This window comes from Cinclus cinclus, chromosome Z (genome assembly GCF_963662255.1).
Source record: "Cinclus cinclus chromosome Z, bCinCin1.1, whole genome shotgun sequence".
Taxonomy (NCBI): domain Eukaryota; kingdom Metazoa; phylum Chordata; class Aves; order Passeriformes; family Cinclidae; genus Cinclus; species Cinclus cinclus.
The window spans coordinates 84,900,281-84,970,748 of NC_085084.1; the positions used below are offsets into that span (position 1 = coordinate 84,900,281).

Consider the following 70,468-nt stretch of genomic DNA (forward strand, 5'->3'; position numbering starts at 1 on the left):
GAGTGGCCAGGATCCAGTTTACCAGTGGATTATACTGAGTTGATTTCACCTAAGGCAGGATATTCTATATTCCACCATGAATGTCTGTGTAGCAGGGACATCATAACATCAGGAATATAAAAATGGCTTCAGCCTCGGCGCTTAAAGCATTTTTTACTTCTAAATTACTCTAAAAAGAGGGATTTGGGCAAAACCCCTTGTGTGCACAGGGATGTGCTGTTTGGCCCCCACCTTTTACTGCCCTCTCTCTTGCTTTGAAGGAGAATAATTTGGATTTTAGGAGACAGCAGGGCTCTCCCCCCCCCCCCCCCCCCCCCCATGTAAATAAGTGGCAATAAATAGAAATAAATGGTTGCCTCCTACCTGGGGGTCATGTCTGTCTGTCCATGTGCTGCACCCCATCTGCTGCAGCCTGGGACCCCTCAAATGTGAGGGGGAAATGGCAGGAAAGATGAAGGGAGAAGGGTGGGGAAAACATGAGGGGACAAGATGGTGGAAACACGGGGGGGAAAGGGCGGGAAAAATAAGGAGGAAAGAGTGGGGAGCATGAGGGGAAAAGATGGTGGAAACATGAGGGGGAAAGGGTAGGAAACATGAGGGAAAAGAGTGGGGAACATGAGGGGAAAAGATGGTGGAAACATGAGGGGGAAAGGGTAGGAAACATGAGGGAAAAGAGTGGGGAACATGAGGGGAAAAGATGGCAAAAACATGAGTTAAAAAAGGCAGGAGACATGAGGGGGGAAAATGGCAAAAACATGAGGGAAAAGGGTGAGAAACTTGAGGGGGGAAAAGGCAGGAAACATGAGGGGAAAAGGGCAGGAAACATGAGGGGAAAGGGGCAGAAAATATGATGGGATAGGGCGAGAAACAGGAGGGGAAAAGGGCAGGAAATATGAGGGGGAAAAGGGCAGGAAATATGAGGGGGAAAAGGGCAGGAAATATGAGGGGGAAAAGGGCAGGAAATATGAGGGGAAAAGGGTAGGAAATATGAGGGAAAAGGGTAGGAAATATGAGGAAAAAGGGTGAGAAACATGAGGGGGAAAGGGTGAGAAACATAAGGGGGAAAGGGCAGAAAATACGAGGGGAAAAGGGTGGGGAGCATGAGGGGAAAAAGGGCGGGGAACGTGAGGGGAAAAGGGCGGGGAACGTGAGGGGAAAAGGGCGGGGAACGTGAGGGGAAAAGGGCGGGGAACGTGAGGGGAAAAGGGCGGGAAACGTGAGGGGAAAAAGGATGGGGAACGTGAGGGGAAAAGGGCAGAGGCAGGAGGGAAGGGGATGGTGGAGACAGCAAGGGAGAAGATGGCGAACACGTGGTTGAAGGGGCACTGATGCTGATGCTGCTGTGCTGCTGGATTGCAGGCACTGCGCGGCCATGGCCGGGAACAGCCTGGTGCTGCCCATCGTGCTGTGGGGCCGGCGTGCCCCCACGCACTGCGTGTCCTCCCTGCTGCTCGTGGACGGCTCCGTCATCGTCACCGGCTGCCACGACGGGCAGATCTGCCTCTGGGACCTGGCTCCTGACCTGCAGGTGATGGACCCGGGATTCACCCTCCCAGCCTGCCCTCCGTGTCCCAATGCTTTAATGGCTGCTCCGCCCTTCCCGCAGCGCTGCTTCGGGTTCTAAAGAGGTGTTTTTTGGCTCTTGGGCTTCATTGCTGCTTCCTGTAGGAAGGGTTTTTAACTCATTCCAATTTCTTGGAGCTGTTTTCTAGTTGAGCTGCTTAATATTGCGTTGTGCAAAGGAATTCCTTCCCAATATTCTGTCTGACAGTGGGAAGGCATCCCTCCTTTTCCTGGCACTCCATTCTCTGTCCCAAGTCCCTCTCCAGCTCTCTTGGAGCCCCTTTTGGCTCTGGAAGGGTCTACCCTTATTTATGAATATACAGGACCTCAATGTGCAACACAATTTTTCATTTAGCCAAACTCAGTTTAAATTTAACTGAGCCAATAAAGGACTTGTCTCTTCAGTTAAGATTTGTAAATATTGAGAGGGGTTTGCAAAATGTATTTTTTCCCCCGAATTCTCATTCCTGTGGGAAGTAGAAAGTCTTCCAAGGTGATGCATCCACTGCTGTGCTAATTAATGTGTGTGCACATACAGATGGATATATAACATGTGAAGTAGAAAGCTGGGATATGGATATTGCGGTCATTTGTGTGATTTTGACTCCCTGTTTTCTTTCCCTGATCCCAGATCAATCCCAGAGCTCTGCTCTTTGGTCATACAGCCTCAGTTACTTGTTTATCAAAGGCCTCAGCTTCCAGTGAAAAGCAATATATAGTGAGTGCATCAGAGAGTGGGTGAGTTTTTAAGTGTTTATTGATGTGCAGAACTGCAATAATGGGAATTTATCTCAAGTTTATTCATAAACTCAATTCCGTGTTTGATTTTTATCCTCAAGAAAAAGCTCCTCAGGAAATACATTTTATTTTTTGATTGGTTTTATTTATTAATCATAGAGCAGCAGTTTATAGGTAGGAGCAAGAAGGATTTATTGTGCAATTGATGTCCAAATAGATAGAGATTTTTTTTAATCCAGAAAAGGTAGGGAATGATTTGCCTAAATAACCTTCTAGCAAGCAATTTGAGGGAAGAATGTGTCAAAATTTAGAATTTCCACCTTGGGCCAATTTCAGGGCTAAGTAATCTCTTTCCATTGTATTTAAAACCAAAGTGTGTTTTAACTGGAGTTTATCTGTCTGATGGAAACTCACAGGTTCTGTTCTGATTAAACTTGAATATAAAGTTTTAAATTAAAAAGTACTGCAAAGGGGGTAGTAGCTGCTCATTTGAGCTCCTGCAGGTTCTGTAATTTATCCTCATAGAGAACAGGAGGTTGTGTGGGTTTAGGAGGGCTGCGAAGTCCAGCTGACTTTGAGTTTCTCTAAATGCAATGGATAGAATCCCTAATAAATGGTTCAAGTGAAATTCCTCGCAGTGTAAAGGGTTCTTAGTGCCTATTTCCATGTGGTTTTCCTGTGTTTCAGGGAGATGTGCCTGTGGGATGTGAACGATGGGAGGTGCATCGAGTTCACCAAGCTGGCCTGTGCACACACGGGCATCCAGGTGAGTGCTGGGAGGGATGGCAGAGTGGGAAGTGTCCCCCTGGATTTGGGAATCACACTTTGGGTCCAAAATGAAGGAATCCTGATCCTTCATGGATCCTTACTTGTGTTTGTTCCCATCTGTGCAGTTCTATCAGTTCACCGTCGGCACGCAGAGTGAAGGGAGGCTCCTGTGCCATGGACATTATCCTGAAATTCTGGTCGTGGATGCAACCAGCCTTGAAGTTCTTTATTCTCTGATATCCAAGATCTCTCCTGACTGGATCAGCTCCATGACCATCATCCGGTCCAACAGGACACAAGGTGATTATTTCTCAGCCCTGTCCAGCCTGGCCTTGGACACTGCCACAGCTCCCCTGGGAATCCTGCTCCAGCTGCATGAGCTGAAGTGTCACCTGAGCACAGACTGCTTTTGTTTTGCTAACTGGCGTTAATTTGGGGGGCTTTGATTTCTGGCAGACCGGTGTCTGCTTCCAGTGCTCCTGTTGTGGAGACTGGAATTCCTGAGAGGTCTGGGAGAAAAGCCAGACTAAAGCACTTCTCTCTTGAGTTAAGGCTCAGCAGCAGTTGTAAACTGGGCATTCCCAAATTCCTGGGGTGGGAAAGCTCAGCTCTTAACCCCACAACAAATAAATTGCTGGAACAACTGGCGATGAGCTCTGGTATGGAGCGTTTCCTGCTAATGCCTTTCATTTATTCCTTGCTCCATGACCATCTTTGCAAATAAACGTTCCATTTGGAAGCAAATGCTCCCGGGATGCTCGGGTCAGCTTTTCATTTATGCTCAGATATGCACAGGTGAGGAAGTCCTTGTGCCTCAGCCTGGTTTTTGTGTTTCCCAGAGGACACTGTCGTGGCTGTGTCCGTGACTGGCATCCTGAAAGTCTGGATCATCACCTCGGAAGTCAGTCGGATGCAGGTGAGCCATTACTGCTGCATCAGTGACACTTCCTGGTGGGATGGAGGGTTCTGCTCCTGATATTCTGCTGCTGGTAGTCTTTTTCCCTTTTGCCAGTAGAAAATCAACTTACTGAATTTTCCTTTACTGATTTCCTAATACTTCTCAGGGAACTGACTGCCAATTAAGTGTAGGATTATGTCCAATTTTTCCAAATCTGTTTTTTATTTGTACCGTGTAGTGATTTGGGTTAATATTGTGCGGAGCAAACCATACAATTTTTAGGAATATTTTATATACAGGATTATCTCCAGCTCCCTGTTATTTGGCATTTCCTGGGCGCTAATGAATAAAAGTCTTAAGGGAGAGTTGCCCCAAATCTCACACCTGTGGTAAATGAGCTCTTCACAGAAGCCTCTTGCAAAAGATGTTTATCAACTAAGGAAAAGTCACCTTCTGTTTAGGAGTGGAATCTGCTTCATTGCAGCTTCCTGGCTGGCTGCAAGGTCAGCACCACTAATCTGTCCTGCTGGGGAATCTGGGAGACTTAAGTGCCCAGAGAGGACACCACGTGCTCCTGCAGATCTGCTTAGGAGGAGTCATGGAATAAAAACTGCTCCGATGATTTGGGTTTTCCATAGAAATCTCCATCTGGTACTGGAGAAGCACCCCAGTCTTTGTCTGGCGTGGTCTTGAGTTCAGTGAGAGCAGGGAGGAATTGGCTGAGTGCTGGTTCTCTTTGGTTTAGGACACCACCCCAGTGTTTGAGGAGGAATCCAAGCCCATCTACTGCGAGAACTGCCAGAGCATTTCCTTCTGCTCCTTCACCCAGCGCTCGCTCCTGGTCGTGTGCTCCAAGTACTGGAGGGTAAGGCAGAGTCCCTGGCTCCTTGTCCCTCAGCAATCTCAATTAAACTGCAGCCAAACATTCAGATGAAGATGCTCCAAGTCTCTTTAATGTCCCTCTGCTATATAGTTAATGTGTTTCTAGGTATTTAATCCACATTTCTGCCTGTGGTGCAGGTTTGGAGCAAGATGACCCTCAAGGTCTTTTCTGACCCAAAACATTCTGTGTTTCTGTGATTTTGAGCCCAAAATCAGCTGCTGCCTGTGCATTTCAATGTGTAATTAATTGGTTAATAACAACAGACTTTGTTTCCTGTTTCCTCTCAGGTTTTTGATGCTGGAGATTATTCCCTCTTATGCTCAGTGCCCAGTGAAAACGAGCAGACCTGGACTGGTGGGGATTTTGTGGCAGCTGATAAAGTGATTGTATGGACAGAGGATGGGCAAAGTTTCATCTACAAATTACCAGCCAGGTACTCGACAAAGAAATAACCCATTTATTTAATTTTTGATTAATTTGAATTGAACTGAATTAATTGAAGAGCTACTGAAATACTGGTCCAGTAAGAGAAGACATGCAAATATGAAGCTCTAAAATACATGAAAATTTTGGCATAAAAATGACAAAAGTAAAATGAAAGGCATTCTTTCTGACACCTTCATGGTGGGCAGATGTGTTTGTTCTGGGTAGAGATGGTGTTTTATCTTGAATATTGCCACATAAATCATGTGGGAGCTCCTTCCTTGCCTGTGATCAGAGCGTGAGGATGGCAGCAATATCCACGTTCTGCTGCAGGACTCACTCTTGAAATGCAAGGAATTTTCCTCCTTTCTTTGTTCTTACACCCAGCTGCCTCCCAGCCAGTGATTCGTTCCGCAGGGATGTGGGGAAAGCAGTGGAAAACTTAATTCCACCTTTGTTGTACAGCGTGTTGGACAAAGCAGAGAAACAGGTACATCTCTTTGGAGCTTTTCTGATGGGCTGTGTGAGGTTTTGTCCTGCTGTAAAAGGCAGGAAGCATGGAGCTGAGCAGAGCACGTGGTCTGAGCTTGTTCCTTACTTTTTTAACAGCTCCTAATATGCCCTCCAGTGACTCGGTTCTTCTGTGGCCAGAGGGAGTTTTCCTACAGCCTCTTAATCCAAGGAGACTCCTCAGGGAGACTGAGCATTTGGAACGTGCCCGACACCCTTGACCAGCAGGAGGGTGCAAAAGGTACCTAATTAACAGTCAGATCTTTGGGGTTTCTGTGTGGTTTTACTGGATAGAGCCGTGCTGGTTCTCCCACAGATCGTGCAGTTGGGGTTCAGATCATACATGTAATAGCTTCATCTTATCAGATGATAGATGAATTAACATTATTCTTAGTGAATTCGTTCAGTAGAGAATCCCACAGTGGGCTGGGAGAGACCTTAAATATCCAATTCCAACTGCCAGCACCTCCCACTAGATGCAGCAGCTCAGATGTGTGGATGTGGTAAATATAAATGAGACTGACAGTACTGCAGATTTAATCAGCATATGCAGCTTGATAATGAGGGGGCCTTGGTAAGAGCAAACAGAGCTCTGTAAGAAGATTGGATGAAGTCTGGCTGATGGGAAATAAGATTTTACAAAGTAGAAATGTAAAGTTTGTCTGTGTGATTGTGACAACTGTTTTAGTTGTTTCATCTTTGGGAGGGTGCTGGGTCGAAGACAGAGGCAGGACACTCCTGATTCACTGTAACAAGACTGAAGCAACTATATTGTTTTTGAGCATGCCTTAAATAGGATAATTGAGCACACACAGGTGGTTGGTTACAATTTCAGTCACTCGTTTCCTCCGCCAGTGATACATCAGGGATACTTAGGGTCCAATAGCTGGGCTGGCATTTTCACCCAGGCACCTGCCTGCTTAACAGACTGGGTTTCAAATTGCAGCTTTTAGAAGAACTGCCACATACACTGCCACTTGTGATGTTTAACTAAATTATTGTAGTAAGAGTTACTAGCCTTGCTGTAAATAGTGTATAAGCACACGTAGAATGTTAGATCCCAGAAACCTGGAGTTCTTGAGCTTTCTGTGCTGTCAGGCACTAACCCCCTGGAGAACACTGCTTTTAGCCTAAGGCCTTCGAAACAGCTTCTAAATTTAAGTAATGAAGTTAAAATCACGAATGTGTAGTTAATTAAAGATGTGTGCGTTCACACAGTAAAAAGTTTAAAAGTTTTTATAGTACTGTAATAAGTACAAAACAAAATGAAAGCTTTTAAGTGTTGCCTTTTCTGATATTCATCTTCGTTCTTCTTCATGAGTTTCAAGTGGTAGTTTCTAGTTAGTCAGTCAGTGTCACACTGAAGATCATAAAAACGTGATTATTAAGTTACAGGGGTAAATAATACAAGTGTTGATTCTCTATTAGACTATTTAGCTTTAGAGGACCATGTACCAGCTAGATCTTCCTCCATTTTCCTCACTTCTAGCAAGTAGCTGGTACTGTCAAACACTCTGTAATTTCTGATAAGATTTGGTAAGCAGCCAAGCCCAAACACTAAGAAAAAGTTTTCACGGTGCATTTGTTAAGTAAAAGCATAAAAACCCTAAACCAAACCACTAATTAAGCAGTACAAAACTCCCAGCACTGTTACAGTAGCACACACTAAAAACTGATCACGACGCAGCGTCCCCATCTCCATCCCAGCCGTGGACCCAAACCGATCAGGTGGGAACCTCATCCCCTGCTGCTGTTTCCCCTCCTTTCCCCAGGCCTGCCAACAACCACGTGCATGTCCCTGCAGGAAGCCTTCGACCGGCTGAGCCCGCGTCCGGCGGGCATCATCGACCAGCTGAGCGCGGCGGGCGGCGGGGCCGAGCCGCTGCGGGTCACGGCCAGCGTCTACATGCCGGCCCACGGGCGGCTGGCGTGCGGCCGCGAGGACGGCAGCGTCGTCATCGTGCCCGCCACGCAGACCGCCATCGTGCAGCTGCTGCAGGGAGAGCACATGCTGCGCCGAGGTACGGCGCCGCCGGGCCCCGGGGAGAGGGGCGGGCTCGCTGGGCGGTGTGGGCGCGACGGAAGGAGCTGCGCGGGTGCGGTCGTCCGGGCTGGAAAGGTAGGGGAACGTGAGGGGGAAAGGCCGGGAGACAGGAGGGGAAAAGGGTAGGAGACGCGAGGGGAAAAGATGGCAAAGCGGGAGGGGAAAAGGGCGAGAAACATGAGGGGGAAAGGGCGGGAGACATCATGGGACAAGATGGCAGCACGAGGGGGAGCGGGTGGGAAACGTGAGGGGAAGATGGCAAAATCGTGAGGGGAAAATGGCGGGAAACATGAGGGAAAGATGGCAAAAACGTGAGGGGGAAAGGGTGGGGAACATGAGGGAAAGATGGCAAAAACATGAGGGAGAAAGGGTGGGGAACATGAGGGGGAAAGGGCAGGAAACATGAGGGAAAGATGGCAAAAACGTGAGGGGGAAAGGGCGGGAAACATGAGGGGGAAAGGGCAGGAAACATGAGGGAAAGATGGCAAAAACGTGAGGGGGAAAGGGCGGGAAGCATGAGGGAAAGATGGCAAAAACATGAGGGGGAAAGGGCGGGGAACATGAGGGGGAAAGGGCAGGAAACATGAGGGAAAGATGGCAAAAACGTGAGGGGAAAATGGCGGGAAACGTGAGGGAAAGATGGCAAAAACGTGAGGGGGAAAGGGTGGGGAACATGAGGGAAAGATGGCAAAAACGTGAGGGGGAAAGGGCAGGAAACATGAGGGGGAAAGATGGCAAAAACGTGAGGGGGAAAGGGTGGGGAACATGAGGGGAAAAGGGTGGGAAACATGAGGGGAGAAGTTGGCAAAAACACGAGGGGAAAGAGTGGGGAACATGAGGGAAGGATGGCAAAAGCATGAGGGGGAAAGGGTGGGGAACATGAGGGGAAAGATGGCAGAAATGTGAGGGTAAAGAGCGGGGAACATGAGGGAAAAGGATGTGAAACATGAAGGGAAAAGGGCAAGAAACATGAGGGGAATGGGGCAGGAGACATGAGGGGAAAAGATGACAAAAACATGAGGGGAAAAGGGCAGGAAAAGTGAGGGGGAAAGATGGCAAAAATGTGAGGGGGAAAGGGTAGGAAATATGAGGGAAAAAGATAGTAAATACATGAGGGGAAAAGGGTAGGAAATATGAGGGGGAAAGGGTGGGGAACGTGAGGGGAAAAGATGGCAAAAACATGGGGTATGTGTGTGACAGATCTGAGGATGTACGATTGTCTGGGTTTGAAAGGTAGGTGTGGGGTAAGAAAGGCTGAGCTTTTCTTCTCTCTTTGAAATGGAGAGTGTAAACCACCTCCCTCTAAGGGTTTGTTAATTTGAATTTTTTGTTGTTGTGAGGTAGGATTAGGAGGAAGGCAAAACAGGCTTTGAATATAAAGAAAATATAAAGAAAAGCTTTATTACTAGGAACTGTAAGAAAAAATAATAAAACTTTTAGAATCCTCCTCCTTTTCTTTTTTTCACATTGCTAACGTACAGAAAACAACTTAGTTTACTTGCTCTAAAATACTTTTTTACTAATCCACTTGGGAGGGGAGACTTCTTCCTTTAATTCATGGAGATTTTTCCACAAAAACCAGTTTCCTTGTGGCTTCGATGTCACAGTAGCATGGAAATTTGATCGCTGCATAAAGATTACAAGAAATCCTTACAAACCACCACACTAGGCAAGGTCAACTTGGATGTTTCTCTGGGGGTTTTGAGTTGCAGGAGCAAAGATAAGACAAGAGAGCATCTCCTGTCTTCTCTGGAATTGTGCAGTGCTGGGTACTGATGTGCCAGCAGAAATCTCAGTGGGAAAAACCCACCAGGGTTCCTGGTTGGGATCCGTGCGTCGTGCTTGGACTGCTGTTGGATATGTGGGTTCCATCTAACGTTATCTTCGTATTTTGGTCATCTGAGTTGCAGAGCAAACACTTGGGAGCGGACTGCTCTGTTGAATTTGTGTTTTTTCCTCTCTTTTTCTGTGCTTTTCTTCCCCCCCCCCCGGCAGGCTGGCCCCCTCACCGGACGCTCCGAGGCCACCGGAACAAGGTGACGTGCCTGCTGTACCCTCACCAGGTGTCCTCCCGCTACGACCAGAGGTACCTGATCTCAGGTGGGGTGGACTTCTCCGTCATCGTCTGGGATATCTTCTCAGGAGAGATGAAACACATCTTCTGTGTGCACGGGGGAGAAATCACCCAGCTGCTCATTCCGCCAGAAAACTGCAGCGTGAGTTCTCTGGGATAAAGTTTTCCAGCACCTCCCTGAGAATGGGAATGCAGCATGGAATGCTGGGGATGGAGCACCGACCCAGCTCTTGCAGGAGCTTCACCAGAAAGAGCTTGATTATTCTGTTATTTATGTTATTTATTTATTTAGTCTTCCATCATGTTTTGATCATAGAAAGGATTGAAAATGGGGGCTTTATCAAACCTATTAAAAATAGGGTTTAGAGGCAATTTTGCCTCTTGAAACTCAGCTGAATAAATAGAATTTAATGAACAGAGTGATATTGATGGAAATCTCTGGGGTTTCCTTAGCAGAATGGGGTTTAATATCCATTTTCTCTTCATGATGTGCAAAGGATGGATTAAAGAGAATTCTGTTCCCAGTGACTTTAGTGAGTTTGAACATTGATGTAGGTGCCTGAGTTCTGAGTTCTGGTCATTAAAGAGGCTTTTGGTCGCCCTGCTTGGCCCCAGTGTGGGAAAGATTTTTCATACCAACTCTGCATGATGGTTAAGCTTCTTCTCTTTTTTTCCTTTATTAGGCCAGAGTCCAGCACTGTGTTTGCTCTGTTGCCAGTGATCACTCCGTGGGTCTGCTGAGTCTGAGGGAGAAAAAATGCATCATGCTGGCCTCCCGCCACCTCTTCCCAATCCAGGTGATCAAGTGGAGGCCATCCGACGACTACCTGGTGGTGGGATGCTCCGATGGCTCCGTGTACGTCTGGCAGATGGACACAGGTGAGCTCAGAGACACTGATTCATCCATTTGTAATGGATAGATCAAACACATTTGGAACTTATCACTCCAGGTGTTCGGTACAGAATCGCACTGGGAGGTGTTTGAGCCTCATGGAAATTGGGGGAAGTTCCATCCTTTAGGAATGTCAGTTCAGAGCCCAGCTGTTCAAACCCAGGAAGCTGTGTCGCACGCAGGTGTTTTTGCCCCGTGCTGTGGGGGATGCCGAGCTGTTCTCCATCCCTCTGGCTGCTGCAGGGGCTCTGGACCGGTGCGTGATGGGGATCACGGCGGTGGAGATCCTGAACGCCTGCGACGAGGCCGTCCCGGCCGCCGTGGACTCGCTGAGCCACCCTGCTGTCAACCTGAAGCAGGCCATGACCCGCCGCAGCCTGGCTGCCCTCAAGAACGTGGCCCACCAGAAGCTCCAGACTCTGGCCACCAACCTGCTGGCCTCCGAGGCCTCTGATAAGGTGGGTGGGTGTGCTCGCTGTTTTTCCAGAAGGAAATGAAATACAGGAGGTTTCCATCCTGGTAAGGAGGTTCTCTCTGAAACCTAAACGTGGTTCTTCCCCGCGTGATGTTGCTGCCCAGGATACCCCTTCAGTGTGTATCCTGCTCTGTGGTTTTATTCGGGCTGAGTTACAGAATCTGGAATCGTGGAGTGCTTTAGGCTGGAAAAGCCCTCTAAAAGCATTCCCCAGCACTGTCAAGGCCACCACTGCCCCATGTCCCCATCCACACGGCTTTAAATCCCCCCAGGGATGGGGGCTCCACCCCAGCCCGTTCCATGAGGAATTGTTCCCAAATCAGCCTAAAGCTCCCCTGGCGCAGCCTGTGGCCAGCAGAGCGCAGCAGAGCTCCGTTCCCAGCTTCTCCTGTTTATCCCTTTCTTTTGCCTTGTGCTGTCACCTGCTGCTTGGAGAGAAATCTCCCGCTGTGAGAACATTCCTTAGAGCACCACGAGCGTATTTCCATCAAAGATTGTGTGCTCAGGGTTTGTGCTGCTGCTCCTGCTGGCTCCAGCAGGATTGGGAATGTTGCATTTGTACCTGCGGTGTTTCATGTGTGGGCTCCTCATCCAGTGAAGGGTGTTAGGGAGAATAATGTTTAAAAGCTTATGTTAATGTTCTGGTTTTCAGTCTCCTTTCTGACATTCTTCAGCTTTCATCCCATAGCACCTTCATTGCCTGCCTCCTCCCTTTTTTCCCCCTTGGGAGGGAGGGAGGGAGGGAGAGAAGGAGGAAGATGATGGACTGAAGGGTGCAGTAATTGCAGGTCCAGGTGAATCTGAATATTGTCCAGTGATATGTATTGATTCCACAGTTCATCCTCCAAATATGAACTATTTAATGTGTTTTAGGCTTAGTAACCAGAGATTGGAATTTTCCTGTTCCTTGGAATATAGCTACTATCTCACAGGAGTCGGGAGAGGGAAATGTGAACTCGTGTCTCACCTGGAGAGCTCAGTTTATCTGTAAACATCTGTAAATTGCATTTCTGTGGTTTGTTGGGTGTGTTTTGAACTCGGCTCACCCACAGCTTCCCTAATGGCAATCCCAATTTGCTCTCTTTTTTTTTTTTGCAGGGGAATTTGCCAAAATACTCCCATAACTCCCTGATGGTTCAGGCCATCAAGACGAACTTAACAGACCCAGACATCCACGTGCTGTTCTTCGACGTGGAGGCCCTGATCATCCAGCTGCTGACCGAGGAGGCCTCCCGGCCCAACACCTCCCTGGTGTCCCCAGAGAATCTGCAGAAAGCCTCCGGTGGCTCCGACAAGGGAGGCTCCTTCCTCACGGGCAAACGAGCGGCCGTGCTCTTCCAGCAGGTCAAGGAAACCATCAAGGAGAACATCAAGGAGCACCTCCTCGATGATGAAGACGAGGAAGAAGAGGCCATGAGGCAGAGGAGAGAAGATGGCGACCCGGAATATCGCTCCAGCAAATCCAAGCCGTTGACTTTGTTGGAGTATAACCTGACCATGGATACAGCCAAGCTCTTCATGTCCTGCCTGCACGCCTGGGGCCTCAACTCGGTGCTGGACGAGCTGTGCCTGGAACGCCTCGGCATGCTGAAGCCACACTGCTCCGTGTCCTTCGGCCTCCTGTCCCGCGGTGGCCACATGTCTCTGATGCTGCCTGGCTACAACCAGCCCGTGGGCCAAGGGGCCTTGGAGGAGCGGGGCAGGAAGATGTCGGTGACGGAAGGTCTGGGGAAGGGCACGTACGGCGTGTCGCGCGCGGTCACCACGCAGCACCTGCTGTCCGTCATCTCGCTGGCCAACACGCTGATGAGCATGACCAACGCCACCTTCATCGGGGACCACATGAAGAAAGGGCCCACCAGGTATGGCCGGGCAGTCCCCATTAGGGTTAGTCCCCAAGGCTTTAGTTTACTGTTGGGTTTGGTGTAGTTCAAATCTGGGGCTGATGTGTCTCTCGTGGATGTTTCGTGTTCAGGCCACCCAGGCCAGGCACCCCCGAGATGGCCAAGGTGAAGCCACCCCCTCCGATGTCCGGCCATGCAGCACAAGGACAAATCAAACAAGGTAAAAGTCCCTTCCTTTGCAGCCTTGCAGCTGTTACTGCTCATTGCACTGAATTAACACCTTGTAACCAAGAGATAGAATGATTGCTTGGGAGGAAAATGTAATGTAGTGTTAATCTTAGTGAAAATATTGGGGATTAGGTTTAAGAGTCAATACAAGATGCCGATTCTGCCATGACATTATTCCCTTAGTTTTAGCCTGTTTCAAGTGCTCCCAAACATCCTGGCTTTGAGGAGGCTAAAAGCCTGGAACTGAAGGCTCTGCAGACTGATCCCAAAGAGTTTCTGTGGGAATGATCCTAGCTTGGGGCCAGCATCACTCCTTGGCTGGCTGGAACTGCTCACATTGGAAGAGAGTTAGCAACTCCAGCAAAACCAAGCAGAAAACTCTGGAGTGAAGCTTTAGTTTCATCCTGGGCTGGGTTTGTGCAGCTGTAATTTCTAAATCAGGCATCCTTTTTGATGCACCTTGTCCAGGTGGGGTGGGAAGGAATTGATTCCAGCCACTCTGTGCCTCCCACGTGCTGGTGGTGTGGAAAGAGGTTGGATACAGATGTCCCCCAGTGACAGAAGCAGACAGTGCTTGATCCCATTGTTCTGCAAGGAATAACAGCTAAGTGGAGGATGCTCCTGCAAGACGTTTGGGCTCTGTTGAGGAAGGAGGTGGCAGGCAGTGAGCTCTCAGTGCCAGGTGACCCTGGCATGTGCAGGCCAGGAGGTGTGCAGGGCTTTCCATGGGATGATGGCAGAGTCAGGGAGCGTTCCTGGCACTGCCTGCACGGCACACTCACCCTGAAAGGATGGCCCTAAAGGGCTTTGTAGGGTCATGTGGGGAGTGCTGGGCACTGTGGGGCCAATTCCTGGTTGGATTTGATGATCTCCCAAGTCTTTCCCTGGTGAAATGAGAGTTTCCAAAATAGCTGTCCCTGGTACTGTTTTGGGTTCCAGGCCGGAATTTGTGTCCTCCTCCTTTAGGCTTTTTTTGGCATTTCTGTGCTAAAGAGTTGCATTTTTTGCGTAGAGGGCCATTTGAAATGAAGTGAAATTCCAGCCAGCCCTCAGGAATTCATTCTGGACATCTTGGAGTGGCAGATGGGGCAGCTCGGGCTGATTAGGAGTTATTTTTTGGGCTTTTGATGCGTAGTGCAATCCAAATCTATGGAAATATGGGAAAAGCATGAGAAGAACCCAAAATTCCTGGGTTTCTAATTTACAGTCAAACATGAAGTCCAACCAAACCCACCTGCCTAAGAACATATTTAAAATCCCCGGATTTAGGTGTACTTTGGTCTTTTCAAAACATCCTGGTTTCTCTTCCTGTCTCCCATGTTCCTCTGCAGCTTCATGTCTGCCTCTTCCTTTTTAGAAAACCTGGAATTCTCGTTAAGTTGAATATTACTTTGAGTTGAATATTATTTTGAAGCCGAGTATTATTTTTAAGTTGAATATTTAAGTTGGAGATCATCACAGCCTCCTCTTGTTTTCCATCCTCCAGTGATACTAATCCGTTTTTCTGCTGCTGCTCTCCTCACTTCCCTCTTTTTTTTTCTCTTTTATTTCTTCTTCTTTCCTCTGCAAGTTGCTCCTGCTGCTGCTTCCAGCACGGAATCTGGGCACTCTGACACTTCTGCTTTCCATTCCTGTTTCTTAGTCAACGAAGGTATTCCTTCCTCACTTTTCTACTTGTCCTTTACTTCAGCTAAAATCCTTTCTCATTGTTATTTTTTTATTTGATTTCTAAAGGAATTTTTCTTTGAATGCGGTGTACCTGGGGTAGGGTTCCCAAAAAAAAAAAAAAAAACGCCAAAACAAGAAAAGCAGTTTCACACCACTTAAATCTGAGTTTTGGTATTGAGGGAGATTTGAATACAGTATTGGGTGTAACATTGGACATAAATTTAATATAATATGGGGTACTTCACAAGCATTATTACACACTGTGTTATTTGAACTCTGTGTTTCTCTCCTGGTTTTACCTACACAGAACTGCAGACCTGTAGTAGGAATTCACTTGGATTAAATGTGTTAAAACAAAGATTCAGGTGGAAAATACACATAGCAGGCCACCTTTAAATAACTTTAAACCAGGACAGAAAACCCCGTGCGATCCTTGAAGGGGTAACTGCTGTGAGTTTGCTGTGATTGATTTGTGAGATGTCACCACACAGAAATGTCCCAGAGCTGGAGCTGTGCTCATTCCTTGTGTTCTTGCTGGTTTTTGGCAGGCTGGAGCCAGCTGGCTGCCATGCACTGTGTGATGCTCCCAGACCTGCTGGGGCTGGAGAAATTCCGACCTCCTCTCCTGGAGATGCTGGCACGCAGGTGGCAGGATCGGTGCCTGGAGGTGAGCTCAGCCTTCAGATTTTGGGATTGCTCCTGTCTGTCAGTCAGGAGATTTTACCTTTGCAAAAACTTAAAACTTCACACCGTTCTTTTCCAGTACAGATCCTGCAGTTCTCATTTGGGATTCAGGAATATTTTCTAGTTAAGCCCTAGTTTAACCCGGTCAAGAATGACATGAAATATTTGTGTTGATGTGGGTTTTGACCCCCTGGGAGCTGATGCCTAGAGGGGCTGCCTAGAGACTAGAACGTGTTAAAGGAATAAAGTAGGGATTTATTAAAAGGCTTCACCTTGGGCAGCACAAGAGCCTGGCTGAGGTTACACCCAAGATGGATGCCTGATCCTCAGTTCTCACACTTTTATAAGTTTGGGTCCATTTCCATCTTGGGGTTCATTGTCCAATTCCAGCTCTAGGTTCTGCAGTCCCATCCTCCCAGATTCTCTCCTCAAATTCTCTACTTTTTGGGGCTGAAGCTGCAGCAGTGTCCTTGGTTGTGGGGCTGTCCTTGTTTTGTGTGACTGAGCTGTGAGCAGAACTTGTAACACTTAAATGAAATTCAGAGTTATATCCTAATGCAGTGCAGAATCTGGAAAACATGAAAACTAAAATTTAAAGCGTCAGAGCTGTGGTTGTTGTTCCCGGGGTGTTCCTGCAGGTGCAGTCACTGCTGCTGGAATATGACCTGGGTAAAACAATCCAAATAAGAACTGGGTACAAGCCCAGTTTAACCCTGTCAGGAGTGCCATGAAGTCGTTGTGTCAGTGTGGTTTGTGACCCTCTGGAGCTGTGTGCTGTTCCCGGGGTGTTCCTGCAGGTGCGGGAGGCGGCGCAGGCGCTGCTGCTGGCCGAGCTGCGCAGGATCGAGCAGGCGGGACGCAAGGAGACCATCGACACCTGGGCTCCCTACCTGCCCCAGTACATGGACAGCGTCATCTCCCGTAAGGAACCCCCAGCAGCTGCCCCCTCACCTGGGAAATGGGGGAGAGGGGGCCTTGGCAGCCCCACGTTGCCAAGAATCCATCCGGTCCTCTGAAGAGCTTCCTGAGCTTCCGGGAGCTCACAGATGTTCCCTGCAATGAGAACATCTCCGTGGGCTCAGCTTCCTTAGAATGAGCTTTTTCCCCCCTGAAAATGGGGTCTGTGTTACTCACCAACTGATTCTAGAGTGTCTGATCATGGTGTTAAATCTTCATGGAATGCAGGAATTCCGTGGATGTTAGGATGTGTTTTGAGATTCTCTGAGCTCTCTTAGACTGGAAATCTTTCCGGTGGGTCAAAACTAGCAGACTTGGGTTAGGTTTTTATGGTAAGTGTTGAAACTCTTGAAATGAAGGATGCAGAGTTGGAGGAGTTGAAGGGAATAGAATTAATTGGGGCATAACATATTTGTGAAAAAGTCTTATTTTCTGCTAGAATGAGAGGGAGGAGAACAGGAAAACGAAATACCCTTTTGTTCCACATCCTCCACTCCTTCCAATTCTGCCATTTGATATTGGGGCCTAAATTATTAATAATAAACTAAAAAATATTGATAAGGGAGCAAAAATCAGCTGAGTTTTGGGTCCAGCAGATTCAAATCAGTGTCAGATTCTGCAAACAAAATTCTCCTTTGGAAGGGATTCCTCTGAACAGCAGATTCCTAGTGGAGCCTTCTGCTTCCCGTGTTCCTAAATTTCTCTGAGTTTGGGTGAATCGTGGTTTATATTAAAGGGAAGATCTGCAGTGTGGCAGCAGAAAATTGAAGGGATTTGATGGCTTTTGTCCAGAATGCTCTGGGCTGGAACGGGCAGGGACATCTCCCAGCAGACCAGGTTGTTCCAGACCACGTCCAACCTGGCCTGGGACACTGCCAGGGATGGGGAATAATCCATGTGAGCCCTGGAAGCCAAATAAATATCACATTTTGCTATTTCTAGATGAGGTTGAGCACCTTGTGCGAGGTTGGAGTTGAAGCAGCCCAAAGCAAGGCAGGATGTGAAGGAATGAAATGAAGTTTAACTGCTGCAGGAAACAGGGAATTCTTTCCCAAATCCCTGACTGTGGGCTGTGGGTTGTTCCCTCCAGCTGGAGTGACCACAGAAGCCCTTCAGGCTGGGACTGCCAGCCCAGATCCCTCAGGAACAGAAGCCAAAGTCCAGGAGGAGGAGCACGACCTGGTTGATGACGACATCGCAGCAGGTGAGCATTCAGATCATTAACGTCACCAAGATAATTAATGCACCTCTATTTTGATACATTTGGAGCTCTTCAGTCTGCCCACAACCAACAGCAGCTCTTCAAAAGTAAAGGCTTTCTGTGATTCTACATAATTCTTTATAATTGTTCCTTAAATAGTTTATTCTGGTTAAGGGCGCTGCATCCTGAATTCTGATTTCACTGGGATACAGTGAGGTTTGTACTGGGAGAATAGAAGCAAAAATTAGAATTTTGAGACAGCTTCACCTCAGTTCCTTTCTCTGATGCTCCCATTAAGACTAATAGTTGTTGATGGGATTGCTGGTGCTCAAAAAGATCTTTTCCAACTTGGGATTCCCCAAAAGCTTCCAGTCAAGGAGATGATTTATTAAAAGTGATTTATTAATTGTTCTGTGTGATACTACAATTGTTCTACTCAAACAAGTGAAATCTTTCAGAAGAAAATACTGCAACAAATGGCAAGTGCTTGTTTTTTAATTTTAGTGGCTCCTGTTGAGCTTTTAGCAATATTCATTTTTAATAACACTGAGTTCTGCAGCTCCTTTGGAAGTTTCTCTTCCCAGAGCTGGAGGGATTGGCAGGGGAACAGCAGGTGCTGTTTCCCATTGAGTCCCTCCTGTTCTCCAGCCCTGGAAAATTTGGGTTGGATTGGAGATCCACAACAAACAGCACCATCTGGCAGACCCTGTTCCACACAAAATTCCTTTCCTAAACTTTCCTTTCCTTTCCTAAACTTTCCTTTCCTAAACTTTCCTTTCCTAAACTTTCCTTTCCTAAACTTTCCTTTCCTAAACTTTCCTTTCCTAAACTTTCCTTTCCTAAACTTTCCTTTCCTAAACTTTCCTTTCCTAAACTTTCCTTTCCTAAACTTTCCTTTCCTAAACTTTCCTTTCCTTTCCTAAACTTTCCTTTCCTAAACTTTCCTTTCCTTTCCTAAACTTTCCTTTCCTTTCCTAAACTTTCCTTTCCTTTCCTAAACTTTCCTTTCCTTTCCTAAACTTTCCTTTCCTTTCCTAAACTTTCCTTTCCTTTCCTAAACTTTCCTTTCCTTTCCTAAACTTTCCTTTCCTTTCCTAAACTTTCCTTTCCTTTCCTAAACTTTCCTTTCCTTTCCTAAACTTTCCTTTCCTTTCCTAAACTTTCCTTTCCTTTCCTAAACTTTCCTTTCCTTTCCTAAACTTTCCTTTCCTTTCCTAAACTTTCCTTTCCTTTCCTAAACTTTCCTTTCCTTTCCTAAACTTTCCTTTCCTTTCCTAAACTTTCCTTTCCTTTCCTAAACTTTCCTTTCCTTTCCTAAACTTTCCTTTCCTTTCCTAAACTTTCCTTTCCTTTCCTAAACTTTCCTTTCCTAAACTTTCCTTTCCTAAACTTTCCTTTCCTAAACTTTCCTTTCCTAAACTTTCCTTTCCTAAACTTTCCTTTCCTAAACTTTCCTAAACTTTCCTTTCCTAAACTTTCCTAAACTTTCCTTTCCTAAACTTTCCTAAACTTTCCTTTCCTTTCCTAAACTTTCCTTTCCTTTCCTAAACTTTCCTTTCCTTTCCTAAACTTTCCTAAACTTTCCTTTCCTAAACTTTCCTAAACTTTCCTTTCCTAAACTTTCCTAAACTTTCCTTTCCTAAACTTTCCTAAACTCTCCTTTCCTAAACTCTCCTTTCCTAAACTCTCCTTTCCTAAACTCTCCTTTCCTAAACTTTCCTAAACTCTCCTTTCCTAAACTTTCCTAAACTCTCCTTTCCTAAACTTTCCTTTCCCCCAGTGGCAGTGAAGGGGGAAAGAGTTTAAGTGGTGTTTTTCAAGGAATATGGCTCAGGAAAAGGGGGTTTAAATTTTTCATTTTTCAAGGAATATGGCTCAGGAACAGAGGTTTTCCAGCAAGGCCTGTGCTGGGAAGCTTTGGGCATCTGCCAGGGAAGCAGATGTCTCCCAGTAAACCCCATTCAGCTCCACGAGGACTTTGGGGCTGGCCATCTGTGGGATCAGCATCTGCCACCAGGAATATCCGTTAAGGAAGTTCCCAACTCCCCAAAACCAGTTTGGGGCTGGTTTCTAATGAAAGGAGAAGCATTGGAGCAGAGCTGGGAGCTGTGCTCAGCCCCATCCCTGCAGGTGTGGAGGGCTGTGGAACCCTGAAAAATTCATATTTCTTTGGGAAAAGTCATGTTTCTTTGTCCTGAATCCATTTTTGCTGTGATTTATCCCTGCTGGCTCAGGGACAGGAGGCAGGAGCACTCCTGGGATGGTTTCCTGCATTTTCTTTTTGAGTGTGTGGCAGGAATGTGCTCCTGGTTTGTCCTTCAGCTCCCTAAAACAAATGCTGGGATTCCTTCAGGCTGTCCAGCTCCAGGAGTGGGGTGGGAAGGGAGGGAGAGGTCCTGACTGGACTCTGCAGGTTTGAAAACATCTCGTGGTTGCTTACTAAAAGAGAAATTGGTGAGTTAGTTCCATTCAATCCCTTTGGAAATGGTATTTCTTGATGGTGGTTCCATTTTTTGTGGGTAAATTTTTGTAGGTAAATTGATGCTGAAGCTCCAAAATCCCATTCCCGCACATTAAAAACAAAAAAAAACCCTAATTGTATTGGAAAGTGGTGTTTTTATTTTTATTTTGGCTGTAATTTGGGCTGTAACTACTCCAAATGAAGTCTTGCTCATCCCTATTCGTTCCAAGTGATCCTGTTGGGAAGTTGTCACTGAAGTTCAACTCCAGTTTAGTTAAGTGTTAAAGATCATTGGTCTAAAGGCTCTTTATATCGAAATCCTGGTAGCAATAAACAGATTTTTTTAAAAATTGAGGTTATCATCCCTTAAATGTCCCCTCTGAGGAAAATTTTGATGCTTTAAAAACCTGGATAAAAGGTGCTTGATATTCCCCATCCAAGCAGCACAGAATCCATTTTGTCTCTGCCTGTTTGCCTGGAAAAGGCTGCAGCATCCTCACCCATTTTGTGTTCCCAGATGCTGCAGCACAGTGAAATATTCCCTCATAAAAGGGAGCAGAAAATTCCAGTAAACTGCAGGAGACAGGAGTGGCTGCAAAAATACTCACTTTATGTGTGGAAAAGGACATCTTCTACCTGCAATTAAAGAAATTAAGTTGTAGTTTCTAGTAATGCATGGCAACTCCCAGAGCACTTAAAGAGCTCTGTCATTAAATTATTCCCAATTTAGAATTCCAGATATTCCAGAGCACTCATTGTATTGACATTTTTTTTATTAGAAGTGAGTAATTGGCACTGAATTACTGTGGAAGGGACCATATTTTTAGCAGGATTTAATAAGGGATTAATAATAAATTAATAAGAAATGCCAGATCTCTCTAGATAAAGGGAAGACTCCACTAAAACCAGTTCCAATCTGGGTTTCCCATTTGGACTGATGATGACTTTTTTGCAAGGAATTGAAGAGTAAAAACAATTAAAATTGGGGTGATTAAAAATCCTTTCCAGCCCATTCCATGATCCCAGGGCACGTGGGACTCCACAAACATCTCCAAGTCCAGGTGTGCAGTTTTTGGCAGGATGGGGCTAACTGGGAGTTACTGGTGGCACTCAGACCTCCCTCCACGTTGGGATGGATTTAAAGCCACGCTTGGTTGAAAGCAGCTCCGAATTTTGGGGGAAATGGGAGTTTAACCCTTTGAGATCAGCAGGTGAGGCCAGGAGATCCCTGATGGGGGCATCATCAGGCAGCAAACACAACAATCCCACTTGTTTGGAACTCAAATGCTTCTGCTGCTTCTCCTGGGCAGATGGAATTCATCCAGCATTTGAGCTGGACATGGATAATCTGCAGTGTGGTTTTGTGCTGGTGTTTTCCAGTCCTGGGAATAGTGGAAAGATTGATGAGGAGGTGGTGTGTCTTGGTTGAAATCCAGGTTTGGGTGTCCCTCATCCAAGCAGGAATCCTGCATGTCAGAGTTCCCAGGCACGGGCAAGGGCTCTTCACTTCCCACATTCCCCTGGATTTCCACGGTGGGCTGTCAGGGAGAAATTCCCTAAGTTCCCCTTGTGTGAGCCCTTCCAGGCAGGAATTCCTGCTCCCTTCTCTGCGGGGCCAGCTGAGGGAGCTGTGGATGTAGGAATGGCCCCACTTCCAATCCAGGCAATCCAGAGACTTTTGCTAACAGCAGTTTGCTGATGAGTAACCAGGGTTTTATAAAAGATTTTCCTGCATTCCTGCATTTTCCTTGTGGTCACTGTCACTGGGATTCCTAGGTAATATTTTCATTTCTGATTTATTTGGAGAGAGTCCTCAAGACTCTCTGTGTGTTGAGCAAATCTCATTTTGAGATCTCTATTTGAGATCTCTATTTCCAGCATTTCTGTATTTCCAGGTGTCACTTTATGCAGTGAGTATACCCAGTGCTGAGCCCGATGGAAGTGTTGTGGGAATCCCCAGGGATTCTCTGAGCAGGGCTGGACATGGATTTGGTGGATCAGACCCCTTGAGGGCTGGATTTTGGGATTGATTCCTGGCTCTGTCCTCCAGCTCCCCAAATCCAGAGTTCACCTCTCCTAAAACCTCCTTAACCCAAACCCATCGATTCCTCTGCCACTTAAACCTGGAGAACTTACTAGGGCTTTAATCCTTTTATTGTAAGCTGGGCTGAAATTAATTTTCCCCCAGAAGTGTGCAAAGCCAATTAACAGGAGCTGGGCACTCTGCAGCCTGACCCCATGGCGGGATCAATACCCACACCCTGGGAAACCATGGACATTTGGGGATATCCACCCACATTCCCAGCCCTTCTCCACTCTGCTCCAGCACTTCCAGCCCTTTGGTGGGTGTGCTTACAAATGGGAATGTTGAGGATTATTTTTGTCTCAACCCCAACTGGGGTTTTTCCAACTCAAATCCCCATGGTTTTTTGTCCTTCTGGCACCACAGCTTCTGTTTTCCACACAGAGCTCTTGGAGGTTATTAATTTTCTCCCTGTGATAGGGTGATCAAGCGTCCTGTCAGGAAAATGGATCTGCGTGTCAGCCCTCGCCGTGATTAAAGGGAGACGCGGCACGGGGGGAAAATACCAAATTTCCACAGCCAAATCAGAGGGCTCCTCAGCCACGTGTTCTTCCAGTGGAAATTCTGCCTGGCACTTCAGCTGGGCAAAATTGTTCCCATTAATTGGGGGCTTCCCCTAGTAATTAAAAAAACGAAAACAAAACCAGCAAACAAACAAACAGAAATCAGATATGAAGGAGTTTGTATCCCCCTCTATTTAAGCAGATTTTTTCCCCATCCAGGGTTTTCCAGGGCAAGGTCAAAATTTTGCTGCGCTTGAGGGGTTTGGTTGGTTAGTTTTTAATTTCTTGGATTCTGGTAGGTTTGGAGGATTTTGGGGGTCATTTTCTTTTTGAGGCAGAAAATTCTCCATACTGTCATATCCCAGATTGCTGATGGAACACTGTGGGGTCTTTCCCAGCCTGTCCTGGTTGGAATTTCTCGTGGGGTTAACAAAGAGTGACATCTTGGCACAGGGGGAGCAGCAGGAAGGAGCTCAGCTCCTGGTCCCCAGCCCAGGCCTGGGAGCTTTCCCAGGAAGATTGTGGATGAGGATGGAGCTTGTGGATTCCCAGTAGTTTTTTGGGGTTTTTTTGCCATTCCAGGCTGATACATGAAAATTCTTTTGATGCAGAGATCTTGAGGATTCCCCATCCCTGGAGGTGTCCAAAGCCAGGTTGGAGCAACCTGGGCTAATGGAGAGTGTGAAGGGAGCAGGATGGGATGATCTTTGCACCCCTTTCACCCTAAATCATTCTGCAGTGGGCAGGATGCTCCCTGTGGGATGCAGTGAAGGGTTAACTCAGTGTGTCTGTAATCCCTGGATGGGGGAGGCTCACAGTGTTTCATTTCCTACTGGAAGCAGCACACGTGTTGGCTTTTCCTTTCTTCCAGGCCAGAGCTGCATGGGCTGGGGTCAGCACCCGGGTATTGATCCACATGCACAGCCCTGCTCCAGCATCTGCTGTGCTCCTGCTCCTGGAGAGCAGCAAGGGCTGGGATCCACAGGGATCCACAGCCAGAGCTGGGATCCAGAGCTGGGATCCCCATGCACAGCCCTGCTCCAGCATCTGCTGTGCTCCTGCTCCTGGAGAGCAGCAAGGGCTGGGATCCACAGCCAGAGCTGGGATCCCCATGCACAGCCCTGCTCCAGCATCTGCTGTGCTCCTGCTCCTGGAGAGCAGCAAGGGCTGGGATCCACAGGGATCCACAGCCAGAGCTGGGATCCAGAGCTGGGATCCCCATGCACAGCCCTGCTCCAGCATCTGCTGTGCTTCTGCTCCTGGAGAGCAGCAAGGGCTGGGATCCACAGGGATCCACAGCCAGAGCTGGGATCCCCATGCACAGCCCTGCTCCAGCATCTGCTGTGCTCCTGCTCCTGGAGAGCAGCAAGGGCTGGGGTCCACAGCCAGAGCTGGGATCCAGAGCTGGGATCCCCATGCACAGCCCTGCTCCAGCATCTGCTGTGCTCCTGCTCCTGGAGAGCAGCAAGGGCTGGGATCCACAGCCAGAGCTGGGATCCAGAGCTGGGATCCAGAGCCGGGATCCAGAGCCAGGGCTGAGATCCAGAGCTAGGATCCAGAGCCGGGATCCAGAGCTGGGATCCAGAGCCGGGATCCAGAGCCAGGGCTGAGATCCAGAGCTAGGATCCAGAGCCGGGATCCAGAGCTGGGATCCAGAGCTGGGATCCAGAGCTGGGATCCAGAGCCAGGGCTGTGCTCAGCCCAGCAGTCAGGGCCCTGCCGTGGCATCCAACATCCTGCAGTGCCGAGCCTCAGGTGGCTCCTGGGCACCTGGGGTGGGCTGGGAGGCCACCTGGGCTGTGGCAGCCAGTGGGACACATGTTCAGGAGAGCCTGGGAGAAACAGCTGTTGGACAATTCCAGCAGTTCCCTTCCCTGCTTTGTTCCAGCCCGTTTTCATCCTTCTTCCTCCAAAGGCAGCTGCTATTGATTTTTTCCACTTTTTACCTCCCTTCCCATTGTTAAGTTTTCCCTTGTTTTTCTCTCCCTTTTGGCTGGTGGGGTTGCCTGACCACAGCTCCTAAAATTTGGTTAGCTTGCTTATTTTGCTCTGGAACCGCATGGATGTCATTAACAGACATCCCTTGTGCTTCATTAACCCACCCTTCATTAATCCATGAGCCTCATCCCATGTCAGGTGATGACTCCCAGCTCCTCAGCAAACAGCTCTTGGGAAGAATTAAAACTTCCTCATTTTTTTAGAACAAAAAATGGGGAATTTCCCAGGATGTTGAAAATTAACCTCTAGGTAAGAGTGGATTTCATTTTGTCAGAATAGGTGACTATAGTTTTGTTCCAATAATTTCTTCTAAGATTTTGGGATTTTACTCCAAATAAAAAAAAAATCTGCTTAGTGGAATTCAGAATCCATGGACTATGTTAAACTAATAGCACATATTTCACTTTTATGTAAATTTTTTAACTTGGGTTTTGTGGAATTCATAAATGGCTTTTGTCCCATTGTTAAAACTCCAAGAGGTGACATTTTACTGTATGAAAATATCAGTTTGGTTTAATGATGTGTGCTGTTATCCTAAAATTTAATACAAACCTGAATGTGGTGATGGATCCTATACCAAAAAGTTGCTTTTACATCATACATAGTGCAAGGAACTTATCCTGAAAAAAGCCCATCTTTTAAGACCAATAAAGATTATAACTTGCCAATCTAAAGAAAGGAAATCAAGAAATGACACAGAATGACGTAGAACGTCACTGAGCAAACAAACCTGGAAACGAGGGAGTTTATTTGTCCCCACGAGTTCTTGGCAGGTGTTGAAGGGATATTTTGACTTGCCTGCTAACTGGAATCCTCTCCGTGCCCAAAAACCCCTCTGCCCACCAAGACACAGCTACCGCTCTTTGCGTGTCCGTTTCCTCCGCGAGGCAGTTCACGTTTTCCGTTTGCAGGGTTGAAAACCGCTCTCACTTTGGGTTTTGCCCCACTGCAGGCTGCCTGGCTGGCCTCCCCCAGCCCAAGAGGGTGTCCGCGTCCTACGAGGAGCGGCGCAAGCAGGCCACGGCCATCGTGCTGCTGGGCGTCATCGGCGCCGAGTTCGGCGCCGAGATCGAGCCGCCCAAACTCCTCACCCGGCCCCGCAGCTCCAGCCAGATCCCCGAGGGATTCGGCCTCACCAGCGCTGGAGCCAATTATTCCCTGGCCAGGCACACTTGTGAGTAACCCCCAGGCCTCTCCTGCTTCGGTTCCTTCCAGTTTTCATGGAAAAGGGCAGAATGAGGGATCGGGAATGCGCAGCGTGACAGGTTAGAGTCACTGGTTAATTAGCGGTGTGTTTGGATTTTCTTTTACTTGGAGTTAGGATTAAAGACACAAAACAGATGGAGTTTTTGTTTGGATTTGGTTGTTTATTAAATCTTACCTAAAGCGCAGAGAGTTCTGCAACGCTTTTAGCTACCAGCTAAAAGTGAGCAAAGTGGAGCTGAATCGAGCTAGTTACAAGGTCTAAACAATCCAATAAAGAGCTAATACTTATAAAATTTATATTTTTCACTTAATAACTGAACACCTGTGACCTGCACTGCAGCACTATCTATCCAACCAAAAACTACTACCTGAAACTAAGAAGAAGAGGACAGAAAAAGACAATGCCCAAGAACCTCTATTTTGTCCCATACCTATTACTGTATTCTATAACCCCAAATCCCAAGCCCTTCACCATGTGAAATCACACACTTCTATTTAACTACACACCTGTGACTTTAACTCCACCACTCAAATTTGGAAGCCTTCTCTAAGGCCTCAGGTCAGAAGCAATGTTCTCCAGGGGGTCAGTGCACAGAAAGCTCAAAAATCCCAGGTTTGTGGGGTCCAACAGTGCAGGAAGAGATTGCCAAGGAATTGGTGCTGATGGAGAGAACTGCTGGAATCCTGCCATGCTTTAGTCTCCTCCCAGGTGAAGCAGAGCACTTGTTTGATTTGTTCTTGGTTATCTGTCACCTTTCATTGTCCAGGCTGCTCCCAGCCCTGTCACAGCTGGCCTTGGACACTTCCAGGGATGGGGAATCCACAGCTTCTCTGGGCAAGCTATAAATCCATCAAATGCAGGGTATTTCTGTGTGCCGTGGAACTGGGATTGCGTGCCTTTTGGAGAGGCTGGAATTCCATAGAAATTCCTGCCGTGCCCTTGCCTGGCACCCGCACGAATCCCTGGAACCCTCAGAGCTATTCCACCACGGAATGCCACCCCAGGAATCTCTGGCTGCAGATGCCCCTCGTGCCCCCAGAGCTGCAGCTGCTGCTGTGTTTACAGAGTTAATGGGCTGAGAAATGGGGCTGCTGTGGCCAGCCTATGGAAATGCTGGATGCCATGGATAATTCCAGGGGTTTTCCAGGCAGCTGCCATCCATGCAGTTATTAATGAGCAGCTCTTTGCCCTTTAGCTCTGGCAGGCGACACCGTGTCCATGGAGTTACTGAGATCTCCTGGGCCTCTTCCCAAAGGGAACAGCAGGATTTCCATGCTGCCAGATCCATGCAGTCCCTCCAGTTCTGCTGGACTTTGGGTTCAACAAGCCAGCCAGAATTTCAGTTCCTAACTCACACCCCTCTGCCGTGACAGTGTCCCAGATTCCTGGCAGCAAGTGGAATTTCTGAGCAGAAATAGCAATCTCCCTGCCTGGTTAGTTGGGTGGGTTCTTTGGCTGGGATATTGGGAAGGAGTTCCTGCCTCTGAGGGTGCTGAGGCCCTGGCACAGGTTCCCCAGAGAAGCTGTGGCTGCCCCCTGCCGTGGGCAAGGGTGGCTCCCACTAGCCCAGGTCACTCCAAGCCTTGTCCAACCCAGCCTGGAGCAATTCCAGATGGAAGGTGATTGTAATTGGGGGAGAAAGAAAATCTGATCATCATTATGCAAAAAACAAGGGATTTTTAATTTAAGCCTGAAAATATCTTGATTTGATACCTGGGAGAAGATCTGGAATAAAAAGACTAAAAATGCACTAGGCCAGGAGCAGAAAGAGATTAATGGGTAAGGAATTTTAACCCAGCTCTCCAAAGTTCTATCTCTCTGTGGACAGTCGGGGGAAAAAAAATCACCCAGAAGGGGTCACAATCAAGTTAAATCCTATTCTTGGAGTCCATCATTTGGATTTAGTTGGATCTTGATCAGAGTTTGCAGTGTCTCATTCCTGCCTGGACTATTGATTTTCCCGAGCAAATAATTTCATTTTTTAAAATCCATTGGTAAACTGGGGATAACAAGGCAGCCTGGAGCTGTGTGCTCGGAGAGATTCCTCAAGGAAAGACATTTTGGGAATCCAGGGGGCTTCTGTGCAGTGAAAATAAATGATAAATTTCAGCATTTGGGCGCATCTGGGCTAATAAAGTGATACAAGGAGCAAATGTGCCAATGCAGAATGAAGCACTTGGGATAAAATTCCATTTTAATACCACTTGATGTAGGAATCGCATTCCCTGGGCTGCCTGAGGAATTGTCCAGTGAGTCACACCTGCATTTTTGTCTCAACAATATTAATGGGAAGCAGCAAATCCGGGTCCAGGATCATCCCAGGATATTCCAGCCCTGCTGTGCTGAGCTTTTCCAGGGCTAATTACCTCGTTGCTGCGCTGACTCTAATGTGACATGTTTATTGCCCTAACGAACAACTCATTAGCGCTGGGATGTTTTTGTCAATATTAATTCCTTCCTTTAAGCCAAGGCAAAGCTTTGAACAAAGATGTCCCAGCCAGAGACCCATTGGCACCGGGTCTTTGGGATGCTGAGGGGAAGGAAAGGTGGCAGTGCTTTATTGGAGTAATGCTTGAGGAGGCACTTTTTAATAAGGTTTTGGTTTTGAGGCATAAAATCCACTTCGTGGCATGACCAGAAGGAATTTTGGGATCGAGAGCGGTTGGTGTGAATCAACTGGAAAAATCTCTGTTGGCTTTTCCCTAAAACAGGAGGCTTGTTTAAATAAACAAAACAAGCAACTTGTTGAGGGCAGTTGAAGAAAAAGCTGATAAAATCAGTAATTATCTTTGCCACGAGAAACAGTTATTGAGGGGTAATAAATAATGATGGGGAGATAACGATAAATTATCGGCAAGCCTTGCTTGGTTTAGCCCTCCTCCATTTATGTGTACATAATTACTTTTATTTAGAAGCAGGCTGCTAAATGAAATATTAATTTCATTAGTTAAATGAATTTTATTCAGCATTCAGGAGTTTCATATGTTAAATGAAATATTAACTATTTCCAAAATGTACAGAACCTGGATGGGGATTCAAGATTGGGGAGGTTGTTTGGGGCGTTGCTCAGAAATACTTCCGGCACATCCACTCCTCCCGCTTTTTCCCCCCGGATCTATTTGTTGTTGTTTCTTACGTGGTGCAGATGTTGTGTTTGAGAGCAGCAGTGGCACAGAGGGTGCCCAGGGGCAGGGTGGGGGCTGGAGCAGTGGTTGGGGAAGGTGACGCTGCCCATGGCAGGGGCTGGCACTGAGTGTGTGTGGGGTCCTTCACAGCCCAGCTGTGGGTGCAGCTCTGTGTGCAGCTCTCTGACCATCCCTGCTGTCCCTGCCCAGGCAAGGCCCTGACGTTCCTGCTGCTGCAGCCGGCCAGCGCGCGCCTGCCGGCGCACAGCACCATCCGCAGGACCGCCATCGACCTCATCGGCCGCGGCTTCACCGTCTGGGAGCCGTACATGGACGTGTCGGCCGTGCTCATGGGGCTGCTGGAGCTCTGCGCCGACGCCGAGAAGCAGCTGGCCAAGTGGGTGCTGCAGCTGGCCCAGCTAGCCCGGCCCTGGGCGAGCTGGTTCAAGTCCTGAAGCGTGGTGGGGTGAGGAGTGAGGGGGGAAGGTTAGCTGGGGATTGGGAAGGAGCTCTTGGCTCTGAGGTGGAATGGAATTCCCAGAGGAGCTCCCCCGGGTCACTGGAAATGTCCGTGGCCAGGTTGGACAGAGCAGCCTGGGTTAGGGAAAGGCGGCCCCGGACCGTTCCATGATTCCATTAAATGTTTGTTGACAAACACAATTTAAGTGGTACCTGCGATAAGAAGCTGGTTTAATCCCAGAAATGTGTTCCCACGTCCCTGTGTGTTGGGGGTTCTGACATTATTCTAAGGTAGGTATTGCCCATTTTATGTAAGTTTTAATTTCCTCAGCGTACAAGGAATGAATGCTTGCCACGTGCTGGCAGGAGAAATATGGACAAACAGGATTAGCGTTATTTTTTGTCTGAATTCCAGTTATTCCTTGTAGTGTGGCTGGAGGCACCAGCACCTTTTCCCTTCCCTTAGCCCCATCCTATGGAAATCCCACCTTCCAGCATCCAAGTGAGCACAGTTCTTCAGCAACTCCTTCTGCTGGTGTGATTCCATCCTTAGCTGTCAGGAAGATTAGTCTGGCTCTCCCTCCAAAGAGCAGGGAATAAATGAAGGGATCAGCGTGGAGCCTTGAGGAGCCCGGTGCAATTTTCCTCATGATAAATTGCATAATAAGCGCGAAAGCGTTTGCTTATTAATCCATAACAAGATTTAGATTGAAAATGGCCTGTTACGTTGCTGACAGATCCAGGATGGAGGGAGATGGAGAGAAATGGAGCAACAATGTGTGCAGGGGTTAAGTGTGGATCTCACCCTCCCGGAGCCCCGCTGAGCTCCCGCTTTGTGCCGGATTTGCCGCGGACACAATAACGGCACACAGCTGCCGGCGCCTCTCCCGGAGGTTTTATTAAAGAGCTTTTATGTCAAGCTTCTGCTTTTAGATAGAAAAGAAGAAATCGCATTTATTGACCAGGAAAACGAGTGGGTTTCTTTTTTCCCTGCTGAATCAAGGGAATAGCTGAGCTGTTAGGCAAAACTCAGGTGCTTGGAACTCCTTCGCTCGTGCAGCTCGTCCTGGTTCCCAGAGGTTAGACTGTACCAAGGGCAGCTGCTCAGTTCTGAGGACAAAAAAGTGTTTTCCCAGCATTTTTAGGCTTTGATGGCTTGGCTTGGATGATGATAGGAATCATTTTTGGCTGTATTCTTGCTTTTTGAATTAGGCTACGTTTCATACAGATTTTCATGGAATGGTTTGGGTTGGGGGGTATTTTAAGGATCATCCTATTCCACCATGGGCAGGAGCACCTTCCACTAGTCCAGGCTGCTCTAAGTCCTATCCAGCCTGGCCTGGAACAATTCCAGGGATAGGGCAGCCACGGCTTCTCTGATCTGAAGCACCCAAATCAGCAGATCACCTTCGAATCAACCCACACATTCTTACGTGTGCCTTGGAGCAATCTGAGCTCTTGGGAGGTGGAACAGGAAGGTCTGGATGCTTTTGTCCTGCTTTGGCCAGCTCTCCCCTCATCCTCCCAAGCTAAGGAACTCACTAAAAGCCTGTTGCTTTCCAGGAAAATGCACACTTTGCCAAATATCCTGTAAGGAAAAATACTGCTGGAGCCTTTGGAAAGTGGCAGAGAGGCACCTGGGGTTTGCTGGCTTTGGGAACCCCCTCCAAAAGTGAACTGGGGTAACTCCTTCCCTGGCTTCTCCCTTTTTCATGGAACACCTGGACAGGAGTTTTAAAGTTACGTTTAGATGTGGTTTTCCAAGGAAAGGCCAATGGGGACATCACCTTGTGGAAGAATTTGGGAATTTTAATTTTGTACAGAGATGGTGAGGGATGGGAAGGGGAAAGAAACTGGTTGGGATTATAAACTCCTGCTATTCCCTTCCCAAAAAAAATCAAAGAGCACAGGGAAGAAGGAGGAGCTCCTTCCACAGGTTATACAGAAAAATACGTGGCTGCCTCATCCCTGGAAGTGTTCAAGGCCAGGCTGGACTGGGCTTGGAGCACCCAGGGAGAGAGGAAGGTGTCTCTGTCCATAGCAGGGAGTGGAACAAGTGATCCTCAAAACCCCTTCCAACCCAAACCAGCCTGGGATTCCATGTTTCTACATTTTGGGGAACTTTTGGATAATGTGCAGGGCACATAGAAATTTTATTTTTGCAGTTACTGGGTACTTAGTACTTTATTGCTTTTTGCTCTTATCTTGTCACAGCAAGTAAAAGCCTTGAATTAAAGAGAATTACTCTGGCCGGGGGATTTTTCAAGCTGTGTTTAAAATACTGTAAAAGACCAAGCCAGAAATGCTTGGCAAGACGCTGTGGGCTCGCCTGGGCCTCCGTGGGGTGATATGTATTCAGCACGTACAGATAATTTGTTAACAAGGCCTTTTGGCCACTTTGGACAGATGCACTTACTGTTTTCAATCTTCATGGTTAATTATTCGATTTGGGGTTGATGCTGGAACACCCTGACTCCTAATCACTGCTCTTTGTTGGGAGTCCATTATATTGGAACTGCCGGAGTGCTCCCGGTGACCTTGAACTGACATTATAAGCTGGTTCTAATCTTTTCCCTCCGTATTTCTAACGCTGCTTTCCTTTGTGCCTGCCTTTGTGCTGCTCCCGTTTAGCATCACAATGGGGCTGCCCCTGAGCCCGGCTGCGGACTCGGCGCGCTCGGCTCGCCACGCGCTGTCCCTGATCGCCACGGCGCGCCCGCCCGCCTTCATCACCACCATTGCCAAGGAGGTGAGCGGGGCCCGGGGGGTGCAGGGAGCCCTTTGTGGAGGGTTTGGAGGGTGCTGGTGCGCACCAGGCACGGCCTGTCTGGGGATGCTGAGCCGCCCCGGCCGAGCTGAAGGGTGTGGCTTAGCGGTGACCGTGGAGGCGCTGCGTTCCCGCGGATCTTTAAAGCTCTTCCTGGCGGTGACCCCGTGTCCCCGGTGCCCACAGGTGCACAGGCACACGGCGCTGGCAGCCAACACGCAGTCCCAGCAGAACATCCACACCAGCACGCTGGCCCGTGCCAAGGGCGAGATCCTGCGCGTCATCGAGATCCTCATCGACAAGATGCCCGCGGATGTCGTGGACCTGCTGGTGGAGGTGAGGCCCCCTCTGCCTGGGCCCCATGCCAGTCTGGCTCCTCTCGAGGAGTTTCCTTCCGTGTTGCTGTGAAAATTCAGCCACGAGCACCAGAGGTTTATGTCCAGAAAGGAGGCGGAGGAGTCCTTTTACTTTATTCAAATAAAGGGAGAGGCCGTGGGGTGTTCCCTGGGATCTCTCAGATTTTTGGAGGATGCAAACCTCCTTTTATCCCAATTTCCCATCCACATTTCCCTCTCTCTTTCCCCCTGGGCTGAAGTACTGATACTGAACACCTGATACCTGAGATTCGCCTCTAATGTACAACCCTCTCTTTTAATTTTTAATTCTTACGGGTTTTCCCCATTGCTTCTTTCATCTTTCAATATCCAGTTTCATTTATCAGCAAACCTACAGTTTGTTTGTAAAGGCAAATATCTTTTTTTCCATTCGTCAATCAGTGGAATCCAGCCCATTATTTCTTTTTTCTCTCAATGCTGGTTTTATCTGCCACAGCTTGTTTGTAAAGACAAGTCTGTCATTCCTCTCACATCTGGATTTCAGGTGTGGAGAGGATTTGCTTTATACCAAGTTCATTTCGTAAACTTTAAACTGTATTAAATGAATCATGTTATTGGGGAAAACATCCTAAGCAAAGAAGGTCAAAGCCAGGTTGGACACAGCTTGGAACAACCTGGTCTACTGGAAAGTGTCCCTGCTGATGGCAGGGCTTGGAATGGGATGACCTTCAGAGCTTTAATTATAGAACATAAAGCACAGGTTGATGGTAATTTTTGTTTCCAAGGTGATGGATATCATCATGTACTGCCTGGAAGGATCTTTGGTTAAGAAAAAGGGTCTTCAGGAATGTTTTCCAGCCATCTGCAGGTGAGCTTGTTCTCTGGGAATACTGGGAACTAAATGATAGGATCACCAGCAGGATATATTTCCTAATTAAGAGTGAAACAGTCTTTTAGGTGACACAAGAAAGAGTAAAAGGTGATTTATAAAATGGGAGCATTTCCAGTATCTTTAAACGTGGATAAATATCCCAGTCATCCTCTTCAACTGGTCCAACCAATAAATTCTAATAATCACCTGTCAGCCATTACATTTTAATTTAATAACCTATTAAAATATTGAATAGTTTCAAGGAAAGAACAATTATCCTGTTGCCAGGTTGGATACTGATGGAGATGATCTTCCTCCTTCCCGATGCTTTAAGTGGCTTTCCTTAAAACATAAAGGGAAGGATAAATGGGAATTAGTGCCCAATCTCCCTATTCCTGTATGTATTTATGGCGACCCAGCGTTTTAAAATTCCCTGCAATTACTGGTAATATTTCCTGGTTACAGCCAGTATAAAAATGATCCAGCACCCAGCAGTGGCATGGTGGAGCCCAAGGGAAATTGCCATCAGGTTGTAGCAAAGGGGGAGATCTCTGGAGAGATTCCAAGTGGAAGCACTTGTGCAGCATGCCACTGTTGATCCCTTTAACATCCCAGTGTCCCTTCTGCTGAATTGTAACGTGCGCACGCGTGTGGCAAAATCCTTGGATCAAAGGGAGGGGAAGGGCAGGGAGCACCTCAGGGAGGGACACACCGGGGTGCAAAGCTGCATCTGAGCTGCATTTTTCCTTCTCCCTGCACAAAAACTAAGGATTTTCTTCCTTCTCTTTGATTCCTCATTGGTTTTTCCCCATGTTTCATTCTGCTTTTCTTCCCAGCTGCCATCCTGCAGTGCAGAACGTGTCTCGTACCTGCCTGCAGCAGTTGCTATGGCACTGGGAATCCCAAGGAGCCAGGAGAGGAGTCTGAAGGATGGGTGGTTTGAAGCCCTAAATATGCTCAGCAGTGTGTTTGTTGAGACTGATTCCAGAGATTCCTGGCAGATTTTGGGAGAGGAAGATTTAACTTAGCAAAATTCCAACGTAATTGGGAATGCGGTGTGCACTTTCAGGGGTCTGCTCTCCCTGTGATAAGGCTCAGTGTTATCCCCAAGGATTTGAATTGGCAATAAGGATTTGAATTTGCAATAAGGATTTCGTGTCTCTCGGGTTTCAAGGTGTTGCAATTCCTTGGATTTTGCAGCTGATGGAATTCCAGTAAATGCCACATGGTCACACTGGGTGTTGAGGACTATTGCAGGCTTTTCCCCAAGGGTGTTACTGGAGTAGAGAGTGTTTGATGGCAAATTTCCCTTTTTCTTTACACCCATCAAAAATTGATGAGTGTGCTCATTTCTCCTTCCTCTTCCCTGCCTTTCACTGGAACTGCCCTGAAGTCACTCAGAGTGTTGGGTGGGCACTTAACCATTTGAATTCCAGCTTCGTTGAGGTGTTCCAGCACAAAGAACACCTGTGGTCATCCAGGGACCTGATGGTTATCCCATACTCCCAAATAAATCTGACAGATCAATCTGATCAGATTCCATCCAGGGACCTGGTGGTTATCCCATACTCCCCAATAAATCTGACAGATCAATCTGATCAGATTCCATCCAGGGACCTGGTGGTTATCCCATACTCCCCAATAAATCTGACAGATCAATCTGATCAGATTCCATCCAGGGACCTGGTGGTTATCCCATACTCCCCAATAAATCTGACAGATCAATCTGATCAGATTCCATCCAGGGACCTGGTGGTTATCCCATACTCCCCAATAAATCTGACAGATCAATCTGATCAGATTCCATCCAGGGACCTGGTGGTTATCCCATACTCCCCAATAAATCTGACAGATCAATCTGATCAGATTCCATGGCACTATATCACCCATCAGTCGTTCTTGTGGAACGCCAAGCGTGCAACCGGCAGCGAGCAGAATTCTGAATCAAACCTCAGTTCCAGCCCTTAATTAATCATCTTAATTAATCATGTGGAATCCCAGAGGAGTTCAGTGTGCCAGTCTCCCCTTTTTGCCCTCAGGTTCTACATGGTGAGTTACTACGAGCGCAGTCACCGCATCGCCGTGGGCGCGCGCCAGGGCACCGTGGCGCTCTACGACATCCGCACGGGCAAGTGCCAGGTAAGAGAGCCTGGGGGAGAATTCCTTCTGCCCAGCACAGGGGCCAGGTAAGAGAGCCTGGGGGAGAATTCCTGCCCAGCACACCTGGGAGCAAAGAGCAGCAAGCTCTGCATCCATCCTGTGCTGAGCTGCTGGGATATTATGGATAACACCAAGGGGATCAATAGTTTAATGAAGGATTTAAGGATATCGAGTCCTGCTAGCTCCATTTCCTGTGCCACTGGATTAATAAGAAAATTAATTATCAGGCTTATTTCCTGATCTGAAAGTTTGGGATTTATTTCCCCAAAAATTGGGAATTATTTACTCTCTGTTGGGGAATGTTCACAACGTTTGGTTCCTTACTGTTCAGAATAATCCCCCACATTAACCATGGAAAACAGAGCAAAGGGACTCCCAGAATAATTAGGACAGGTCCTTTTCAGGTTTAATTATTATTCACAAGATAAAAAATTTTTCCAGATAAACACCATTTGTTGAATACAGATTCCTCCCTCCAAATCCAATTTTATACCTAATTTCTCACAACTGCAGATTTTTCTGGCTGCTCAAAAACCATGGAATAACTTGAGAATGGTGCAGCTGAAAAGGTTGTCACTGGAGAAAAACTCAGGGTTTTTATTTCCTTTCCTGTGAGGGATTTTAGGATCCCGAAAAGCATTTTGAGTTTTGGTTTTTTTTCCCTCTTCCACGTAATTTTAGATTTTTAAGAAGGGTGTTTGTAGGAACTGACTGAGAAATTACTTGGAATGATCAGTAGGGTGATGGATATCAAAAATCCCACCTTTAACTAAAAATAAATCGGTGTTTATCTCTTTCTATATATTTATCTATAGATATTTATCTATAAATAGATAAATAAATAAATAGATAAATAGATCTATCTAGCTATGAATAGATAGATAAATAGATCTATTTATCTAGGATAGGGTTTCCCCTCACTAAAATTTACTTTATTAGCAGACTGTATTGCGACTGTTCCAAATGCAAACACTTTAATCTATTTCCCCACGATTCAATAACAAAACCGGGTTGTTTCTCCTCCTAGAAATGATTTTATTGGACCCTTTGGGTGCTGCTGCTGTTCCCCACGTGGGCCAGGGGCAGGCTGGGGCTCCGTGGGGATTTTGGCAGCCCCGGAAGCGGGCGGCGCCCTTCCCACGCCCTATGGATTTGTCCTTCAGCTGTTGGCAGCCGGCAGAGATGCCAGCCTGGCTGCTGATTATTCCCCCAGCAGCGACTGTCAGGGGAGGCACTGACCCGCAGCCGCCCGCTGCGGGGCTCCGGGTGTCTCCAGGACACTCATCGTGACACTGGTCGTGAGCTGCCCGGGTGCTCCGTGCCCCGGAGCCAGCTCAGCCTCGGCCACAGCCTCGGCCTCAGCTCTTCCCTCTGGGAGCCAGCTGGGAGGTGGCTGCGTGCCCGCTGCCAGCAGCATCCGTGTCCTGCGCTCTGCTCGTGTCCCACAGCAGCCACAGCCTCCTGGCTTCCCCCTCACTCCGTGTTCCCCCACTCGTTCCCCTCCTGTTCCCCCACTCGTTCCCCTCCATGTTCCCCCACTCATTCCCCTCCTGTTCCCCCCACTCGTTCCCCTCCATGTTCCCCCCACTCGTTCCCCTCCATGTTCCCCCCACTCGTTCCCCTCCTGTTCCCCCCACTCGTTCCCCTCCTGTTCCCCCACTCGTTCCCCTCCTGTTCCCCCCACTCGTTCCCCTCCATGTTCCCCCCACTCGTTCCCCTCCATGTTCCCCCCCACTCGTTCCCCTCCTGTTCCCCCACTCGTTCCCCTCCATGTTCCCCCCACTCGTTCCCCTCCTGTTCCCCCACTCGTTCCCCTCCTGTTCCCCCACTCGTTCCCCTCCATGTTCCCCCGACTCGTTCCCCTCCATGTTCCCCCGACTCGTTCCCCTCCTGTTCCCCCACTCGTTCCCCTCCATGTTCCCCCCGACTCGTTCCCCTCACTCATTTCCCCTCACTCATTCCCCTTCCACGTTCCCCTCACTCGTTCCCTTCATTCATTCCCCCTCCATGTTCCCCTCACACACTCACCCTCCATTTTCCCCCTCACTCATTCCTGCTCCATATTTCCCCTCCATGTTGCCCTTCCATATTCCCCCCTCACTCATTTCCCCATACTCATTCCTGCATATTCCCCCTCATTCATTCCCCTCCATTTTCCCGCTCACATTTTCCCCCTCACACACTCACCCTCCATTTTCCCCTCACATTTCCCCCTCACTCATTCCCCCTCACATTTTCCCTCTCATTCATTCCTCCATATTCCCCCGCACTCCTTCCCCTCCATTTTCCTCCTCACCCATTCCCCCACAGAGATTATAGAAATTCCATTCTGAAGCTCAGAATTCCTTAAGAAACGAGCTAAGCTTTATTATTATTTTGGAAAGAAACACCTGTAACATTTGCAGTGCTTTCCCTAGCTGGAGAAGGCTTTGTGAGCAGATTATCTGAATTCCTTCATGCAGAGAATTCCTGACTGGACAGGTGGGAATTGTTCCTGGCTGGATAGGTGGGAGTTTTTCCTGGCTGGCTAGATGGGGATTCCTGGCTGGCTAGATGGGAATTCCTGGCTGGCTAGATGGGGATTCTTGGCTGGGTAGATGGGAATTCCTGGTTAGAGAGATGGGAATTCCTGGCTGGCTAGATGGGAATTCCTGGTTAGATAGATGGGAATTCCTGGCTGCCTAGATGGGAGTTTTTCCTGGCTAGATAGATGGGAATTCCTGGTTAGATAGATGGGAACTCCTGACTGGCTAGATGGGAGTTTTTCCTGGCTGGCTAGATGGGCAGGATCCAAGTGCCCCACGTGAGAGATTCACGGGTGATCTTCTCTCATCCCAGTTTTCTCTGGATCACGGGGAGCTGCTTGCCTGTCAGTACCAAATCCTCCCTGTGATTTCTCCCTGCCAGGGCTGTCCCTTTAGGCTGAGCCTCCCAGGGCATGTGGGATTTTCCTGGTTTCAGTGGGATGGCTCCAGGATTTGGAGCACTCCTGGAACTCAGGTGAGGCAAAGGTTAAACTTCCCAAAAAGCCAGGAGGAGCTTCCCTGAGCACCTGAGCACAAACAATCTGCTGATGACTATTGATTCCTTCCTCCCAGCTTCTCCCTGGCCCTGGCCTTGATGCACGGATAGCCCTGCTCAAATAAGTCTCCATCTTGATCAGGGGCTGAGATGAGATCCTGGGATTTGATAAAGATAATTGATGGTTCACAGGGAATTGGAAAACAGTTCTGAGAGCAGCAGCTCCACCTGGAAAGGAAATGTGCCCTTTGTTTTCCCAGCTTTCAAACCCTCCCCGCCAAACCAAACGCACAGGATTAAGCACAAATGGCAAGTTCTATCCCCAAATAAACCACTTGGATTAATAATTACAGCTGTAATTAATTTGTAACAATATTAAAAGGATTAGGCAGCGGGATTAAAGTATCGTTGAGCACAAGCTCTGTTTGCCCAATTAAACACTGAAATAATATTAAATTCCAGCCAAATTTTTAATGTTTTGTGTAACAGTCCTAATTATTAACACACAGTTAAAAATCCTGCACTTAAAGGTGCAGTAACACAGGAAAATACTGATGATATAAAGTTGCATTTTATATCAAATTAAACACTAAAATCGGACTGGAGAGGGAGATTACAGGTAACCAAATTTTAGGATAACTGATAATTGATTTTGGGATAATGGGAAATATTAAAGTGGGAATTTTCCCAGGTAAATCCTTGCTGAGTGCCAGAGTCTGGCCCGAAATCCCCCAATTAATTTCTCAGTACAGGTCATTTAATTATCTTCTTTTCCTTTAGGAACATATTGGGGTCTATAAGGAGAGAGTCTGAAATATTCCATTTTTATTGATTAAATCTTGGGATTCATCATAAATATTTAGAGCTGCATTTCAGAAATACATGTAATTTTTGTACCTAAAATCTGGGTCATTTGCACCGGAAGATTAAAGAGAAACAGAAGTTATTTTGGGTTTATTTCAAAGCAAAAACCACTTTTAAGCCTGGGCTGGAATCAATAATGTTTGGTCCTGGATCCTTCCAGAATTAAAATCCCAGCAATCGGAGCATTAATTGGATTGTGCAGGGGCTGATTTTATTTCAGTCCTGGATGCCTTGGCAAAGTTTGATTTATGTGGAAGGCAGGAAAGGATTTAATATTCCATTTGGAATGAATCGTGGCTTGGCTTAATGAATTACAGAGTAAAAGCTGCTGTTCTTTCAAACAGTGCTTTGAAGGTGTTCATCCTGCAATGCACACCTGCATTTCCAAGTGCAGGGCAGCCAGGAGAGGCTGCTCCCTGCAAAGCACATCCCTAAATTCCAGAGAAGAGGTCATTACTGACCATTAGCATAGCCATTAATTGGATGGGCCAATGGCCTTTTCTAAACGTGCCCAGTAACTGATGAGGGGATTGTCATGAATTTATCTCTTAAATTAAATTATTAAAGGTGCTGAAACTGGTGTGAGTTAACAGAGATTTCCAAAAGCAGGGATTTCTTTTGGAAAGCTTGGTAAGAACATTTTTACTTTCTTTTATCCATGACTTTCCATCTGTTGTGGCTCCAGGAAGGGGTTACAGAGTCACCTCCTCCTTTAGTTCCCAACAGCTAAATTCAGATTTATTGGGTCCTCCTATAGATGCCTTTGGTTGCCATCAGCCATCCCTGGATGCTTTGTATCCTGTGCCAAGCTTGGAGCTGAGGGTTCCCTGTCTCTGTTTTTAGGGTGCACTGGAAGGGCAGTGCTGCTTTCCCTTTTATTTAAGGAACCCCTGGCATCTGGAATGAGAAATACCAGCTAATAAAGGGGATCAGATACTAGGGGGCATCTCCAGGAGGGCATTATCAATTTAAAATATGCATTTATTAATAGAAAGTTGATCCAGTGTGGGATTTTTACTTCGCTTTTAGTGGAATATTGCAGCTGAAAGGAGACTTTCCCAAACACTTGGAATTAGGTTGTGGAATAGCTCGAGTGTATCCTGTGGTGCAGAGGGGCAGGTGCAGAAATCCAGTAGACTCCCATTAAAAACCTTGCCATTAGAAACCTGGGCAGGGGGAAGCTGGAAGCAGCTGCATTTGGTCCCACCGTCCTTGTCAGACAGAATTAAAACATTTCCAAAGTGGTATCACCCAGATTTTCCCAGAATTTCCACTCTGTGCTCGTTCAGCTGTGTGGGGTAACTTGGAATATTTGGAATGAGAAGCAGTGATGTGGCTTTGCTTCACTTCCTCATGGAAAACACAAGCTAGCAGCACAGAAATCCTGGCTGCAAAAGGGTTAGCATCAATTAGAGAAGCACTTCCTTTAAATAACAAAGCAGCTGGATTCCCTGAAGGATTTGTACTTCTTGAAACCTATTCCAGGAGTAAAAAGAGCAACAAGTGTGCTGCTCCTATTGATTCTTTCCTTCGTGTCACCAAAACATATTTAATTGGCAACTATTCCATGCTTGTTGAGTGCTAAAATGGGGGATCAGCTAATTAATTAACTGTGGGGATCCTGTTAAAGAGAGAGATTTGGAGTTCACTCACCTTTGCCAGGAGGAATAAATGAATATATTGATGGGTTCTTAATAGATCAGGCTCATTCCAGGTGCACACCCTGAGAAGGGTTTTTAATAACCTGGGGATGGACACGGGAGCACTGCTAACACTGACCCAGTAAGGAATGGCATTTTCCAGGAGAAAACCACGTGGCATCTTGGGTTTCATACAGCCTCGTGCCTTTTGGAGCTTTGTGGGGGTTCTGTGTGGGAGAGGAGCACGTTTCCCTGGGCTGTCGGGTCACAGGTGTCCTGCCTTCCTGTTCCCAGACGATCCACGGCCACAAGGGACCCGTCACTGCCGTGGCCTTCGCCCCCGACGGTCGCTACCTGGCCACCTACTCCAACTCTGACAGCCACCTGTGCTTCTGGCAGGTAAGCATTTCACACTGCCAGCCCTCCCTCCCTCCGTGCCACCTCCTCAGCAAACTCATCAGGATTTTATCCCTTCGTTCCCTGCGTTTAATTGCTTCAGCACGGAAAAAAACCCCAAGGGACGGAAGGGATTTTAATCCAGCTCCAGATGGATTGGGCTTGGAGCAGCCTGGACTAGTGGAAGGTGTCCCTGCCGTGGCAGGGGTGTGGAATGAGATGTTCCAACCCAAGCACAAAGGGTTAAACATGCTCTGTGTAGTTCTCAGATGTGACCTCAGACGTGCACTGGTGATTTTTCCCTTCCGTGTCGTGTTTGGCACGATTATTAATGCAGGAAAATCAGGAGCATTAGTCATCCTAAAAGGGTTATTACTCAAGATGATTTAAATTGTGGAAATGTCAGTGGGGCTCGCTCGGGATGCCGTGATTTACACCCCTGACACGGGGAGAGCCAGGAGAAGGGGTGCTCAGAATTCAGGACATGGCAACAGCAGCAGCAGCAACGCAGCCCGGGGTTTGCCAAGGTTTCCTGGGCACAGAAATGCTGGGATGGCCGTGCCTGTGGGGGATGGAGAGTGCTGTTCCCAAGGCTTGGGCTGGGGAATCTGAGTTTTCACCATTTGGAGCTGGCACCAGCAGTGCTGGGCCTGTTTTCCCAGGAATGGAGCCCAGTAGATCCCTGCAAGTGTCTAAGACTGGGTTAAACAGGGCTTGGAGAACCTAGTGGGAAGTGGGGATGGATGGGTGGGCCTGGATGAGCTCCCAGGTCCCTTCCCACTCAAACCATTCCCTGATCCTTCAGGGTGGCTCTTGCTCAGCTGCACTCGGGAGTTTCCGAGCAACGCTCCTGGTGGGATGTGGGAATTCAGGAGGAGCTGGGCATGTGGGAATTCAGGAGGAGCTGGGCATGTGGGAATTCAGGAGCTGGGCATGTGGTCTCTGGGGAGGAGCCCGTCCAGCAGCCCCAGCTGAGGCAGGTGTCCCCGCAGATGAACACGTCCCTGCTGGGAAGCATCGGCATGCTGAACTCGGCGCCCCAGCTGCGCTGTGTCAAGACGTTCCAGGTGCCCCCGGTGCAGCCGGCGTCTCCCGGCTCGCACACGGCGCTGCGGCTGGCCCGGCTCATCTGGACCTCCAACCGCAACATCATCCTCATGGCCCACGACGGCAAGGAGCACCGCTTCATGGTCTAGGTACAGCCTGGGACAGACCTGGGACAGACCTGGGACAGCCTGGGATAGACCTGGGACAGACCTGGGATAGACCTGGGAACAGACCTAGGACAGCCTGGGATAGACCTGGGACAGACCTGGGACAGCCCTGGGACAGACCTGGGACAGCCTGGGAACAGGGACAGCCCCCTGGGACAGACCTGGGACAGCCTGGGACAGACCTGGGACAGCCTGGGATAGACCTGGGACAGACCTGGGACAGCCTGGGATAGACCTGGGACAGCCTGGGAACAGGGACAGGGACAGCCCCCTGGGACAGACCTGGGACAGCCCTGGGAGAGACCTGGGACAGACCTGGGATAGACCTGGGACAGACCTGGGATAGACCTGGGAACAGACCTAGGACAGCCTGGGATAGACCTGGGACAGACCTGGGACAGCCTGGGACAGACCTGGGACAGCCTGGGATAGACCTGGGACAGCCTGGGAACAGGGACAGGGACAGCCCCCTGGGACAGACCTGGGACAGCCCTAGGAGAGACCTGGGACAGACCTGGGAACAGGGACAGGGACAGCCTGGGATAGATCTGGGACAGACCTGGGAACAGGGACAGGCTGGGACAGCCCCGGGAACAGGGGCAGGCCTGGGACAGCCCTGGGAACAGGGACAGGGGCTGGCCCGGCTCCTGGGGCTGGGATCCCAGGGAATCCTGCCTGGATCTCAAGGGCTTAGTGAGAATCTGAGGGAATCCTGCCAGGATCCCAGGGGCTCAGTGAGGACCTGAGGGAATCCTGCCTGGATCCCAGGGGTTCATCCCATCCTTGCTGTCCGGCTGGTGGCACTGACAGCTTTTCCTTGCACCCAGGATGAAGAAAGCCCCGGGGCTGCTCCGCGGCCGGCAGAACGGGATCAGGAGCGGGATCAGGTTCAGCTCCTCCCGATCTCATCCCGATCCTCGGGGGCAGGAGCCCGGCTGAGCCCGGCCCCTCCCCACCCGATCTCATCCAACCCCTCCTCCCTCCGGAGCCTCCCAGGATCTCAGTGTTTACCAAAAACACTCGTGTTTACATGGACCGTGGAATGCTGGTGGGTGATGCCCCCGGAGCCAGGTACCTGCCTGGGAATGGGGGGCTGGAATTTTTGGGGAGTGCTGATCCCAAGGGGGTGAAATCCCCATTTCTGAGGGGATTGGAAATGCTGCTGTGCCCAGGCTGGAAGGAAAAATGATAGTCCACGTGTAAATAAGTAATTTAAAAATCCTGTTAAATGGCAGACTTGGAAAAAAAAGGCAGTATTTATATAGAAAGGTGTTTTTTGCCACCAGTGCAGGTATTTATTTAAATAAGGACAAAGGGGGCCATTTTGAATGGAAAAATGATCAAAATTATGGGAAAAATGAATTATTGACTGGATGTACTGAAATATTTCCTTCAGTAGGAATATTCCTGTGTGACACTCGCTGTGACTGTGTTTCCTTCTTACATATCTGATTTTGTGGAATACTTTGTGTGCAATTTGCTGGTTTCTGCTCATGGGAAAGAGAAAAAAATCTTTCAAATCCTCTTTTATTTCAGTATCTCTGTTTGTGCAGCTTTTCCTTGGCTGCAGAGCTCCAACCTGAGGCTGGTACTACCTGCTAAGCTAAAAATGGTACCTGAAAAAATGAAGGAATTAATTTTTCACATGGCTCCAAATGAGAAAATAAATCCCTTTTATTCCAATGTGGGTTATTTGTGTAGTACCCAGGTGGGATTTGCAGCCCAGGAGCTCCATATCTGTGTGCTGGTACAATTCAGTTCAAAAGCAGGAAGCTCAGAGCATTAGGAATGTTGCCCACAAGCTCTGGGGAGTTGTTGTGTCCCAGGGGCTGCTCCCAATCCCGCTGCGAGCTTTCCGTGCGTGTCCTTGGCCTTGTCCCTGCGAATGTGGAGGTGTCCTGGCATCCCTGGCAGCTTCCAGTGGCACACTGGGACACCTGAAGTCACCATGTGATGGCTCCAGTGTCTGCTTCTCCACACATCCACTCCCTGCCCTCTGTGGATTAAAATTCCTGGTGTAAATATGCTTGTGGAATAAAACTGGACTGAAACCATGTGTTGGTTTTCGTGGCTGTCAGTGATCTCCTGCTCATGATTCTTTGCCCAGTCATCAGGAATCTGTTGCTCTTGAATGAATTTCTCCCATTTCCTTTGGAATGAGAGCAGAATCCTGGAATGGTTTGGGTTGGAAGGACATTAAGGGTCATCCTCCCCAGCTCTCCTGGAACCCCTTCGGGCACTGCCAGGGGCTCTGAGCTTTCCCTGGAGCCTTCCCTTGTGCAGGTGAGCACCCCCAGCTCTGCCAGGCTGGCTCCAGAGCAGAGGTGAATTCCCCACAGAGGAATTAAGTGCAGTAATTAAATTGACTGGGCTGGAATCTGGGATAAACTGTTTTGAAGGAATGGCAGCCATCAGCCTGCAGAGGAAGCCCCTGTGCCGTGGGGTGCTCTGGAGCAGGGCAGGAATTACCTGATCAGACCCCAAACACAAACCCCACAGAAATTGGGGGACTTCTCCCTTTTCAGAGTGCGTGGATGCGTTCAGCCTCTGCTCTCTGGAGGCTGGGTGGGCAATGCCAGGTGGGATCCAGATGTCCTTCACCTGTAGGGCAGGGTGGAACATTGCCAAATCCATGTCTGGGAGGCAGGAGGGAAACACCTGCAGGCTCTAAGTGGAGGATGTGTTGTGACAAGGCCGGGATGGTGCAGGACAGGGAGGGAAGCAGAGCCATTTTTAACACCTGATACCTCAAGGTGGGTCTGGACAAAGGGGCAGGGGCAGAGCCCAGAGAATTCCCAGCCCGGGGTGTCCCCCACAGGTGGGGCACACACACAGGGAGGGAATGGCAGGGTGCACCCAGAGCCATTCCCCTCCTCTCTCTGGCTTTGCCCTGGCTGTGTTTCCACAGAGCCATTGTTTGGTTCCTCTGCTCAGGATAATGAAATTCCTGACTGTGGGCTGGACCAGCCCACGGCCCCTCTGCTCCTCCACCTGGGAGCTCACCATGCTTCCAGGGAGCTGAGGAGGCAGGGAAAGAGGCTTTGTTTCTGTCCAGGCTGTTCCCAGCTTTTAGAAAACTTCACCAGCATTAATACTTTTGTCTGAACAAAAAAAAAAAAAATCAGGAGAAATCTGGATGGGAGCCTCCGGTGTGATGAATTGACACTCGATCCAGCGGCTGCCTGGAGCGAGCTTTGAAGCAGGAGAGGCTCCTGGGGAACTTCCCCCTCTCTCTGATGTCTGAAAATTAAAAATTAATCCGCTATGAAAAATTAAAAGGTGAAACTTTCTGCTCTTTCAGCAGCAGAGCTTTTGGAATGCTGATGTGGGCCTTGGAATGGAGGCTGAGTGACATCTCCGGGAACATCACCGTGGGCTGCTGCATTCTAATATCAGATTTTAATTGATTTTTGTAAATTGGAAACCTGTTTGCAAAGGACTCGAGATGTTTAAAAAGGGGTAAATATTTATTTATTGATGTAAATAACCTTAAACAGGCATTTACTCACTCCTGCAGAGCTACTCACAGTTTACAACACAGCAAAAGGAAACCGATGCTTCCAGCTTGGAAGCGATGCTGGAATCTGCACACCTTGCAAGGTTTAAGTTGGCTTTTTTATGAAACAGTGGATTCAGGCAGGAAATGGTTTAAAGTGCACTTCGTTCCAGGAACAAACAGCGATGGTGGCCTGGTGGGAGGAGGCAGAGGCAGGAGGGAGGAGGATGGGGAGTGGGATGATCCCAGGGGGGTTTCCTTGCCCCTCCTGGGCTGTTGTCCACAGGGAGACTGAGGGGAATTCCTCTGGGGGAGTGGAAACCACCCCACCCCACCCGGCAGGAACAGGGTCTGTCCCAGCTCTTCCATCCAAACCGTTCTGGCATTCCTGCATGGATGCTCCCACTTCCCAGGTGGGAGCACGGCCTGATGGATTTGGACCAAACACAGAAAAAGGGGAGCAAGCACCTCAAAAATCCGACTTCAGGCATTGATTCCAGAGCTGTTCCCCAAATAGGTTTTGTTTTCCGGGAATCGCTTCCCTGTTTTTCTGAGGATAACAGAATGTGTTCCATAGGTGAGGGTGGCCGCTGGGCTGGGAGCAAATCAAAGCAGAGCCCCAGTCCAAGCTGTGCAGAGGATTCAGGGATTCAGCCAAGCCAAAAGCAGCCGTTCCCACCCCGGGGATCCACGGGGAAGCTGTGGGGAGCACAGAGATGAGTTCCCATCAAGTGCATTGGCTTGGAAAATGGGGAAGGTTTAGGGTCAGGCGCACACGGTCCCGGGGGAAGGTTTGCCAGGGGAAATGGGAAGAGCTGCAGCCGCCGCTGCTGTGATTGCTCCTTTCAGTGGCAATTTTCTGCAGTTCTCAGTTTTCCAGAGCCATCCACCTGCTCCTGGAGCACTGGCTGTGGGGGGAGGTACAGAATCCTGGAGTCCTGGAGTGGTTTGGGCTAGAAGGGACCTTTAAAGTTTAGCCAGTTCTGGCCCCTGCCATGAGCACAGCACAGGACAGCATTCCCAGAATTCCCTAATGGGATTCTGTCAGACACGTGATGGGGGGATTGGGAAGGGGGTAGGTGGGACTTTTGGACTCAGAACCACTGTCAGGGACAGCTTATGCATTCCCTCTGCAGCTACTGGGAATTACTCTCTGTGGGAAGCAGGGAGAGTCCCAGCTCCAGCCCTGCCTGTCCCAACATCCCAGAGTGCAGGAGGTTGGAGCTGGATGCTCAGGGTCCTTTCCAAGCCAAGCCATGCAGGGACTCAGCAGGGTGCAGGTCACCTCCTTCCAGGATGGATTTGGCACCACCTGGAGAGGCAGCTGGCAGCAAAGCTTACCTGGGCAGCACTTCTGGGATAGAGGGAAGGGCTTGTTGCAAACCTGCAGCCCTCTGTGCCATCCTGTCCCTGGGGATGTGGGAGCTGATGGATTCCAGCTCAGAGGTCTGAGTCCTGAGGGATTAAAAGAGATTAAATATCTTCTTCTCCCAAACTGCAGGTTTGGTTAATTAATTGCTCCCTGAACATGAAATCTGGAAATGGTCGCCCTCCATTCACACCAGATTCCTTCTGCTGCCGTCCTTGGTTCTCTGAAGGGGAGAACACGCATGGGGGTAACAAATAATCCCTTTTTTTGGTAAAACACTGCATTATTCGGAACAGGGGCCAACTCTGTTCCTAGTGGTGCTTACCTGGTTTTCCAAATCAACGCTGGAAGTTAAGAATTCCTACAAATTCCACCCAAAGGGCTTGGAGCAGCCTAAGGGGGAACCTGAGGGGGACAAGGGCAGGCAGCCACTGCTGGGGGACCCTTGGGATATGGAGCACAGCTGGCTCGGAATGCCCTGCCCTGCTGGGAAGGTGAATCCAGGCAGGATCAGGGAGCTGGGAAGGGCGAGTGCCCAGCCCGAGCCCCAGGAGCCCCCCCAGCTTCTCCTCGGAGCATCTTGTCCAACTCCACTAAGGATTTAAACACCCGTTGAAATTAATCTGCTGGATAAAACCTTCTCTTCATAGTCTTCATTAATCACCCATCCTTCCCGTAGTTCCTTGCAGGAAAATAGATTTTTAAACCTGTCAGCTGTGGTTTTGTGGGATTCATTTCGTGTCTGCTCTGTCTGTTCTCCTGCACTGCCGGGGAGGAGGCAGACAATTAACCCAGGGCTTAAAATCTCGGAGTGCTCATTGCTGCACCGAGCCCGGAGCTGGGAATTACGTAACCACCGGCGTGGGCTGGGGGCATTAAATAGAGAGCTTGGGTCGGGGACTTCAGGTTTCCCGGCAAGCCAGGAGATGGGCAGGGCTGAAAATCCGTCCGAAGCCACCTCCTGGGACAGCGGGGGCTGCCGGCCGTGTCCCGATGGATTTGGGGAGGGGAGCGAGGCTCCAGCGCTGGCGAGGCACTTGCACAGCCCGGGGTGGAGCTCATCCCTGATAACCAGGGCAGGTTTCCATCCAGTCGTGTCGCCCACTCCCGAAAACCAAGCTCGAGGATGGGATCGCACGGGATGCGGTCCAGCGTTCCAGCCCAAATCCCAGCTCCGGTGCCACCAGAAATCCCAGCCCGGCATCAATTATGGATGGAGGCGGAACTGCAGGGCCCGAGGAGGAAGCGCTTCCAGGAAAGGCGGCGGAGCAGCCCCCGGGGAGCGAACCCGGGCCATTAGCGGGGCCGAGGGATGCGCTGTGGGGAGGGGAAGGAAATGAAAGGAACCATCCTCACCCCACTGCTGGGGACGTGCTGGGGGCTCCAGAGGGACCCAGCGCATCCCCGAGGACGCACGGCTGGCAGAGCCGGCGCTGCCCTGCTCCCTGCTCTTCCCTCTCCCCGCAGCTCAGCCCCAGGCGGAGCTGGCTCTCGTGTTTCAACACGGCCATTGGGTAAAATGCACGTTTATTCTGTCTTGGACACCGCAGGAGGGGGAGCGAATAAAGAGCAGTCCCCAGCCCCGCGGATCGTTTAGGGTGTGGGATGTCAGGCAGCTCACAGTTCCTAGAGGGAGGGACGGCCAGCCTTGCAGAACTGGGGATCACACGTGGGGAGCGGCTCCCGGGGGGCAGGGAGTGTCCCGGCCTTGTCACCGGCAACGGGAGCAGGACGAGGGAGGGGGATCCTCCTCCTCCTCCTCTGCTCATGGGATATTGCGAAGGAATTCCTGGCTGGGAGGGTGGGCACGGGGCGCCCCTGGATCCCTGGATGTGCCCAAGGCCGGGTTGGACAGGGCTTGGAGCACCTGGCACAGCAGAAGGTGTCCCTGCCATGGCAGAGCTGGGACTGGATGGGCTCTGAGCTCCTTTCCAAGCCAGCCCATCCTGGAATTGTCTGACTTAGAGCACAGCCCAGCCCCTGGCAGAACATCAGCGAACGGGCAGGGCTCTGAGGCTGCTCCAGGAGAGGCACGGCCCATCACTGTGCTCCTTTTCCATCGGGAGAAATCCGTACGCCGGTGACATTTCTAGGACACGCTATTTCTGCCTTCTGAGGGGGCTGCAAAACTCAGAGTGGCTTTCAAGAAATGAAAGCACCTTATTTAAACTGAGAAGATTGTTCTTGCTGATGAACCTCGAGCTTTTCCGCAGTGCCTCGGGTGACATAATCCCACAGGATCCAAGGTGAAAAGGACAGGTTTAGTGGAGGTGTTGGAATATGCAGTGGGGAAGGGTCCAAATGGGGTTTGGAGGCCTCCTGAGCTGCTCCGTGGTGATGTGTTGGGGGCTGTAAATGGTTACCCAGAAAAAAACCCTCCCAAAACTGGGGGCCAGAGGCTGCTCCTCAGCCAAGAGCAGTGGGACGCGACAGCTTGGAAGTTACAAAAGTAATTCCCTGATGGAAAGCAACCATGAATTTAGGTGGGCAAAAGGGCAAAAAAGCAGAGAATAACCCCCCCAAAAACTTCTTGTACTTCATTTGCTCCAGAGTTTGCAAAATTTCTCAAGTTCATCGATTTCTTTTTTATGCAGGAAATTCCATGGAATTTATGACAATTCTGGGAAGTGAAAAGCAGCACATCTGGGGGGTGTAGATCCAGCGGGGGGGATTTAGCTTTTCCAGCCTAGAGACACACCAACTGCAGTGTGGACAGACTTTCTTTCCCTTTCTTTTTTTCCCTTTTTTCTCCGTGGGGATAATAATAACAGTGTCAAGGACACCATTCAAGCTGATGCCTGGAGAGCTATTCAGTCCAGGCCTATTTACGGCCATTATAAAATGCCTGTGGATAGTTCAACGACCGATTTTCAAGAGTCTTTCTCTACCTTTTGAAGGCTCAGGAAAATCTATCAGACTGCAGAAATTAAGCTATTTTTCTTCAGGGAAAGAAAAACAGAACAGGGAGCTTCTCACATTAAAATGCTGCCGTAGATTCCCGATGAATGAAAAATTGCCAGGCATAATAATGAGCTGGGAGATGGATTTTGAACCAGCCTAAACCCCCTCTCCAGGCTCTGTGGCAGCAGTGCTGGGGATTTGGAGGTGAAAGATGGACCTTCTCTGCGTGCTGCTGTTCCCACATCCATCCAGGGATGTGGGCAGGGAGTGAGGGATGCAGCCAGGCACGGGCTGGGCCTCAGAACATCCAGAGGTGGTGGGATACAACCATCAGGGCTGTCCTTGCCAGGGCACAGGGATGGAGGATGGAGCTCTGGGGATCAGTGGTGCACATGTCCCTGCAGCAGATCCCTGGGCATGCATCCACAGGGACAGGGAAGTCGTCCCTGTCTCACACTGCTGTGCCCTAAAGGTCCAAAACCCACTGAGGAAGGAGCACACCCCAGTGTGTCCCCACTGTCACCCTGCCTTCCTCGTGTCTCTGCTCCAGCCACTCACCTGCATCCCTGGCAAACAGCACACGGAGCAGTTGGTTTGGAAAATGTGGGGTTTGAGTGCTGGGTGGTAGTGGCTCCCACGACAAAAACAGGATGTGCTGAACAAAGAGCTCTCCTCCAGATGGGCTCCCAGCACGATTTGGTTCTCCAAGCCCTGCCCTCCTGCCATCCCAAAGCCATCAGTGGAGCCCACTGGCTTTTCCAAAGCCTCCAGTTACATTTAATTAAGTGGGAAACACATTTATTTTTCCCATACACATGCCAGCTCCCTCCTGTGTGTAACCACAGAGCATCATCTCCCCATCCTCTGTGCAGGGCAGGAGCCATGGGGCCCAGCAGGAGGGGAGGCCCAAACCATGCAAGGCCATGTCCTTGCCTTGGGGAGCAGCCCGTGCTCCTCCAGCTCTCCTCCTGTCCCTGTTCCCTGCCAGCAGAGCTGGGCTCCACCCTGCTCTCAGGCAGGTCCCTCCTGAGCCTCCTTTTCTCCTTTGCTTGTGCCCTCTGAGGGCTGGAGGGGCTGTGGGACGCTCCAGGGCTGTGCCACATCCCGGCCTCACAGGGCTCCTGGGAGGCTGCCATGGTGCCACTCCTGGGGCACTTCCCCTGCTGTCCCTGATGCCATGGGGGATGCCCTGCTCTGCCCTGCCCTGCCCTGCCCAGCGGGGTGTTCCTCCCTGCATACCCACATCGTGCTTTCAGGGCCCGCTTTCCAAGATCCCAGTGTTCCCTCCCTTCCCAGCCCGGCCCCACATCCCAGGTTCCCTTTTCCGAGATCCCAGTTCCCTCCCTTCCCGAGCAGGAGCGATCGATTGTGTCTCGTGCGAGCCCCCAGTCTGTACAATGAGAATATGAATAAATAATGAGGGGGATTTGGAGCTGCCACGTGCTCCTTGGGTAAAACCCTTTCCTTTAAACAGCAGCCGTCGCCTGTGCCACTCCTGCATTTTCTTTTCTGCTGCCAAGGCTTTTGCTTCCCGTTAGACCAGGAACTGTGTCCAAGGCATTCCTGAGGGACAAGAACTCGCCTGGTGATTTCCACAGCTGGCACGATGCTGTCAGTGCTCCAGGACCCTTTGCTGTGGGCTGCTGCTGCAATGCAGGGGCTTGGTTTACACCCAGCCAGCCAGAATTTGGGATTGGCACCAGAGCAGGAAATGGGAATGCCCAGAGTGCCTGTGCTGGGATGCACCTGGGTGCCCGAAGCACGCCTGGGGTGCTGGTTGGGAAATGCTCCCTGCTGGGACACAGCAGAGGTGCACAGTGCAGTTGCCAGAGGATGGGACACACCTGGGAAACACCTGGGACACACCACACTGCCCTGAGGTTTCCTCCAGTGTTTCTCTCGAGCTGTTGAGCCAGCATCTCTGCTGCCCACACTCCTGGCTCTCCTGAGCTGCAAAGACAGGGAAAGCCCTGAGCTGTCCGGAGCCAGGCAGCGAAAGGTCACCGTCACCAGGGGGCTGCCAGTGAGGTGCAGCAGCAGCCAGGGCACACCTCATCCTCCTGTCCCGTGCATCCCAGCTCCGGAGGGGCAGCTGCCTGTGTCCCTGTGTCCTGGGGGACACTGTGCCCTGAAGGACACTGTGCCCTGTAGGACACTGTGTCCAGCAGGATGCTGTGCTCTGTAGGACACTGTGCCCTGTAGGACACTGTGTCCAGCAGGATGCTGTGCTCTATAGGACACTGTGCCCTGTAGGACACTGTGCTCTATAGGACACTGTCCCCTGTAGGACACTGTGCTCTATAGGACACTGTGCCCTGTAGGACACTGTGCCCTGTAGGACACTGTGCTCTGTAGGACACTGTGCTCTGTAGGACACTGTCCCCTGTAGGACACTGTCCCCTGTAGGACACTGTGCTCTATAGGACACTGTCCCCTGTAGGACACTGTGCTCTATAGGACACTGTGCTCTGTAGGACACTGTGCTCTGTAGGACACTGTCCCCTGTAGGACACTGTGCTCTGTAGGACACTGTGCCCTGTAGGACACTGTCCCCTGTAGGACACTGTGCTCTGTAGGACACTGTCCCCTGTAGGACACTGTGCCCTGTAGGACACTGTGCTCTATAGGACACTGTGCCCTGTAGGACACTGTCCTCTGTAGGACACTGTGCCCTGTAGGACACTGTGCTCTATAGGACACTGTCCCCTGTAGGACACTGTCCCCTGTAGGACACTGTGCTCTATAGGACACTGTCCCCTGTAGGACACTGTGCCCTATAGGACACTGTCCCCTGTAGGACACTGTCCCCTGTAGGACACTGTGCCCTGTAGGACACTGTCCCCTGTAGGACACTGTGCTCTATAGGACACTGTCCCCTGTAGGACACTGTGCTCTGTAGGACACTGTCCCCTGTAGGACACTGTCCCCTGTAGGACACTGTGCCCTGTAGGACACTGTGCTCTGTAGGACACTGTCCCCTGTAGGACACTGTGCCCTGTAGGACACTGTGCCCTGTAGGACACTGTCCCCTGTAGGACACTGTGCTCTATAGGACACTGTCCCCTGTAGGACACTGTGCTCTATAGGACACTGTGCCCTGTAGGACACTGTGCTCTGTAGGACACTGTGCCCTGTAGGACACTGTCCCCTGTAGGACACTGTGCTCTATAGGACACTGTCCCCTGTAGGACACTGTGCTCTGTAGGACACTGTCCCCTGTAGGACACTGTGCTCTATAGGACACTGTGCCCTGTAGGACACTGTGCTCTGTAGGACACTGTCCCCTGTAGGACACTGTGCTCTGTAGGACACTGTGCTCTATAGGACACTGTGCTCTATAGGACACTGTCCCCTGTAGGACACTGTGCCCTGTAGGACACTGTGCTCTATAGGACACTGTGCTCTATAGGACACTGTCCCCTGTAGGACACTGTGCCCTGTAGGACACTGTGCTCTATAGGACACTGTGCCCTGTAGGACACTGTGCTCTGTAGGACACTGTGCCCTGTAGGACACTGTGCTCTATAGGACACTGTGCCCTGTAGGACACTGTGCTCTGTAGGACACTGTCCCCTGTAGGACACTGTGCTCTGTAGGACACTGTGTCCAGCAGGATGCTGTGCCCAGCAGGATGCCGTGCCCGGTTCGATGCCGTGCCCGGCCGGTCCCCGCGGGCAGCAGCTGCCCGCTCCCGTGGGAACGGCCCCGGCCCCGGCCCTGCGCTGCTCCTGCGCCGCAGCACTTTGTTCTTTGTGAAAAGCGGGAGCTGCAGCCGCTCTTTGTGCCGCCCATTTGAATTTGACCCTTTCCAACACCAAAAATCGATATTCCCGGGGAGAAGCAGTGGGTGCTATTTTTCCAAGCCCTGTTTACAGCGGAGCAGTCCTCGAGGCAGATGTTATCTCGTGGACTTTACCAAATTTTACAAAGCATTTTCTGAGCACATAATGACAGTATTATCTTTGTCCACCTGCTGAGAGGAGCGGTGGGCTCACAATAAATATCAGCTTCCGAGACGGGAGAGTCAGAGTCCGTCTTATCTGTCCAGATGGGGGGAAAAAAGGCCCTAATTTACATCCCAGAAAGCACTGGGGTGTGACAAAGGTCATCGGCTGACACTGTACCCTCAACTGGGAAGAAAAATATATGAGTCGAGGCTGCATTGTCTGAAGGGGACACAGTCCCTTGCAGTGGCTCCTGCCCCCTGCTCTGCTCTTCCACCCAGTGCCACCTGAGCCATGGCATTCGCTGGCTGGCAAAAAGCAGGGATGTGTCCCTCCAGGAGTATCAGGACTGCCCAGCCAGCAGAGTGATTTGGCAGATGGCAGCCAAAGGCAATGCCATATGGCACTGCCCACATTCCTGCTCAGGAACATCCCTGCTCCTCCCTATGAAGGAGCTTCAGCTGCTGGCTCTGCTGAAATCCCAGTGCTTTGGGGGCTCACACCTTGGCAGTGCCATCCCCTTGAAAAGCGCTTGACGCTGCCAGGATTCCTGCAGCATTCCCAGCTCAGCCAGGAGCTCTCTCCTCTTGCTCCACTGGGTTTGTCACCATGTCACACAGCTCCTTTACCCTGAGGAAGCACCTCCACGTCAGTGACAGTGAAGACGGGAGCAGATCCATGAGTTTGGGTCCAGGTGCCAGCTCCTATGGAGTCCCCTGGCTGGGCTACTCCCTCCTTTTCCTCCATTTCCAGGAAATTTTCTGGGTTTTACAAATACACCACAATTAGTGAGTTAATGAGCTAATGAAGGAATTCTAGCCAGCTTCCCTCTCATCTGAGATCCCGCAGGATCCTCCCTGTTGTGCATCTCAGCAGCAGGCCCAGCACAACCTCCCCGGTGCATCCCGGGGGGCACAGCCCATTATGGAGTGAAAGATTCCTGGAATTAGGCTTTAGATTAAGGTACATGGCTCTGGAATTAGCAAAGGCATGTATGATGGGACCTGAGGGGTCCAGAGGAGCTGAGTCAAACCAGGGGAGCATGCTCTGCTCAGAGGGGCTCCGGCCGCTGGGATGTCACTGTGTCCCACTGCCCCATTAAAATGACGAAAAGACAAAGAAAAATTAGTGGGGAGTCAGAAGGGAATATAAAATCATTAACACAGCGTCTAATACAGTGGGAGAAATGTCAATGGGGACACTGAGCTAATGGGCTAGTCTCCTCCAGAATTTTATTATCCCTGAAGTTTTAAATAATGCAGCACATTCGGGTCCCCGTGTCCCTCCTGCCGTCAATCCGTGATTCCCCAGCCTGGCACAACAAAGAGCCAAATCTGAGACACTCACCATTGTCTCCACATTCCGCAGGTAGTGATTGAGCCAAGATTTATTTATTAGTCAAACCGTGATCGATTTAGACAAGATTTGCTTGCTGAAGTTACTTACAAGCAATAAGCTGCTGCGCTGGCAGCCCGCAGAGCCCAGGTGCTGCTCCTGTGCCATACTGGTCTGTGTCTGCTTCGGGATCAGCTTTGGGATCAGCTGCTTGGGATCAGCTACCTGGGGCACATAAAGCAGCTGAGAATAACCACCTGGACTGAACTGATGTCCTAGCCCTGCAAGCGTCCAAGGCCAGCTTGGAGCATCCTGGGCTGTGCCAGTGTCCTGCCCACAGCAGCACTGGGCTTGAGGGGCTCGGTCCTTTCCAGCGCACAGCCTTCTGGGAGTCCGGATATGCAAATTAGCTCGTCCAGGGAAAACTACACTGGATTCCCACCCAGAGGGTGCAGGGGAACAAGAAATCCCCACTGGGAGCGGGATGTTGTGCCAAGAGCTGCCTGCCCAGCTCGGGTGCGCCCCTTCCCTGGGAAGGGAGGCAGAAAGGGGCAGTGGAGGAACTGTCCCTGCCTTCCCTGTGTCCTGGTGTCACCCTGCCCTGTCCCGGGAGCATTCCCAGGGTGTCCCTCCCTGTCCCAGATCCCGGCCCTGTGCTGATGGGTGAGGATGGAGCTGCTTTGTGTCCGTGCATGGAGCTCCTGACCTTGCCAGAACCAGCCCGGAATGCTGAGCTGGAATAGACTGGTTTGGGAGCCGAACAAGGAACCCGATAGCTTCTCCAGGCGGAAAAGCAACAAACCACTTCAGAAAAACCTAAACAAGGAAAAAACCCAAACAAGTAGAAAACCCTAAATGTCTTTAAATTTCATCTCCCAAGGCAAATCCTTTAATGTCAAGTCCCAGGGTTTTTGGTGCTCATTACCACCCTATAAAGTCGCCGCTAGAGGGATGCTTCCTGCCTGGCAGTGGGGTTTGTCATGGAAAAGCTGACCCACCCCAGAACTCGCTGGGAAAACATCCTGGCATGCTAATTCCAGGGGCTCTGCCGTGCTCGGTGGTGGCACAAATGGCACAGAGAGTGCCCCAGGCTACCCCACGAGTGACACATGCACAGCCACCCGTGCCCGGTCCCTGCAGTGGCTCTCAGTGTGTTAATGAATTAATTCATTAATTGTCTCTCCCTCGCTGGCTGTTTGGGTCAGGCTCCCCGTGCCCATCACGGTGAGAGCACCCCGGGGAGCCCTTTGTTCCGCAGAGGTGAAAAATTGTACCCACAAAAAGAGTTCCCCCCGCGATCAATTCCCTCTAACAACTTTATTGATTAGCTGCAGTAACATCTCCCATTTATTAATTATGAAGAAGATGTTCCAGTGATTTCTTAAAGTTAACTGTTGTGCTTTCCCTCTGCCCTCGGGCCCCAGCCCAGCCAGCACTGCCCAGAGTGGGGTCCCTGTCCCCAAGGGATGTAAAACCCTGTGGATGTGGCACCTGGGGACATGGGTCAGGGTGGCCTTGGGCGTGCTGGGGGAACATTTTGGCTTTTCCAGCCTTTAGAGATTCTGTCATTCCTCTACACCCTTTTTGTTCCAGGATCCCAGAGCTGGCAGCTGCCATGGATTTGTGTCCCTGCAGCACTGGGACCAGAGGGGTGCCACCAGGATGTCTCCATGGCTTTTGCTGTTTGGAATTGCTGCCAGCAGAGGTGACAAATGCCAGCTCTGGGACCAGGAGTCCTTTGCACACAGGGCAGGGATGTTTGGGGTGGTTTTACCAGCCCAAACCAGAGATTGTCCACATCCTTTGCTGTGGGGTTTTCCAGGCAACGTGCCCAAATCCAGGCTGGCAAGGGGCTGCTCCCACCTCTGCCCCAGCCTCGGGAACACACTACCCCAAAACCCCGATGTCACCAGGGCTGAGGGGACTCATAAACCACATTCACTCTGTAAATTAAATGAAGGAGTCGAGCGAGGGCAAGGAGGCCCGGGAGCAAGCTGGAAGCAGGGGTAAGGAAGGAAAAGGAAGGTCAGAAAGAGGGTAATTAAGGAAATGCAGCAAAGAGGAATTATACGAGAGAGGATTAGGAATGTACAATTGGTGTCGGTACCCGGGGCCATAAATCACCCACAGTGGGAAGGAGATGCTGAAGGAAGCCGAGGGTGATGCTGGACTGATTATGAGTTTGAAATATGGCACGTTGGCAAAAAATCCACAGCGATTTATCTTGTGTCACCGGCCATCCCGGGAAGGTGGCAGCCGTCCCCACACAGCTCTGAAACTCCAGTGCTGAATTGATTTCTGAGCCTGCCAGCCTGCGCTCGTCTGAGCGGGTAACAAATAGCACAGGGAGGGAAAAATGGGGAAATCAGAGAGATCACAGCCACAGCAAAACTAATGGATGGGGTGGAGGACAGGGATTTGGATACCCCAGACTCTGTTTGCACCCTGTAAGGAAACAGAACCCCAAATAACCCTTTAGTGCGGTGTTCTGGCTATGTAAAGATTTAATAACTCAGATTTGCAGTCCTACCCACACAGAGTGATTGCCAGCCCAAGAGAAGGGTGAAAATCTATACTTATAGCAAATATCTAGATCTAAAAATAAAAGGGGGATACAAATCCTAGCAACACAGAGGGGTTCGTTGGGAGGTGAATTAAATCTCTGGTTTAAAATATGGACATGTGCCGTAACTACAAACCCGAGCCCAATCTCCTGAAGCCCCTCCATGGGCACAGTGCAGGAGGAGCAGGGCTGGGGCCACCTGGGAGCCAGCCAGGAGGGCCTGGGGAGGGCTGGGGATGCTGCAGTGCCCGTGGGAGGCAAAGCAGGAGCCTGAGAAAAGCTCCAGAAGGATCTGCTGGCAGGAAGCATAAACCAAAAATAGGCAGTGGCAGGAATCAAGCCGAGAGTGGGGAAAATGGAGACGGCGATCAATACCTGGAGACCAGAAACACAGAGGATGTGAACAGTTTTTATTCTGACCTGTGCAACCAGAGCCTGAGCTGAAAACCTGATTTCTCTTTGAGAAATCATAGGCACCGTTCAAAAATGTCTAAAAATGAAACATGTAAATGAGGGCACTGGCTGCAAGGTGTCCCTGTGCCTTGAGCACTCCTGAGCTGCTCCCACAGGCTGGATGGGGGTCCTGACACAGGGAAAGGGGACCCTGGGGCATCTCTGCCCAGCCACATGGACACAGCCCAGTTCAGCGACCAGGGAATGGACCTCTGCCCCAAGACAGTGACTGCTGCTGCTGCTGCCCTGAGGGTGCTGGAGGGGGCACAGCCTGTGGGTCTGGGGCATCCAGAGTGGATGGGAAATATCCTTTCTCCATCCATGGTGAGAGTGAAATGAGCAGGCAAGAGCTCAGAGCTGGAGATGCATCGTCCCACACACAATGATCCCAGCACAGGGCTTGCTCCTGAGCACCTGGGTCAGCCCCACTCCCACAGCAGGCCCAGACCTCCAGCCTGTGATCCCACAGCCTCTCCAGGACACTTCACCACCCTCACCATCAGCAAAACTCCCCCCATGTCCTACAAATATTGACCTAATTTTCCCCTACACTTCATTTGCCCATGAGAGCCCAGCGGCAGTGCAGCACCTCAGTTTTCCTGCTGTCCTACTTCCACCCTGGCTCTGTCTGGGACACAAGGAGGTCAGGGGAGCTCGCTCAGGATCACCACGGCCAGGATTACAGCCGGGGAGTCCCAGGGCTCAGGGCCCTCCCCTAAGCATGGGAGTCCTGCTGGAAAACAGATGGTGAGGAAAAATGATTGGAGGAGGAGATTAATAATAGCACCGATAGAAAACCAGATCGAAGGGATCAGAGCATAGCAGAGGGGCTGAGTGATAATTTGGTGCCTTGTGGGAAATGAGGAGGACAGATGCTTGCCTAAATTTGGGGATTAGATTTTGTAGCCTAAAGAAGATAATAAATGAAATTATTATGGCATTAAAGTGCTGGTCCCTGTGGACAAGCAGGTTGGGAAGACCCTTGGCATTAATAGCCAGGGATGAGGGGACAGGTCACTTTTGGGGCAGCCTATCAAAGGTCATCTCCTGACTGCTGAGAGCTGCTTTAGCCCAGGGAACATTCCTCCTTCAGGACATCCATGGAGCACAGGACAAGGATCCTTTGGTCACAGTTTTCCAGGGAGGTTTAGCAAAAAATTGCCCTTTTTTTTTTTTTTTTTTTTTTTTTTTAACCTGGCTTTGGGGAAAGTCATGGCATTTGAGTGGGACAGAATTCCAGGGACATCTTACTGGGGTAGCTGGGAGGACAAGGAGGAGTGGAGCCAGCAAGCCCAGGCTGCGCTGGCAGGAACACCCTCAGCTCCACACTCAGAGCTGCCCTAAACAAAGAGACGCTTTTGTTTCTGGGGATTTGTCCCGGCTTCCGTCCCAGACGTGAAGGCCGAGCGGCAGCAGAGCTGACCCAAGGCGGGAGCTCTCCCCGCTGAGGGGCTGCTGGAGGTCTGGGGCTCCCTGCGTCCGGCAGTGCCGGAGGAGGGCGGAGGGACGAGCCCGTAATCCCCGCCCGGCTCTGCCCGCGGGGGTAACCCGGAGATGGAGATCCCGCACTGCCCGGGGTCCCGCTGGCTATCGGCGCTCCGGTTCACGAGTTTCCCATGGACAGGTGGCTGATGATGTCCCGAGAAGATGAGCAGGGAGGAGGCAACGCAGCCGCTCCCGTGCTGCTCCTGCTCGGCAAACACGGCAGCCCCTCTGCCGCAGAGGGAAGCGGCTTGGGAGAGCCCGGGAGGAGGAGGAGGAGAAGGAGGAGGAGAGGGAAGTGCTTTACGAGGGGAGCCTCTCCTCTCCGAGCACAAATATCTAAAAACTATTAATTTCGGGCAGCAGCTAGGAAGAAATACATGAAAGGGAAATTGATTTCTATTTAAATGGTATGTTTTCATCACCTTTTTTCAGAGCATGAACATTCATCTCTGAGTACCTGTGCTAATTGATTTCAAATGCAATGCAACACAATCACTGTAGAATAATAAATCTGGGCGCCAAGAAGGGAAGGAGGGAGGTCAGCAGGGCTGGGAGAGAGAGCCTACGGGCCCAGGGAACAGGTCTGTCCCAGAGACAGGAGGTACATCCAGCCTGGAAAAGTGGCCACAATCCCATTACAGCCCTCACTGGGGGATCGGGATAACGCAAAGGGTCCTCCTAATCCACGTAAACTCTCGGGGAGAGAGACATGACAAGGGAGATGGAAAAGGAAATTTTTAAAGCCAGGAAAGAGCTGAGCAGCCCAGGGCTCGGCTGTAAGGACCTTACAGACAACCCAGTCCCACCCGGGCCGTGGGCAGGGACACCTTCCACGAGAACTGCTCCAAGCCCCATCCTGAACACTTCCAGGAATGCAGGGACCAGCAGAGGAGCAGGGGGGGACTGGAGGAGCTGGGAGGGCACCAGTAAAAGCTGCAGCTGGAGATCCAGTGGGCACCACAGAGGAGACCACGCCGGGAGCAACAGCTCTGAAAGACATCCAGCTTTCAGGTGTTTATCCTCAAATAAATAATGGAACATGATACCAAAAAAGCTGCTGTTGGAAAATGGGCTAATGGAAGCTTTGGGTAAATGCAGGTGAGGCAGAGGGGAGCTGCTCCTGCCTCAGCATGGGGCACTTGTAGCCACAGCCTGTTGTGGTACTTGGGGCTCCAAAGGATGCTGGAAACTGGGGGAGAATAGAAAATAGCCATAAAAATTACCTGCAGCCAAAAATACACTGCACAGCAACCAGCTGAAAGAGCCTGACATGTTTAGCTCATCAAGGAAAGAGGGGGAAATGCCCTAATTGCTAGATTTGGGAGCTTCTGCAGGAAAAATGATGGAATAACAAGGTATCTTTAACCTGAGGCTGTCCATAAGGAAAGAGCCCCCAAATTGGAGCTGGGGGAATGCTGTGCAAACCCTTCCCCATTGACACAGGCACATGCTCTTGGGCACAAGTAGGATTAAGGAGTGAAATTCCAAGGCCTTTGGTAAATGAGCAATCTATGAATTCAGTATGGCACTGTAAGACAAAGCTCAAGAGCAATATTCATGTGGAGTCATCCCCATTTACCCTGACTGGTTTGGCTCCCAGCTAATCGGAGCCATTTCACACATCTCTGGGAAGGAAAGGGGATGTATGTGGACACTGCCCAAACTGGAGATGATGCTGCAAATTCTCTGTGCTTTTGCTCTCTCCACTGCTGGGACAGAGACAGGCATTTTTGCTGGACTTTTCTGAAGCAGTTTTTATGGATAGCACCTTTTTCCAGGACCTGTAACCTTGCCAGGAGGAGGGTTAGAGCTCAAAACCCACCTCTAAACCACTTGGAGCTCTTACACTGATGCAGCTGGGACTGTAAGCAAAATAAACCCAGTGAAATAATGGCCAGTGGACAGGCAGAGACCGTGGAAAGGATATTGATTGGAACAGGGTCTCTTTTCTGCACAGCACAGTGAGCTCTGAAGGGCTGAGCTTCAGGTAATTTCTAGCAAATAATGTGTTGTACACTGTTATTTGTGGATCCTGAAAATCAAACTGAAGTATCCAGGGCTCTTGTCTAACAAGTCCCTGTAGCTAGAGCCAGTAGCTGGTGCCTTGAGAGAGGAAAAAAAAAGCAGCAAATCAGAAATAAATCGGGATAAAATGAAACCCAGCATGTTTGGCAGTGGTGGGACATCGAGCACACCCCTGGCGACCGTATGTAAACCCTGCCAGGAAAATCCCCTGGGACCTGGATGGGATGAAGTTCTCCAGGTGCAGAGCTGCAAGGTGGGATGGGACACATGAGCATAGGACAGCCGGGAGCAGCAGCCCCTCCCTGTCAGGGCGATGCAAAGAGATGTATTTATTGATAATATTTACTGAGCTGCCAGCCCTTGCTGCTGAAGGATTTGGGGACAGAACACATCTGTCCATGGCAGAAGGGATGGCAGGAGCCCTGCCAGCCCTGACATCCTGGCTGGCTCCGCTCTGCCTGCCTCCTGCATGGGTAACAAAGAGATTCCAGCAGCGGTTCAGAGGTGGGGAATTTGATAAACTGGCTCATATTTTTAAATGAACAAATGACACTTCATCGTGGCCATGACAGAGGGCTCGGCGCTGCTTTACAGTAATCTATGCCTTCTTTAACACACGGCTGCGATCCTGGCCGCCGGCACATGAAGGATGGAGGAGCAGGCAAAAGGTTAATAGAGCATTGGGCCTTTTTTAATTGAAAAAATGACTGAGGGACCATGTAGCAGAGCGAGCAGTAATATTATTACAGGCTGTAAGTACTGTTCCAGAGACTTACTGTTCATCTGGGAGCAGAGTAATGAGCACCAGGCTGCAGCTCCCGTGGCTGGCCAGCAGGAACCAGCTGCCTTGGGAAAGGGACAGCATCCCCTAAATGTTTGTCTACCTTTGCAAACTTTGGGTTTCTCCAGGAAGAAGTGCCCTGGCTGGCTGGCAAGATTGATTCCTCCACATGATGCCTCAGCAGTGCCGTACTGGATCAGCATCGGGGCGCGAGGGCTCCGGCTGGGCTGGGGTTTGTGGTTAAGGAGAGAGCTGCAGGGAGCTGCCTCTAGATCCAGCCTGTGTGGCACAGGGTGTAAACCAGCACAGCTGTGCCCAACTCAGGACGTGCCAAACCTTTATAGCACCATGGATGGGGCCCTGTGTCCTTCCCTGGCACTGCTGGTGCTCCCTGCTGTGAGTCAGGCACAGGGCACAGCTTGGAGCATTCCTGGACCAGAATATCCCAGTGCCAATTCCTTTACCAGAACACCCCAGTGCCAATTTCTGCACCGGAACACCCCAGTGCCAATGCCTTTACCAGAACATCCCAGTGCCAATTCCTGCAATGGGTGTCCTGGCTGGCACCCACAGGCCAGAGCCTCTGCTCTGCCCTGACACCCCGGGGAGCTCCATGCCCCCGCAGTGCCATCTGCTCCCGAGGTCAGGAGCAGGGAGAAATGTCCCATGGGAGCTCCTGCAAGGAGAGAGAGCACGAGGAGGAGGAAGATGTCCCGGAGAAGTCGGCACACGAGTGGAAATGGCCTCTCAGGCTGCAGCCGTGGAGGGAAGGCTATCCTCGGAGCAGGTTCAGTCCCGAGCAGGGTCCGTGCCCGGCTCAGCCGAGCGGCCGCGGGGCCCAGCGGTGCCGACAGGGCTAATTGATGAGGAATTGCCCGCGGAGCGCTGTGTCATCCCGGGGAGCTGAGCCCGGGGCTGGGGGAAGCAGGGCTGTTAAACAGGCTGTGGCGGCACTTTGGGCTGCCAGGATTTATGCTCCGCGGGAGCAGCTCTATCTGTCATCTGTGAAAAGCCTCATTTACAGAGAGACTCCGTCAGGAAAGGCAATCAGCCCGGAACCTGCTACACTGGGAATTTATAACTGCTGTGCCAGGGAGAGCTCATCCCTCCCTTCCCCAGGAGCCACAGGAGCAGGGACAGGACCTGGCCTGTCCTAGGAATGGGTGTTGGCTCCCACAGGGAATCCCCCGGCCCCAGCACCACCTCCAAGAGCTCCAGGTCTGGAGAATGGACACGGTGATGGGGACACCCCATCTGTGGCACAGATGGGAAAGCTTCTGTAAGGAATACACAGACCTGTCTCCAGTGAGAAAAAGGGAATTCTCATGGAAAGAAGCAGCGGAAAGCGAGGCAGGTTTTGCCTCACCTCTGGGCTGCTGATGTCCCAAAGCTTTGTCTCAGGTGTGGAGGAGGATTTCCAGGCATGGAAAACCACAGAATCCCACAATGGTTTGATTTGGAAGGGGTCCTAAAGCCACCTCCTGCCCGTGGCCAGGTTACCCCTAGCCTCTCACCCCAGCCCGGTGTGGATATCTTCTCCTTCCTGGGACCCCTGGGACCCCCAGCAGGGCAGGGCACAGCACCTGGGGGGATCTCCCGGGAGCAATGGGTTGTTTAGGCTGCACGTGTTCCTGCAGCAGCAGAGCCCACAGCGGTGCCGTGCTGCAGTCCTGCCGTGATGGACCTCAGAATAAAGGCCCTGACTGCCAGATGGATCACTAACACCGTCATTTGTGCTGCATTTTCCTCTCCCGTGGAGGATGAGCTCCAGTTACTCCCATCCATCTCATTCTTTCAAGTCATCTTCATTCTGCAATTTCCCCTCACCCCGAAAAGAGTCAAAGATCGATCTATTCCTTTCCAATTTCAGCTGGGGAGAGGCAGAGGATGCCTTTTGCCTCCCCCAGCACGTGCCTGCTGGCGTTCCTCCCCGTTCAGAGCTGGCTGCCTATTGATCCCTCCCTGGGAAGTGCTGCAGCCTGTGCCCTGACCTCCTGCTCACCTGCCAGAGCCAAAACCAGTTGCAAAACCAGGCACAAAAGGAGTTTCTCCCCTCAAAAAAAGCAAAGGGTGTCCCAGCCAGGACAGCAGCCTGCGAGCCCAGCACAGAAAGGTGTTGGCAATAAATCCCAACAGGAGGAGAATGAGCCCTGCCCAAATCTGCAGTGAGCTGTGTTTGGTCTCAGGTGCTCTGTGCATGGCCAGGTGTGACCCCAGGATGGCAGTGGGGGATGTGGCTCTCAGATAAAGCATGGAATTCAGACACCCACCATGAAACACCACAGACCCAAACAGCTCTGCCCCAGCATGGTCACTATCCTACTAAACCCACACTCCAACACATCCCTGTTGTGCCCCTTGCCATGTCCACTAACAAATCTGATTTTAGGTGTCAGACAGCAGGGATTTAATTCTCAGAGACGGGGCTTAATGGCATTTGTGTGCCAGCAGGGAGCAGTTTGGATGCATTTTGGCTCCAGGAGCTGCCAGTGCTGCTTCCCAAAGTCCCTCTCTGATAACAGGTGCTTTTACAAACATTGTTAAATGAGATGGATTCAAAATAGGCCTGGTTTCCCCACCTGATCAATAGATTGGAAAGGAACAATGCCAAATATCTGGAGGTATTGTGCAGCACTGATGGCTGTCAGGACAATGGGCAGAGAAAAGACAAATACACACCTTTGCCTGGGTTATTACTTTAAGCCTGTTATTATCATTATTATGAGTGATTAAAAATCCCATTAATCAGATGCTAAACAGATTAAGCCCTATGAATTAATTTTCTGGAAATAACTAAGACAAACATTCTGTGCAGAGCTCATTTAATGAAATAGAAGCCGTTTATCTGCAAAATTAGGGCTTGAGCATAGCTGAGCTTCAGCTGGAAAAATCCAGTACGGTGTGGGCACCACGGGCACAGGCTGGAGCCAAGGCCGATTTTTTACCCATTCTAAGTAAAAGAAAAATCTTGCTGTAAGTAATTTATGATACATTACACCAAGAGCTCATTAGCGAGGGCTACAAAATAAAATTACAGTTAGTTAGGGAATAATCTCTTGATTTAGTGTGTGAGGACAGGAGGCTGAAGGACAGGGGATGCTGAGCTCTGCTGGGGAGGAGCTTGGCACGACCCTGTCTGTCTGTCTGTCTGTCCAGGTGTGCGCACCAGAGAAAGCTGGGCCTCCTTCTGCCCTCCCTCTGTACCCCCCCGATGGACCTGGCACATCTGGGGATGTGATGGGAGCAGCAGCAGCAGCAGGACCTGGAAAAGGAGATTTCCAAGTTGTTTCCTTGGAAGCAATTTCATGACCGTGTTAGTTCATTATCCTGAGTGACTGCTGACACTTTTTTAATGACTGTGTATCACACAGTTCCACCTGCTGCTGGGTCCTGACAACTTTAGGCCTGTTCTGCAATGGGGACCAAGAAGGATGAGCTGGAAGGAGAACCCTAAGGTTGAATTAAGAATGTAAGATAGAAAATAAGAGATGAATAAAAATAAGAAGTCCTCTGGTATGTTAGCAAAACAGGGGTGAGATCTGGAGCCAAACAGGATTTTCTTCCTGCTTTATGTGCACCCCTGCACTACACACAACCTCCACCATTTCCCTGCGAGCAGGAGGCAACTGGGAGCCAAGAGCCCTGGAAAACCATTTTCTCCTACTACCAGTTAAACAAGATGGTTCTTACCAGCTTTGCCATTAATGACAATCATATAGGAAATGAATGAACATGAATTGATTTTTCACCACCATCTTTCCCTGCCACAACTATGGAGTTGCCTCTGAGAGCAAACTATTGGAAACAATGGGGCAGAGAGTTTCACTGTGGTGAAATAAATGTGAGAGCCATGCAGCTGTGGCAATGCCCTCATCCTGAAATGATCCAGCTGTTCCTGCTGCTATCCCAGCCCCAGGGTGACCGACATCCCTATCTCCAGGGCGTTGCTGTGGTTCCTTTTCTTAAAAGGAGCTTCACAGGCCAGTACCCAACCTCTAAAGCATCACTAAGGACAAGTGGACCTTCCCTTTGCATCCATTTATAGCCTTCCCCAGAAACTGCCTATGGAATTTTTTCTGTTTCTGGTGTCTGTTTTAATAAATGGGGTGTTGGTTATTGCTGTTGAAAGTTCTGTGTTTGGCCTTTTTGAGCCATTTGATTAGGAAGTAGAGAGAATATTTTAGCAGCAGAGAAGGCTCTCACAATCAGCACTAGGAGGAATAATCCAATTTTCTTGGCAAAGAAGGGCAAGGGTCCTCCTAGGAGGTCAAAGCTCCCTTAGCACAATTAGAACTTCAATTAATGAAATTGGTGGAGCATCCACCAGCAGAAGCAGCGTATTTGTGGAGCTCTGGGAGTGGAGACAGCAGCTTCCTACTGGCTCTCCTGAGCACACCTCAGGCCCCCAGATGCACCCAGATCCCACCGTGGAGGACATTTATTCCAGAGATGCAACTCTGGGGCTCTTGGTTGAACACTGAGAGCCAGATTGGCCTCTCCAGCAGCTCTGTGAGGAGCTGCACAACTCACGGTGTGTCGTGCTGCTCAGACATGCTGTCTGCAATTAATATTGCATAATGGCCTCCTGATTCCTAAATTATGTATCTCCCCTTCTCAGCATCGTGTGGTTTTTTTACAGGGTTAATTATTTTCCATCATTCTGCCTTTAGCAACAGTCGTCTTAATTAAGGGGGCCAAGTTCCGCTCTCATTGCTGCCTGGCAGATCCTAATGAAATCAATGGAGCCGTGCGGTGTAAATGGGAGGGACGCCGGCCATCCAGCACAAGTTAAATGTTCCCTCTCTTGTTGATTAACACATAAAATTAACCCAGGTTTAATCTCAACTCCTGGCTGAGTGAATCACTGGAGAGTCCCCTCTGGGATGGTTTCCCACGAGCAGTTCTGGCCCCGTTCATCCCATGTGCACACCAGCAGTGCTCTGCCACCACAGCAGCAGCTCCTGGGTGTCCTGGCTCTGCTTTTGAGTTTGGGAAACACGGCAGAAGTTTGCAGCAAGACTCCAAGTCAATGTCACCTCTCCCTCCAGTGACTCCAGGCAGGGCTGAAACCACAGGCTGGTCCCTGTCCCTGTGCTCCTGCCCAGCAGGCAGCTCCCCCAAAGCCATGTGCTGTTTGCTTCCAGGGATCAAACACCTGAGGGAGGGATTTAAATCAGCCCAGATCATCCCTGGCAGTGCCTCCCACTCACTCCCTGCCTCTCCCCCCACAGCCTTGCCTGCTGGCACCAAAAGGGCTGACCCCAATTATTCCTCCCCAGCCTGCATTTCCTGACAGCCCAACATTAAACCAGGCCCAGGCAGCCATGCAGGGGAGGCTCCAATAAGTGGATCCACATGCAATATTCATGGATGGCTTCAGAATAGTTACAGATCCATCACAGTTGGCAGCGGGATGGGGATGGTGTGCGCTCCTAATGCTGGGCTTAAGCACTTTCTTGAACCTGAGCCCTGAGGATGGGTGACAGCCTGGAGCCAGGGGTGCCGGCACAGTCCCACTGCTGGCATGTCCCCATCTGTCCTGCCAAAGCCTCCTGCCACCTCAGGGAAGCCCTGGAAAACCTTTTGGGACCTGGGCCTGTGGGCATCCCTGGCCACCCCATGATCTGCTGCTCCTGCACCCAGCTGGAGCTCGGGGTAAAGACCCCTCAGCACAGGGAAAACAAGGAGCCACTGGAGCTTAATTCCCTCACTCCAGGAAAGGTTTGTTTACAGCTTCTGGCCAGCACCACACTGCAGCTCCAAACCTGATCTCATCCCCCAGGATTAATTTTTACACAATCACTCCATGGTCTATGATAATCGCTCCATAAAAAAATGAAGAGATTTGGGATTAGGTCTAAAGACAAGTAATCTGCAGGAAGCTCAGCTGCATGCACACCACTAATCGCTCCGTGCTCTTCCCAGCTTCAGCTCTCTCATTAGGATTTTGCACAGTGGGGTTGGCTGTCCTTGCTGGGGTGGGCTGACACTGACAGGCAGGCACATCCTGAGGGATACAGACATTTGCCAGCCCACAGGGGGACATGGCAGCAGCTCAGGTGAGTGGCAGTGCCATGAATCCCTTGGTGCCCTCCATCCCTGCAGTGCAGGGCTCGTCACCTCTTTCTCCACTACAACGAGGAGCCTCTGGAACACGCTCCCCACTCTGGGATCTCTGCAGTTCCCTTAGGAAGGAGGTGAAGCAATTGGCACTGGAGACATTAATGCAGTGCAACAAACCAGGTGGTGGGATGGTTTTAAAATGTAATAAACTATTAAAAGAAATGATGAGCTTAAATCCTGAAGCCTTTAGTAGGGGAAGAGTGAATAATAACCTGGGAACTGGCAATTTTCCTGTTCCAGGGACAGCTGTGTCTGTGTTCTCCTGAGCCCCCAGGAGCCTCCTTCATCTGCCAGCCTTGCCAAGCCTGGCTCTAACCCTCGTCCTGCACCAAGAGCAGCAGTGAGTGGAGGAAGTAGCAACACACCCCCCAGTCCCTCCTTTATAAGCATACCAGGATTACTCCCATTGTTTCCCACTGAGGCTTGGGACTGAATTCCCAAGGATTCCTGACAGGATGTAATCCCATGCCTGGGGCTCAGCAGAGTCCTGGCACTGCTAAAAGGGTGAGAGCTCACAGGCTGAGAGAAAACCCTGCATGTTTTAGAGTCAGGAGGAGAGATGCGCCAGTTGTGCCCAGCAAGCGTTTTTCCAAATATAATTATAATAAGTACATCTCTGGGACAGTTCTGACCACAGGGATAAGGATGTAATGCCAGGTTTTTAAAACAAAATAACGTAAGCACTTAGAAAAGGACTCGAGCAGACTTTGGGTACTTATGTTCAAAATAATTGTCCCAGGAAACCCGATTCAGCAGCCACCCAGGCTGAAAGCACTTAGGCACACGCGGGCAGGCGTTCAACAAAGCATTTAGTGACCCCGGCGCTGCATCAGCAGGAACGCGGGGCTCCGGGCAGCAGTGACTCAGGGAAACCGCGGGGCTCCTGTGGACGAGGTCCCGCCGCGGGATGGCCGGGGTTCCACCTGGCTCCTGGACCTGTCGGGGTCCCACTGCCGTCATACCTGCTCTGTGTGGGTCCCACGGGGATCCCACCTGGCTCCTGCCCAGCCCCCACTGGTCCCACTGGAATCTCATGTGG

General features: G+C 50.1%; 1 protein-coding gene across 2 annotated transcripts; it reads left to right on the plus strand.

Moving 5' to 3' along the window:
• The first annotated feature begins 1,328 nt into the window (after positions 1–1,328).
• Positions 1,329–45,004, plus strand: WDR7 (WD repeat domain 7). 2 transcript variants are annotated; one of them, XM_062512947.1, is made up of 28 exons: positions 1,329–1,528; positions 2,195–2,301; positions 2,989–3,067; positions 3,195–3,369; positions 3,909–3,985; positions 4,713–4,832; positions 5,138–5,283; positions 5,661–5,763; positions 5,883–6,024; positions 7,556–7,804; positions 9,823–10,043; positions 10,585–10,780; positions 11,037–11,251; positions 12,367–13,130; positions 13,244–13,332; positions 14,911–14,991; positions 15,557–15,675; positions 16,490–16,613; positions 17,740–17,853; positions 25,848–26,069; positions 29,438–29,624; positions 32,318–32,435; positions 32,640–32,789; positions 33,574–33,656; positions 35,699–35,798; positions 41,639–41,743; positions 42,733–42,936; positions 43,782–45,004. In XM_062512947.1, the coding sequence occupies exons 1-27, from the start codon at positions 1,373–1,375 to the stop codon at positions 42,934–42,936; spliced, it is 4,446 nt and encodes a 1,481-aa protein (XP_062368931.1). In that variant the 5' UTR covers positions 1,329–1,372; the 3' UTR covers positions 43,782–45,004. The 2 variants fall into 2 exon arrangements, with proteins under 2 accessions (XP_062368931.1, XP_062368932.1); XM_062512948.1 differs by lacking the exon at positions 14,911–14,991.
• The last annotated feature ends 25,464 nt before the right edge of the window (positions 45,005–70,468 follow it).

Coding starts and splice junctions, on each gene's coding strand:
- WDR7 (XM_062512947.1), top strand. CDS start 1,373: ATGGCCGGGAACAGCCTGGTGCTGCCCATCGTGCTGTGGGGCCGGCGT. Junction 13,131..13,243: donor ATGAAGAAAGGGCCCACCAG/GTATGGCCGGGC, acceptor TTTCGTGTTCAG/GCCACCCAGGCCAGGCACCC. Junction 13,333..14,910: donor ACAAGGACAAATCAAACAAG/GTAAAAGTCCCT, acceptor TTCCTCTGCAAG/TTGCTCCTGCTGCTGCTTCC.